This window comes from Vipera ursinii (genome assembly GCF_947247035.1).
Source record: "Vipera ursinii genome assembly, chromosome: 1".
NCBI classification, from domain to species: domain Eukaryota; kingdom Metazoa; phylum Chordata; class Lepidosauria; order Squamata; family Viperidae; genus Vipera; species Vipera ursinii.
Genome location: NC_139512.1, coordinates 174,572,375 through 174,643,154, shown reverse-complemented (window position 1 = coordinate 174,643,154; position 70,780 = coordinate 174,572,375). Strand labels below are relative to the sequence as shown.

Sequence of the window (70,780 nt, the reverse complement as noted above, 5' to 3'; positions counted from 1 at the left end):
CAGTACAAACACAAATGATGAGGGATACATGCATCCAAGGTATCGTAAATCCCTTCCCAATAACCTGGATTTTAAGATAGTAAATGTTGTGTGTGTGTGTAAATTTACACAAATATGAGCTGTCACTACTGTGACCATAACTCTGTATAGCAAAGCATTAAAACTGACTGAAGATGGAAAAACTATTATACTGAGTGCTGGATGGAAAACAAATGGAAATAAATTGCTGAAGCAGATGTCTGTTATGAATGAAGGGGGGGTTGAAAGAAGGTGGGGAAAATAATATTGGTAAAATATCACAATTTCTTGCTCAAATAATTTCTCAAGAGACAGCACAACAATTTATGTGGTACCAAAGTGCTCTTTAAAGCACAGCCAACCATGTTAAAATACTTTTTTCCAGTGCCTGGGCCAGTTGAAGATTATGTTGGCCTAAACCATGCTAACTCTATTAAGTTTATTCAGTCTCATTGACAAGGACTGATTGCTCTCCTTAATGCTTTAGTGCAGGACAAATTAGGGAAAGTAATTGATGAATTCTGCCTTCATTTCCCCTCTGACCAAGTATCAACTGCTTGTGGAAAAACCAATCACTTCCTAAAATTTGGTAGGGAAAACATGAGTGATTGTGTAGGATCAGAATGGCTGGTTTAGCCACCTGTTAACCATTTCTCAAGGTAGGATTATTTCAAAACATGGATCTAGTGCTCTTTTGAAACAGTGCTAGGCCCATTAACAAAAATTAGCCCATCTGGCAAGATATAGTCACCCGAGGGCCGAATGAGGTGCTTTTTGCTATCTGGAGTAATCTGAGAAACATTCATAGCTGCTTTTGATGAGGATAAGGGGTAACCATCTCACCAAAGGATGCAAGATTCTGGCCTCTTATTTGCACTCCTTTGCTGATTTTATTGCATTGCATTGCCTTTGGGTATTTCCAGTCTATATTACATGTTGCAATTAACATTATTCTTTTGATATGCTTTGCTTATAAATCCTTTCAGCTGTTTATCTTGCCTGTTTTATGGGTTTTGAATTCAAAAACCCGTTTACATTTTAATGAGGCAAAGCACCATGTTGAGTGAATACATCAATTAGCTTTCCTACAGACTTGCTCTTCTTCAAACAACTACCGTAGGCAGTTTTATTCTCTAATCCACATTTTCCACTGTCTGGCACTGCTCAGGCAAATCAATCAGTGCAAAGGAAACAGGAAGAAAAAGGTAAAGGCAAAGGGGAATGAGCAGGCTTGTATCAAACTGAATTGCAAAAATGGGCCATCAAGACAAGGGAAAGGCAAGAGATGGTGATGACTAATGAGATCATTCCTAGCCCTCCTCCTACAAAATGCCTGATCCAGTCAGCCATTCGTCTAGTTAGCTTTCTTTAAGTGTGATTTTAGCAGTATAAAAAGCTATCTGTGTCACATGTCATCAGGTAAGAGTCTCTCCCTCTGGAATCAGCATCCCGTGAACTTTTCAGCAAAAGCTTTCAGGACATTACTGCTTGTTTCAGCTCAGCAGTGCTGGCAGCAATGGAAGAGGAATAGCTGGCGAAAGAGAGACAAAATGGAGGGGTGAAAAAATAATGCCCCAGAGGCAACAAAAACTCAAACACTAATCTCAACCACGTTTTATCTTCTTCCAGAGTTGTGCTATAACCTAGAAATGACCGCTAGGTGGTGACAAATACTCTTTTGAGTTGTAAGGCTTTCTAGCCTTTGCTCATTTCCTATCTTTTCAGAAGCCCTCCATTCAAACCCCTGCCATTCCCATTCATATCCCTCAACTTTGCCCAGCGCTATCCCTAATTCAATTCCGATCAGGCCAGGGCACTATGAACACATATAACTTCATGCTTTTAACAAAAAGCCAAACAAGGAAGGTTGTGGAGAGTGGCACCTTAGATTACAATAACTATGGCAAATGTAAGGAGAATGTAAAAGTTGACTAAAAAGAGCACTGGCAAATAACTTACGGCACAGGGAACCAGGAGCAGATATGAACTCACTTCCTTGCCCCACTTTTATCCAACATTCAGTAATATACTTGAATGCATTCTCCTAGGCAAGGTGAATTTGTAATTATGTCTTGATGATTGGCACCGTGACATCTGATTCATGGGGCCAAAGTTCTACCACTCTTAACCCCTGCAGTATCATTTAGTAACACATTCCTGGCTTTCCATGGAGATCACATCCAGAATTAAATCTATCAACGCCAAAGAATGCAGTTGTTCCATTTCTTGCTCAGTTTCTTGATCTTTTCCATTTTAAGATGTGTGATCTTCAACTGCGTACTGGAATTGGTGGGTAATACATGCTGGCTGGGGAATTGAAGTACACGTATCTTAAAATGACTAAGGTTGAGAAACACTGCTCTTGCTCATCTCAGATCATCTGGCATTTGTCCACAGCAGAATGTTCCTGTATTATTCTTCCTTTTCCTCCCTCTCAAACTTGGATTCTTCAATGGCAATCCACTGCCGAGCTCAAGGTGGCCATGGTTTATAGATAGGATAAGTTGAGCCATTAAAGCAGGATCCCACTGCCAGCCATATATTCCTGCATAACATCTTTCCATTCCAAAAACTATGATACCTCTTTTTTATTACACAAGGGTGATCTCTTTGAGGTGCTTCTCTATGTCAGGGGTGTCAAACTCATTGAGGGCCACATCAGCATTGTGGTTGCCCTCGGGGGGCCGAGTGGGTATGGCCAGGGTGGGCGCGGCCTACTGGGTGGGCACAGCTGGAGTGCGTATAGCCTACTGGGTGGGCATGGCCAGCTCTACATCATTGGCATCAAGGGTGCCTATGGGGACCTGGGCAGGAGTGGGACAGATCTGGGGGTCTCTGGCAGAAGGAGGGTCTCTGGGCCAGGGCCAAGGCAGCGGGGACCGTTCCCTCACTGTTTCCAGAATGGCTTCAGGGGCCACATAAAACCACTTTGCGGGACGGATCTGGCCCCCGGGCCTTGTGTTTGACATGTCTGCTTTATGTCTTTCTTGTTGTCTGCCTGATGTTGGAAGGTACAATAGAAGCTCCCCTCATTAGTTTTTTTCTTCATCAATTTTTTTTGTTTACCTCCCGCACTTGTTCACTGGTCAGGAGTTCTGACAGGCTAGATAGTCTTTGTGCTATTTATTTATATTTTATTTGGCAATTTTATATGGCTGCCCATCCCACGCAGAGACACCCTGAATAGTATGCAGCAGTTTCTTTGGTGCCATGGATAGTAAGGAGTCTTTGGTGGCCCCTGGGTCTGAGGATTGGGTACCTTGACCTGACATTGTGCATATTGGGGCTAGCGGTCCTTTGTAGCCAGTTGCTTGCTCCAAATGAGGCTAGTGTGTTTGTGTGTGTGTGTAGATCCTAGAGATAAGGGAATTCTATGCAAAGTGGAATAATGTTGACTGATATTTTGATATTCCCTACAACAAGAGTTAGTTTAGTTTAAAACTTAGCATGACTGGGTTTGAATTAAGATAAACTTTACCTCCCCCTTTCCAGGTTAGCCCACTTTTTTTTTGTATACTCATGACACACGAATACCTCCCCCGAATTAAGCATGCATGGGAAAGGATCAGACACTTGCAATTAGGACATCTATTGTTGGCAGTTTTCTGAAGCACACAGAAATTCTTGGATTTCTACAAGAAAAGAAACTAATTCTATAGATGCAAAGACATGTGCAATTAGAACAGATAGAAGCAGATGTAACTCTAATATATATTGACAGATGCTTTTAGAATAGTTTCTGCATACCTGAATCTGTATTCAGTCAAATTCTTTGACAAGAGAATCTATGGTTAGCTATCAATCAGATTTTAGAAATAGCACTAGCTTCTGGGTATAACACAATCCCCAATAATTTAATTCATGCAATGTACTAAAGCCTAATGTGGCTTTTTTTTTGCAGTATGGCTGAGCAAAAGTATGGCTTTAACAATTTAAGGTTAGATAAATATGGATAAGGAAGATACTTAATAATAATAAACCTTTATTGTCAAAGTACAACATGTGTACATTGAGATTAGCTGAGCCTCCCCCCGTGCTCTCTCCCCCCAACACACAGTGACAACAAACCCTCCATCCTACCACACCATGTGAACCAACTACACCACACACCGGCCTCCCAAGTCAATTCTGCATAAAATTATGTCCCATTTAAAAGCCTAACAGCCCACGGATAAAAGCTATTTTTCAGCCTGTTGGTACGGCTGGCTATATTCCTATATCTCCCACCGGATGGTAGGAGAGTAAAGAGATACTGTCCAGGGTGTGAGTCATCCCTGAGAATCTTCCTCACTCTTCCAAGGCAACGAGCCCTGGCGATGTCATCCAGTGGTGTCAGGGAACAGCCCACAATGTCTTGTGCTGTGCTCACTACCCTCTGTAATACTTTCCTGTCCGCGGCTGTCAGACCAGCATACCAAACCACAATACCATACGAGAGGACGCTCTCTATAGTAGACCGGTAAAAGAGAGTCATTAGCCGTTGTTCTACCCTGTTCTTCCACAAGATCCTAAGAAAGTGAAGCCTCTGTTGGGCCTTTCTAGCCACCTGGGTTGTGCTAACTTTCCAGGTCAGATCTTCACAGAGGTAGACTTGGTAACTTGGTAACTCTGGACTGTCTTCCAATTGCTTTTGCAGCTAGTACTGCAAATTAATGGGAAATGTATAATATTAAGTGCTTTAACTGGGGAAAAAAGCTATATATAAATAACCAAGATGGAAGCAGTACTTTGCATTACTTCTCTCAAAAAACAGGCTTTCTCCCCATTCCTTTAAACAGATTGGGAAGACATCCTGTGAAGAAAATCAGATAATACTATATGCATGGAAAAGAAAAGGAAGAAAGCAGTCTTGTCTCTTTTTGCCTCTTTCCTCAATTAAAAAAACCCAACCACCTGAGTATTCCTGCTGCAGTGCTGAAACAGGAATGCTTGGAAACACTTAACAAAACCAATAATTTTAACTGCACATGTCTAGAGGCATGAAGATCCAGTCCCCAGGTATCAGTGGTACCACAGACACTACTGAAGATGTTCTGGAGAGCTGCAATCAGCTGCTGCAGTCAAGATGGGGCAGAGAATTGGTTTTCACTAGGAATGCAAACATATCCTTTAGATGCTCACCAAGGGTACGTAACTGAATGCAAGGATGTTTTTATACTCCCCTACAACAAAATTGCCCATGTGTTATAACCAGTGCTTTTTTTGTAAAAGAAAAAGGTGCCGGAACTCACACGTCATACACATACACATGTCACACATGCCTTGCCTACCCTACAAGGTTTCATCCAAAAAAGGTGCCGGAACTTCGTTCTGAGCATTCTATGAGAAAAAAAGCCCTGGTTATAACTGTTGAAAAAGGTAAAAATGCAGATGCTCAGCTGCAAACCACAAATCTCATGCCCTTAAGAAGTAAGCATCAATGGAGGAACTGAATTCTATTACAGAACAGAAGCAAGGAGAAAAAGGAGGTGAAGCCAATGAAGTTTTAAAGAATGCTCCCCTTTTGCACGTCACTGAAAATTCATTGCAATGTACAATTTCCGGGATGGGGGAAAACAGCTAACTTGTCTTTATCATTTTACTTCCAGGAAAGGTAGAACATTCTTGCATGAAGCTCCTGGAAAGATTTATTTCTTAACCTAGTGGGACAATTAAAAAAGACTTTTAACTTTCTAATGTAATAAACACAATTACATTTTAATGTGGCAAAGCACCACGTTGAGTGAATGCATCAATTAGCTCTCCTATGGAAAACTCTCACTAATGAAATACCCCAAAGAGATCTTTGCCACCATTTGGTTGTCAAATATATTATACTATTAACCCTACAAACCCTTAGCAAACTGCACTTTCTTACCACCACCTTTCATCTTCCTTCTTTCATCCTGTTGGCTCCCATTTCCATCTTTCTATGAATATCTGGAGGAGTGGAATTAAAGAACAGGAAAGCATTCCAAGAATGAGTTAACAAAATACAAATTGTCCTCGACTCAAAACCATTTTGTTTAGTGAGTTTGAAGGCACTGAAAAAAATGACCCGATCATTTTTCACATAAAAATTTCAAAATTCAAGCACCTGACCCATGGCATGTGTTTGTGACAGTTGTTCTGTCCTGGGGGCTATGTGATTGCCATTTGTAACCTTCCCAGCTGGTTTCTGACGAGCAAAGTGAAGCCAGATTCACTTAACAACTGCAGTGATTCTTTTAATAATTGTGACAAAAAAGGTCATCAAAGGGGGCACAACTCACCTAACAACTGCCTTCCTTAGCACTGAAAATTTTGGGTTCCACTGTGGTTGTAAGAAGAGAAGTGCCTGTGATCACTGGAACCTGGAGAAATATTGAGGCCTGTTGGCTAAGGGCTTCTGCTGCCTCCTGCTGCTGAGGACTCCAGCCATTCCATTCTTTTTTTTATTACTCTGTCCCCCTCCCCCTTATCTTATATAGCCCAAACTGTCCCCAGATTAGATTACAGATAGAAGTGATAAGATAGCCTTTGCCCTCAAGATTACAATCTGCAAGTGACAATGGTGGAAACTGATGAGGGAAGCTTTTCTTCCTGTTGCCTACTTCTAACAAACTGGTAGAGCAAATATTTCAGGTAGCTTAATAAAGTGGCTATTGTGTCAGAACAGACAATGGTATTTTAAAAAAGGTAAAGGTTCCCCCGCACATGCGTGCTAGTCGTTTCCGACTCTAGGGGCCAGTGCTCATCTCCGTTTCAAAGCCGAAGAGCCAGCGCTTGGCTGAGGACGTCTCCGTGATCATGACTAGATGCCAAAGGTGCACGGAACGCTGCTACCTTCCCACCGTAGTGGTCCCTATTTTTCTACTTGCATTTTTACGTGCTTTTGAACTGCTAGGTTGGCAGAAGCTGGGACGAGTAACAGGCGCTCACTCTGTTACACGGCACTCAGGATTCGACCCGCCAAACTGCCGACCTTCTGATCAAGAGGCTCAGCGTCCTAACCCACTGAGCCACCGCGTCCCTTTTGAGCCACTGCATCCCTTTGTTACTAAATGGTATTTAGTAACACACAAACCCATGCTGCATTTTCTACTTAATTACACATGTACCTATTTGACTGCCCCCTTCATGGATTACTGCCTTGTTGTGGTGAAGGGGCTTGCGTAATTCAATGAAGCTATGAGCTATGCCGTGCAGGGCCACCCAAGACGGACAGGTCATAGCTGAGAGTTCTGACAAAACGTGATCCACTGGAGAAGGAAATGGCAACCCACTCCAGTATCTTTGCCACGAAAACCCTATGGACAGTACCAAAAGGCAAAACGATATGACGCTGGAAGATGAGCCCCTCAGGTCGGAAGGCGTCCAATATGCTACTGGGGAAGAGCAGAGGGCTAGTACTAGTAGCGCCAGAAAGAATGAAGCGACTGGGCCAAAGCCGAAAGGACGCTCAGCTGTGGATATGTCTGGTGGTGAAAGGAAAGTCTGATGCTGTAAAGATTTTTTCTCCATAGGAACCTGGAATATAAGATCCATGAATCAAGGAAAGCTGGACGTGGTCAAACAAGAGATGACAAGACTGAACATCGACATCTTAGGTATCAGCGAACTAAAATGGACAGGAATGGGTGAATTTAATTCAGATGACCATCAGGTATACTACTGCGGGCAAGAATCCCTCAGAACAAATGGAGTAGCCTTCATAGTTAATAAAAGAGTAGGAAAATCAATACTGGGATACAATCCTCAAAATGACAGAATGATCTCAGTTCGAATCCAAGGGAAACCATTCAATATCACAGTAGTCCAAGTCTATGCCCCAACCACCAGTGCTGAAGAGGATGAAATTGACCGGTTCTATGAAGCCCTACAGCACCTTATAGAAGTAACACCAAAAGGATGTCCTTATCATCATGGGGGATTGGAATGCTAAAGTAGGAAGCCAAAAGATAACAGGAATAACAGGCAAGTTTGGCCTTGGAATACAAAATGAAGCAGGGCACAGGCTGATAGAATTTTGTCAAGAGAATACGATGGTCATAGCAAACACTCTTTTCCAACAACCCAAGAGAAGGCTCTACACATGGACATCACCAGATGGTCAACACAGAAATCAGATTGACTATATGCTCTTCAGCCAAAATGGAGAAGCTCTATACAGTCGGTAAAAACAAGACCAGGAGCTGACTGTGGCTCAGACCATGAGCTTCTTGTTGCAAAGTTTAGGCTTAAACTGAAGAAAGTAGGGAAAAGCACTAGGCCACTCAGGTATGAATTAAATCATATCCCTGTTGAATATACAGTAGAGGTGACAAATAGATTTAAGGAATTAGATCTGATAGACAGAGTGCCTGAAGAACTATGGACAGAGGTTTACGACATTGTACAACAGGTAGCAACCAAAACCATCCTAAAGAAAAAGAAATGCAAGAAAGCAAAATGGCTGTCTGAGGAAGCTTTGCAAATAGCTGAGGAAAGGAGGAAAGCGAAAGGCAAGGGAGAAAAACATAGATATGCCCAATTGAATGCAGAATTCCAGAGAATAGCTAGAAGAGATAAGAATGCCTTCTTAAATGAACAGTGCAAAGAAATAGAAGAAAACAATAGAATAGGGAGGACCAGAGATCTTTTCAAGAAAATTGGAGAGATGAAGGGAACATTCCATGCAAAAATGGGCATGATAAAGGACCAAAATGGCAGGGACCTAACAGAGGCAGAAGAGATTAAGAAGAGGTGGCAAAATTACACAGAAGAACTATACAAGAATGAGCTTAACGTCCCAGATAATCACAATGAGGTGGTCACTCACCTCGAGCCAGACATCCTAGAATGTGAAGTGAAGTGGGCCTTAGAAAAGCTGAGCAACAACAAAGCTAGTGGAGGTGACAGTATTCCAGCTGAGCTATTCAAAATCTTAAAAGACAGTGCAGTAAAAGTGCTACACTCAATTTGCCAGCAAATTTGGAAAACTCAACAGTGGCCACAGGATTGGAAAAGATCAGTTTACATTCCAATTCCAAAGAAAGGCAGTGCTGCGACTTCCGGTGGCGGCGCGGCGCCGAAGACAGCCTTCCCGGGCTGCCCGCGGCTCAGCTGTTTGTTTTTTCGCCCGAAACAGCGCCGATCAGCTGTTCGGGTGAAATTGAAGCCCCCTCCTCGGGAGAAGAGGAGGGGGTGAGGCCCCAGGTAGGGGTAGAGTTCTCCGGGGCCGCCTGAGCTTGGAGCTTGGGCGGCTGAAGGATTGAACTCCCCCGAAGCCTGGGTTGCTCCCAGCTGGCCGGCGTCTCTGCTCCGAACTCCTTGGAGCAGAGCCAGGCGTCTGCGAACCATCCCTGCCTGAAGAAAGGACTATGATTTAAAGGAGCAGGCAGAGCGGTACAAGAGACAAAGGTGAAGAGATTTATTTTAATATACTCTCTAGCTTGTTGGACTTTTTAAACTTTAAATGAAAGTGCGTCATAATTGAGGACTAAAAGATGGCGGCGAAACCTCCCCCTAAAACTCTTCGGAGTGGTGGATCCTCGCCAGTGCAACAATCATCATTACAGGCATTGCACCCTCCTGAAGCGCTGACACCGAAGGATTTACGAGATGCTCTGGATAAACTTTTGGAATCAATCAATCAATCAATGGGTGATAAATTTGCGCAGATGGAGGAGAAATTGGAGAAATTGGAGGAGAGAATGGAAGAGAGGATGGAACAGAAGTTCAGCGTGATGAAGGTAGACATTTTGTCTTCAGTGCATAAAGTGGCGGAATGTGTGGAAGATTTAGATGAAAAAATGGATGATCTGGCTCAAAGGAATGCTATATTAGAAGTAAAGGCACGGGAGAATGAAAATGCAAGAGACAAAGTGGAAAAGGAGTTAAGCTTAGCCCAATATTACCAGATGCAGTTTGCTATCAGAATTAGAGGTTTAAAAGAGGATATTAAAGAAGATTTAAAGCAGCTGATCTCTGAGGCTCTTGAAGTGGTATTAAACCAGCCAGCATCTGAAATAAGAACAGCTATGGATAAAGTGTTCCGGGTGAATTCATGGATTGCCAGACAGAGAAAGTTGCCTAGAGATGTGGTGGTTTATTTTGCAAAAAGAGAAATCAGAGACCAAGTTATACAAGCTGCCTATGATGTTAAAGTGGTGATTGCTGAACAAGAAGTCTTGGTTTTAAAAGAAATTCCTCCAAGGATCTTAAGGGGAAGGAAGGACTATACATTTCTCGTGCATGAGCTTAAGCAAAGAGATATAAGGTTCAGATGGGAGATTCCAGAGGGGCTGATGGTGATGCATGAAGGTAAAAGGTACCGGCTGATTACTGTGAAGCAAGCGCGTGATTTCTACAACAATGTCTTAAAAGCAACCCCATTAACACTTCTGGAAGCTGGAAAGGGATCTGGAGAAGGAGAACATCAAGAGGATGAAACAGAGGAAAGTGGTGTTGGAGGAGATCAAGTTACAACTTCCTTGGATGATCCTAGAGAGCAAAGAGTAACGCGTGCTGCTTTAAAACGAGCAAAGAAAATAAAAGAACAAGATCAGCAAAAGTCTTCAGATTCTTCACAACGTACATATAGTCAAGCTGTGGGAGGAGCACGGCCTAAAGACGTTAGTCCTATCAAAGCTGTGGTCCAAGAGCTTCTGGAGGATATGCATGGCAACTAAATTTCTAACTTGGAATGTTAATGGACTGAATTCACCGCAGAAGAGGAAGAAAGTTTTTCAATATTTAAAACAATTTAAGATAGATGTTATATGTTTGCAAGAAACGCATATTAGAGTTTTGGATCAAAAGCATTTATTGAACTCGAGACTGGGTACGCATTTTGTTGCCTCTGCAGAGAATAAGAAAAATGGAGTGGTTGTTTATGTTAAAAGTGCCTTAACAGCAGACTTAATTGAAGCGGATAAGCATGGAAGATATGTTATGATTGAGCTGTTGTTAGAAGGTAAAAAGACGCTTCTAGTTGGATTATATGCACCTAACCAACAACAAGCTGATTTTTTTAGCTTACTCCACACAAAGCTTACCCAGTTGGATTATAAATCTTTTATTTTTATGGGAGATTGGAATGGTGTTCTGGATGTACAGTTGGATAAGGCTGGAGCTTTTAAGCGCATTCCAAATCATGCTAGACTGCCTAAATCTTTTTTTGAAATGAAGGATGACCTGGAATTGCGAGATATCTGGCGTGAGAGACACTTGCAGGAGAAGGATTATACTTTTTATTCTGACAGACACCAATCTTTTTCGAGGATTGATTTTATTTTGTTGACTAATGATTTTTTTTTGAGAACTAAAAAGGTGAAGATATGTGCAAGAACTATCTCTGACCACAGTCCAGTTTGGTTGGAGATTGATAAGGAGAAAAGAGACAGGCGCTCGTGGCGCGTAAATGAGAATTTGTTTAGAAATCAGAGAAATGTGGAAGAATGTAAACAGCGGATGAAGGATTTTTTTGAGATTAATATGAATAAGGGTACCTCTATGGATATGGTTTGGGATGCTAGCAAGGCCTATATGAGAGGAGTGTTGATATATATGAATAATAGACATAGACGTGCAGTGGAAACTAGAAGGAAAGAACTGGAGAATGAAATAAAGGAAAAAGAAAAGGCTTTGATTTTGAATTCAGAGGATGTGAAGATCAAGGAGGCTATTAGACTGTTAAGAGAACAATTTGATAAATTAATGGCAGATCAAGTGGCAACCAATCTGCGGTTTGCTAGGCATAATACTTTTTGCAACGCTAATAAACCAGGCAGATGGTTAGCCTATAGACTGAGGAAAAAACAAAGGGCCTCTAATATAGACAAGATTGAGTATAAAGGAAGGGTTGTGTTTCAACAGAATCTTATTAAGGATGCTTTTGTGGATTTTTATTCGAAATTATATACTAAAGAGGAAATTAATGTAAAAGATATTGATAAATATTTGGAGAATGCTAGCATCCCGGTTCTTACGCAAGCACAAAAAGAGGGGATTAATCAACTGATTACAGAAGAAGAAATTCTTATAGCAATTAAGGAACTGAAGGTCGATAAGGCGCCAGGCACGGATGGCTTGACTGCGGCCTTTTATAAAAATTTACAATTTGAGATGATAAAGCCGTTAAAGGAACTGTTTCAGACAATTCAGAGGGGGGGAAAGGTGCCACCATCTTGGAAGACAGCTTTTATCTCTTTGATTCCGAAGGAAGACCAGGATGCTACTCAAGTTAAAAATTACAGACCGATATCGCTCTTAAATACAGATTATAAGATATTTGCTAAGGTTTTGGCTAATAGACTGATGAGGGTTCTGCAACAGGTGATTCATGGGGATCAAACGGGGTTTATTAGTGGTAGGCAAATGAAAAATAATTTGAGACATATAGTTGATGTGTTAGAGTTTTTGGAAAGGCACAACCAGATCTCTGCAGCGCTAATCTTTTTAGATGCTGAAAAGGCTTTTGATCAATTGAATTGGCAATTTTTGTTGAAAGTGTTAGATAAAATGGATTTTGGGGAAAAATTTTTACAGCCGATTAGGGCATTATATCAAAAACAAACTGCCCGAATTATAGTTAACAATAGTCTGACAGCAGCATGTAATATTGAGAAGGGCACAAGGCAAGGGTGTCCGTTATCGCCCTTGTTATTTGTGTTAACATTAGAGATACTATTGGTTAAGATTCGGAATTCGGAAAAAATTAAGGGGATACAAGTTGGAGATCAGGACTATAGATTGAGAGCATTTGCAGATGATCTGGTTGTTACAGTGACCCAGCCAGAGAACTCTGTTGTGGACCTGATGGAGATAATAACACAATATGGGAATGTTTCTGGATTTAAAGTAAATATACAGAAAACTAAAATCTTGGCTAGAAATATGACAGTTTCACAGAAGGCTCTCTTAGAAGGATTAACTGGATTTGAGATTGTTAAAAGGGTTAAATATCTGGGGGTGATTTTGTCGCCCTCTAATACAAAGCTATATAAAAATAATTATGAAAAACTATGGGGGAAGATTCAAAAAGAACTGGAGAGTTGGCAAAAATTGCAACTGTCTTTGTTGGGACGGATTGCAGCAGTGAAAATGAATGTCCTGCCCAAATTTTTATTTTTGTTTCAAATGATACCGATTCTTAAGAAAGATTCCAACTTGGAGGAATGGCAGCGTGGTATCAATAAATTTGTGTGGGCAGGGAAAAAGCCACGAGTTAAACTTAAGATTATGCAGGATACTCGTGAGAGAGGTGGCCTTAAACTGCCTAATTTTAAATTATATTATGAAGCTGCTGCATTAGTAGGAATAAGCGATTGGATTAATTTGACTCAATTGAGGTTATTAAATCTGGAGGGCCATGATTTGTTGTTTGGCTGGCATGCATATTTGTTGTATGATAAGAAGGTAGATACTGTGTTTAAGATGCATATTTTAAGACAGGCATTGCTGAGAGTCTGGAAGAAGTATAGACATAAGCTAAGCAGCAAGATACCATTGTGGGCAATTCCAAAACACGCAATAGAAAATATACATGCTGGTTTCAAACATGATGTGACTACGTACAAGGAAATTTTAAGTTTGGAAAGGAACGTTTGGTGTTTGAAATCATATAGCCTTTTGCGAGAAGAGAAGGTTGTTCAAACTTGGTTTCAATATATTCAATTACAGGCCAGGTGGAAAGAAGACCAGAAAAATGGATTTACAATGACTGATGAAAATTTGACAAAGCAGATTAGAAATCAGGGACCAGCACATATTAAACGGATATATCTTGCATTGATAGAGATTGACTCGGAAACAGAGCTTGTTAAGGATTGTATGATTAAATGGGCCCAAAACATCCAGGAAGTTATTACAATGGACACGTGGGAAAAGATTTGGGTGAGAAACGTAAAATTTACTCAAGCTCAAAATCTAAGAGAGAACTTTTACAAAATGTTTTATAGATGGCATCTAGATCCTAAAAAGCTTGCAAGTATGTATCCGAATTATCAGCCTAAATGTTGGAGGTGTGGTGATGAGGATGCAACATATTTTCACATATGGTGGACATGTAAGAAGGTTAAGGCTTTTTGGATAAAAATCTGGTGGAATATGCAGAAGATTTTTAAACAGAGGATAAAGTTTTGTCCGCAACTTTTTTTGCTGGGAATAATTGCAGACGCTACAGTTGTGGACACCAAGCTGATGTTGAACTTAATTACGGCGGCAAGACTTTTGATAGGCCAATATTGGAAGAAAGAGGAGTTGCCGACCATAGAAGAGTGGACTTTAAAGGTTTCCGACCTGGCAGAGATGGCGAAGATTTCGGCCTATTTGAAAGATCATTCGCAAGAACGTTATATTATGGAATGGAGAAAATGGATTGAGTTTATCCAGAACAAGTATAGGGTCAAGAAGTTTTATGTAGCATTCGAATAAGTCTTCTTTCGTTTTTCTTTCTTTTTTTTATTCTAGTTTTTTATATATATTTAATATTGGTAAGGTGTGTTTTATCCTATATAAGCTAGAGAGTGATGGATTTTAGAATTTATAGTTGTTAGTATATGGTTGTTTATGATTGCCTTTTTATACATATATACCTTGTATTTAGCTCTGGGAAGTCGGGGGGGAGGGGGGGTGGAGGGAGGGGGGGAGGGTGGGGGGAGGTAGGGGGGTATAGGGAGGGGGAAGGGGGGTTTTTTAAAGGAAAACTGTATTTTAAAACTTTTCAATAAAAAAAAAAGAAAGGCAGTGCCAAAGAATGTTCAAACTATCGCACCATTGCACTCATTTCTCATGCTAGTAAAGTCATGCTTAAAATCCTACAAGCTAGACTTCAGCAGTATGTGGATCAAGAACTACCAGAAGTACAGGCAGGATTTCGAAGAGGCAGAGGAACTAGAGATCAAATTGCCAACATACGCTGGATCATGGAGAAAGCTAGGGAGTTCCAGAAAAACATCTACTTCTGCTACATTGACTATGCTAAAGCCTTTGATTGTGTGGATCATAACAAACTGTGGCAAGTTCTTAAAGAGATGGGAGTACCAGACCATCTTATTTGTCTCTTGAGAAACCTATATGTGGGTCAAGAAGCAACAGTGAGAACTGGACACGGAACCACTGATTGGTTCAAAATTGGGAAAGGAGTCCGGCAAGGCTGTATACTGTCGCCCTGCCTATTTAACTTATATGCAGAGCACATCATGAGAAAGGCAGGGCTAGATGAATCAAAAGTTGGAATTAAGATTGCTGGAAGAAATATCAACAACCTAAGATATGCAGATGATACCACTCTAATGGCAGAAAGTGAAGAAGAACTAAAGAGCCTCTTGTTGCGGGTGAAGAAGGAGAGTGCAAAACTTGGGTTGAAACTTAACATTAAGAAAACCAAGATCATGGCATCTGGCCCTCTCAATTCCTGGCAAATAGATGGGGAAGAAATGGAGGTAGTGACAGATTTTGTTTTCCTGGGCTCCAAGATCACTGCAGATGGGGACTGTAGCCAAGAAATTAAAAGACGCTTGCTCCTGGGAAGGAAAGCCATGGCAAATCTAGACAGCACACTAAAAAGCAGAGACATCACCCTGTCAACAAAAGTGCGTATAGTCAAGGCTATGGTCTTCCCAGTTGCAATGTATGGCAGTGAAAGTTGGACCATAAGAAAGGCTGAGCACCAAAGAATTGAGGCCTTTGAACTATGGTGCTGGAGAAGACTCCTGCGAGTCCCTTGGACTGCAAGGCGATCAAACCGGTCAGTCCTAGAGGAGATCAATCCTGACTGCTCTTTAGAAGGCCAGATCCTGAAGCTAAAACTCAAATACTTTGGCCACCTAATGAGAAGGAAGGACTCACTGGAGAAGAGCCTAATGCTGGGAAAGATCAAGGGCAATAGAAGAAGGGGACGACAGAGAATGAGGTGGCTGGATGGAGTCACAGAAGCAGTAGGCGTGAGCTTAAATGGACTCCAGAAGATGGTAGAAGACAGGAAGGCCTGGAGGAATGTTGTCCATAGGGTCGCGATGAGTCGGACACGACTTCGCAGCTAACAACAAAATTTGATTGCATGTACCACTTCAGTACGGAGAATTTTGAGTACCGTATTTCACGTTTCCATCAAACAATAAGTTAAAATCACTAGACATTATTTCAAAAACAAAATAATAGTGAAAAGAATTTCAAAGAAAATAAGGCCACCAAGGGCAGAATAAAAGATCTTTTGTTACAAAACTTAAGTTTTTTTTCTCCAACTCTCAACCAACATTCCTTGGTAATACTTTTGTCTTCACCTTCTAAGCCTTAGGCCGCAACCCTAAAATCATTTACCTGGGAAAATTTCCATGGAACTCAGAGAGATTCACTTTTGAGCAGATGAGGACATGACAAGGATAAACTCTTTCAGGCTTTTAATTGACTACAGTGGATTTTTCTTTCGTAGGGGAAAAATAAAATATTCTAATGGAGAATGAGTGCAGTAAGAATCCAATAGACTAAAAGCCTAAATCTGAATTGAAATGGGCAGTTCTGTCTTCACATTTTCAAGTAATGCACATGAGTTCTCTGCCTCATATATGTCACTCTTAAAAAGCTACTATGCTTTTTAGCTGAATGTTTGCAGAACAAAAAGTCTCATGAAAACTATTTGCCCTGGCACTAATTCATTTTTGCCAGCCTGAACCAATCCTGTGTGATACCGTTGCAGTATCAGATTTTCTCAGATGTGACAGTCTGAACGGCAGGAAGCAAACCTATGCAGATTCATCAGCTTGTGCTATTCCATTGAGACAGCAGTTTCAAAATCTATGTAATTATTGAAAAGTTGCAAACACACATATATGGATTTCTGAACTGCGCAATGCTTTCTAATTTTGATCTTTTGCTAGTTTTGATTTTAATGCATGAAAAAGTTCAGTTTGTAACAGTACTTAATGATGAAGGATCTATATCTTATGTTGCTTTATTACAACTGTGAGAAACACTAAGTACTGTATAACATTCAGTTGGGTGCAGTGAATGATCTAGCTCAGGGTTGAGCAACCCGTTTTTAGCTTGGAGACATTTTTTCAAGGGAAGATTAACTAAGCAATTCACCAACTGTAAGAAAATCCATCAATTGTTAGAATCTCACTAACCCTTCCCACAAAATTTAAGTGAAATATATGATGGCAAACTAAAAAAAAGAGAATTTAATTTGTAAAGTTAGAGTAGTAACAACATTTTAACTTGAATTAGCTCAAATGTTGGCTTATTGTAGTATGATTGTATTAGGCATGCTGCAGACAAAATCACATTTTTAACAAACCAATGAATAGTTAAAAATAGGACCTTGCTCCAAGCATTATTGCTGGATTAAAACCAGAGAAATGTTCCTATCTATAACAAGGAAGAAGTCATTATAGTCATTACTGACATTATACCTATATATAGATATAAGCCTTGACTGAGAGCAACAAAATGTTTTGGCTGTGATAAAATACTCCCACCTAATGTACACAGATGAGAAATGCAAGAAAAAGCTACTAAGCGCTTCTCTGACATACCTGTTTATCTAATTCCCTCCCCCCCACATTCTGCCTGAAGAATAGCAATTTTTCCCCATGACCAACTCAGGTATTTCTAGCATTTGTCAGCACAAAATGGAGTTCCCAAGGAAGAGATAATTTAATGGCTTTTACTTAAAGCATCCTAGTCAATTTCTCCCAACAATGTGTACAGGATTTCTTCAAGTTGCAAGCAAACTTGACTACGAGGGAGGTTCATGCCAGCCAATTCTTTCAGGGTATTTATTTATCAAAATTATATAGACACCCATCTCACAAGAAGCATCTCTGGGAAGCGTACAACAAAGATCTAAAATAATAAAACATGTTAAAATAATCATTATTAAAATGTTTTAAAAGCATATGGCACACATGAGGTTAGACTAGCAAGGGAACCAGCAAAAGATCTCACTGGTCCCTAGCCCCCCCAGCTTTGATGACAAAGCTAGATCTTTAGAGATCTCTGGAAAGTAAGTAAGGATGGAGCTGATCTTATTTGGGGAGGGATGGGGAGAAGGAGAATATTCTATAAGGCAGGTACCAAGACAGAAGGCCCACTTCCTGGGACCTGCCAAATGTAATTCTCTAATACAGGCATGTCAAACACAAAGCCCGGGGGCCAGATTCGGCCTGTGAAGTGGTTTCATGCGGCCCGCGAAGCCATCCTGGAAACAGTGAGGGAACGGCCCCCACTGCCTTGGCCCTGGCCCAGAGACCCTCCTTCTGCCAGAGACCCTCAGATCTGTCCCACTCCTGCCCGGGCCCCCATAGGCACCCTTGATGCGAACGATGTAGAGCTGGCCATGCCCACCCAGTAGGCCATACGCACTCTAGCCACGCCCACCCAGTAGGCCACGCCCACCCAGCCCCCTGAGGGCAACCGTAATGCTGATGCGGCCCTTAATGAAATTGAGTTTGACACCCCTGCTCTAATAGATGGGACTTGCAGCGTGGCTCTTCTACTTGATCTAATGGGAGAAGGTGGTGTCATCAGGGAAAGGCGGTCCCTCAGATAACCCAGCCCTATGCCATGAAAGGCTTTAAAGGTCAAAAACAGCATCTTGAATTGGACCCGGAAGCAGATTGGCAACCAATGCAGCTCGCAGAGAAGACATCTTACATGTGCTGTTCTAGAAGCAGGTATGACTGACCACGCTATTGCATTTTGCACCTGCTGAATCTTTCGGATACTCTTCCAGGACATCCCCACATTATAGTAATCCAATCAGGAGGTAACTGGGGCATGAGTGACTGTGAGGAGAGCCCTCTGATCCAGGAATAGATGCAGCTGACACCTAACGTCGAACTGTGCAAAGCCCTGCCTTACCCATGACCACCACCTGCTCACTGAGCAGGAGTCATGAGACCAGGAGGCCCCTCAGATCGCTCATCAGGTCTGTTTGGAGCAATGCAAGCCAATCCAGCACCAAAGATAGTATTTTATTTATTACACTTCTATCCCGTCTTTACTACTTTATAAGTAACTCAAGGGGGAGAACATACATAATACTCTATGGAGATTCTCAGCCATCCAGGCCATGGTTGTTTAAAAAAAGCACCTTTGGGACATACATAATACTGCCTCCTCCTATTTTTCTCACAATAACAGTCCTGTGAGATGGTGGGGCTGAGAGAATGACTGGCCCAAAGTCACCCAGTTCTGGAATCGGCAGGCCTCAAAACCCAAAGCTATTCAGTCATTTCCAGGGTTCAGTTGAAACCTGTTGTTCCCATTCAGACCCCTACAGACATCAGGGTAAAACATTCACAGCATCGCTTAAGTCATTAGGGAAAGAGATATATAACTGATAAATATATAGGATCAGTATGCTGAAGATACCTCATTCTATGGGAATGGATGAGATTGCCCAGCAGCCTCATATAGGTATTGAATAGGAACGGAGAGCGGACCTAACCATGCGGCACCCAACATACAATAATAGGGGCTGAAGGTGGGATCTCTCTTTCCCAATCATCACCAACTGGAATCGACCTTGAAGAAAGGAGGCAAACCACTACAACAGGGCTGCTCATGCTCAACCCTGGTCACCCAAAAGCGCCATTTTGAACCCATACTCAGGTCTGAGTTCTGACCGAAAAGAATCCTGACAATCCACTTCATCCACATGTTTGGAAGTTCTCAACCAACTTCTCAACCACTTTCATCAGAACATGGAGGTTATCCTGGGTGAAAATTATCCAGTATTCTGGAGTCCAGCAATGGCTTCTTGAAGAGGGGGTAAACCAAGGCCTCTTTTAGAATTGGACCCTCTCACTCCAGCAAGAATTCACCACAAGAATCCACTCACACGATGCTCACCCCCCAAGCTTTTTTAACAAGCCAGGAAAGGCACTGATCTAAGGAGCAGGTGGCTGAGTTCACAATCCAACACACCCTGTCCACTTCCTCAATCCCAAGAGGTTTAAAGCATTTCCAGATAATCAGGCAAGAGTTCTCCTAGGCCTCTCCTCCAGACCTGCAACAATGCTGGCATTGAACCCCAAGCAAATTCAAGTGAACAGATGCTGAAAAAAATTCCTTTGCACAGCCTTGCAGGTGATTCTCCGACCACCCTATACATAAGAAGGCACATGTCACCTGAAACAGAGCCAACTATCCACAGATAGGGTGGCGAAATAGATGTTTTGCCACTCTTACTGCCACAAGCTAGGCCTTGATAATGGCTCTAAACCATGTTTGCTTAAGTTCGCCTTTTGTGAACATCAGGAATACTCTAGATCAGGGGTCTCCAATCCCCAGTCTGTGGACTGGCACCTGGCTGCAGCATGCCAGCAACCAGGCCGCGCAAACAAGCGAAGCCCCATCTTTGGGATGCAGGCAGCACACAAAACCACGCCCTCTCTGGTCCATGGAAAAATCTCTCTCCACATAACCGGTCCCTGGTGCCCAAAAGATTGGGGGCATCTGCTCTAGATGTCTCTTTTTCAAATTCTTCAACTCTGTGAGTGGGAGATATTGCATGGATGTGATCTGATCTAAAGCTCAGCTGTAGCCCATTCCAGGCAGTGACCAAGGCTTCAGATGGACTGTGCAGCAGGCCAACAGGAACAGCCCCCAACTCCTTCTGAAACTCATCCAGGCTCATCAGTCACTAGGGATGGAGGAATCAAATGGGTCAAGCCTCCCTGCAGTGGATAGTGGTGCTAGAGAACTCCATGGTCATTAGGGGTTGATTTGATCCTGACAAGGGAGACTCCAAGAACTGCCCCAATTTCAGAAGATACAGCCACTGCTCCCATAGGATCACCAGATCCAGTGTGCGACTACTGCCATTTACATTCTACCCTCATCCAATTCAGCTAGTATTTTTCTTCCTGATATTTTCCAATCTACAACTTTAGGCACTGGTTTCCCAACTATAAATAATTATATACAATATAAAGAATCAAAAGCATCGCTGCATATACTGAACTGTTTAAAATACCAATTAAATTACTTCAAATGGATCAATTGATGGGAACAACCAACTGGTCAAGAAGAAAAGAATCGGAAAGCTGAGACTGAACACTACTCTTTAGCTTGTTAAAATTCGTTTTAAAATTGACATTCTCTTGTACTTCTTTCATATGACGAAAGAACATAGCTACTGGAGAATGCATATTCAATCCAAGTTATTAATTTCAAGCAAGAATCAATTAATCAATCCCCAAATTGCATGGAGTATAGATGCTGCTTGCCTCACGTTCTGCATGTGCATCTCTTTCTACCCCTTCAACAACTCTTCTCATGTGTTTGTACATATAACTGTACACACCAGAGATAAAATACTTTTATATTCCAGGGATCTGATAAAGTGGGCTGTGATCCAGAAAAGATTAGCAGTCATAGATGTGTTAGCTTTTCAAGTGCCGCAAGTCTGTTGCTTTCTACCAGAAACTGCATTACAAGTTTTCAAAAGACACAGTAAAATAAAGCAGTAAAAAATAGGAGAAAAAGTCTTAAAGACAATTTCTAAGTCAATGTCACAAGATACAGGTGAGGTTCAATAATTATGTGTTATACTAGAGTACTTAACCACGCTGCTCACCACTGCTATTTTGACTCATAGTAGCTCTTCAAGGTTTCAGAGATCTTTCCCCTTATTTCCATTTTTTTTTCCTTTGGTTGAGAAGCCAGAGAATAAACTTGGGGTCTTCTGTATGCAAATCAGATATTCTATCCCGAGTCATTTTAATAGCACCATTAAGGCTGTAAATGTAGATATTCTATGGTGATATAGCCCAGATACCCTGTATTAGTATGTCTTCCAGAATGAATACATTCAGACTGGCGGCTTCTTATCTGTCACAACAGGGAAGTAAATGATGACAACTACTTCAGCAGATCATCTAGCGCAGACATGTCAAACTCACAACATCATGTGATGTGTCCGGCCTCCAGGCCGGCAGTTTGACACCCCTGATCTAGCGTGATCTGAATGTTCAAGGGGATCAATATGTATATCTCATGGAAAGCAGCTCATAATATCCAGGCACTATGCCTGCTGTTTACACAAGAGGTACAGTGATCCCTGTGGAAGTGGCTAACTGGATGGTCAATTGGCTGTTCTGCTATTCTTTCATTAACTGACACATTCCTAGATATATTTTCTTCAGTGTCCTGCTTTTCCAGTAAAATGTACAAGCAGGAGAGTTAAAATACGGTACCTCAAAATATTTTGCAATCTCAGATAATAAAATCACCTTATGCTAAAGTTTTAAATCATTTTAAATGTATAAAAGGAGCAATACTCAGATTGGTGAATGTTTCTTAGAACATTCACCTTGGGATTTTAGCTACTTAGTAGATGTCAATTTAGTCCTATATATTTTATATTATGAAGACTTACATTTAAGCTCTGGCAGTGTCACAAATCTGCCTCACATTGAAATTAAGTTCACCATACCATACAGTACCGTACTATACCACACCACACCACTATACCATACCATACCCGCCCCCCCCCAACACATCATATCACTATACCATATTTTGGACCTCAGCTAAAAGTTGCACATGGCTATTGTAGTTTTTACTTTCATTACCAAATATACAGAAAAAAAGCACCAAAGTAAAAACAGTACAAAACTTGATTCTGGTATAAATATGAGGTCTATTGAAACATCTTTACTTTCATTGCTGAATGATCCAGATAATATGTCCACTGAAAAGTAATTTAAGTATTCTAGTGTACTTGATCATTAAATCAAGACCTTGGCTGTTAAGTACTGTGTATCAACGGAGTCAGGTAAAAGTCTGATATTTGGAACGTCACTTCTTTTTCTCATTTTTTTGAGACCACCCATTTCACTGTCTGAAGATGGTTGAAGAAAAAGGATGCAATGTTCAGTTACGAACTATGGATTATCTTCTTCCAGAGCACATCAAGATGTTATCATACAAACCTAACATGTTCCCCATTACATTGGTCCAAACTGTGCTTTCAGCTCTGATGGGAAAGATATTATTTATATTATTCAGAGCAAGATGGTATTCAAGCAAAACTCACAAAATTAGTCCACTATGTATTGTGGCATACAAATCTTGAAATGTCTGTTGATATGTCAAAATATCACTAGTATATAACGGTCTCTGTTCTGTGAACTTATTCCAATAGGTTTGGGTGTTCAATCCAAGTAATCATCCAGTCTGGCTTCACACCCTGTGTGAATTCTCTTCGAAACCTTTAGAGAAAACAAAGTAAAATAATAAAGAGGCATAAGTCAAGCAAAAAACCCTTTGTGAGTGGCCTTTATATTACAATTACAAATGTAATATTAAAGTGGTGAACAAATATAATACTAAAAATAGATTTGGACTTGGCTGCCAAATCTCTCAGATAAGACTGCAATCTGACTTAAAATTGACAAAGCAAGACACATAGCAGAAGATTTCAAGAACATCTTAATAGTTGCATCTATTATTACTGCTATGTATAAATGAACATTAACGAAATCTGGAGGTTTATGCAAGTCATATAATTAGATTGAAAGCAGAAGGCACATTGAGCATACATCGGAACTAGAAGCCCTTAGGCTCTTCCAGTAATTAATGTTGGAAGCTTTATTATGTTGACATAGAATATGGACACAGAAAATGCTGTGCAAAAGTAATTATCCAAATTACTTGTTCTCATTGTCAACAATCATAACTGATACTTTTTATTTATTGCATCCCTTAATATAATAATTTTAAAAAGCAGAGATGACTAGATTAGACACAAACATCCAATTGGAATCAGAAAAAAGCTATAGGAATGAACCAAAATATTCCTGTCATTCTGACATTTCTTTAGTAGTTGTACACACTTACTGTACGTTGTCCTTCAAGAACCGTTTTCTGCTAGTGTCTTTTAATTATTTGAATCACCTGAGGGTTTTATCTCTTTTGGCTTTGATTGTTCTACGCAAAGTCCCTTAGATTTTCAAAACTGTCTCCAAAAACCATAAGAAAACATGATAACTTAAAACCTTGAGCTTAAAAATGGAAGCTAATATAACTAAGGACATTAATGCAACAAACAAACAAACACCCACTCCAATTGTGATCACTACAAAAAATTACAAGAGAATATTTTTAAATGATACAAGATTCTGAAGTTTATGTGTTTTAAGTATACCCAACAGAAAATTATCGGGGGAAAATGGAAATGACATAGACATGACATTCATTTTCATTTTTCATTTCTTAGAAATAAAAATCTACACAATCTTCTGCTTAAGAACCATTCTCTCTAAACATCTGCTTCCCATTTAAAGCTAAGGAGAAAAGTATTCTTAACTGCCTTATTAAAAGCCATCCTCATATTAGGATTTATGTGTGTGAATGTGGCTCTTGGCTTCCATCTCTCTTGAATAGGCACCGCCAACCACATGTTCTGCAGATGTGTTGGATATTTTTCATAAATTATGCAAGAAAGAGAATGTAAGAGAGAATCCCACAAAGTATAACTAGAGCCAGTGTAGAGCTACATCAATACAGTCCTCCAATATACAGTCAGGTCCAGAAATATTGGGACATCAACACAATTCTAACATCTTTGGCTCTATACACCACCACAATGGATTTGGAATGAAACAAACACAATGTGCTTTAACTGCAGACTGTCAGCTTTAATGTGAGGGTATTTACATCCAACTCAGGTGAACGGTGTAGGAATTACAACAGTTGGCATATGTGCTTCCCACTTGGTAAGGGACCAATAGTAATGGGACAGAATAATAATCATAAATCAAACTTTCCCTTTTTAATACTTGGTTGCCAATCCTTTGCAGACAATCACAGCCTGAAGTCTGGAACGCATAGACATCACCAGACGCTGGGTTTCATCCCTGGTGATGCTCTGCCAGGCATCTACTGCAACTATCTTCAGTTCCTGCTTGTTCTTGGGGCATTTTCCCTTCAGTTTTGTCTTCAGCAAGTGAAATGCATGCTCAATGGGATTCAGGTCAGGTGATTGACTTGGCCATTGCATAACATTCCACTTCTGTCCCTTCATAAACTCTTTGGTTGCTTTTGCAGTATGCTTTGGGTCATTGTCCATCTGCACTGTGAAGCGCCGTCCAATGAGTTCTGCAGCATTTGGCTGAATGTGAGCAGATAATATTGCCCGAAACACGTCAGACTTCATCCTGCTGCTTTTGTCAGCAGTCACATCATCAATAGATACAAGAGAACCAGTTCCACTGGCAGCCATATATGCCCACGCCATGACACTACCACCATGCTTCACTGATGAGCTGGTATGCTTAGGATCATGAGCAGTTCCTTTCCTTCTCCATACTCTTCTCTTCCCATCACTCTGGTACAAGTTGATCTTGGTCTCATCTGTCCATAGGATGTTGTTCCAGAACTGTGAAGGCTTTTTTAGATGTTGTTTGGCAAACTCTAATCTGGCCTTCCTGTTTTTGAGGCTCACCAATGGTTTACATCTTGTGGTGAACCCTCTGTATTCACTCTGGTGAAGTCTTCTCTTGATTGTTGACTTTGACACATATACACCTACCTCCTGGAGAGTGTTCTTGATCTGGCCAACTGTTGTGAAGGGTGTTTTCTTCACCAGGGAAAGAATTCTTCGGTCATCCACCATAGTTGTTTTCTGTGGTCTCCTGGGTCTTTTGGTGTTGCTGAGCTCACCGGTGCGTTCCTTCTTTTTGAGAATGTTCCAAACAGTTGTTTTGGCCACGCCTAATGTTCTTGCTATCTCTCTGATGGGTTTTTTTGTTTCTTCAGCCTAATGATGGCTTGCTTCACTGATAATGACAGCTCTTTGGATCTCATCTTGAGAGTTGACAGCAACAGATTCCAAATGCAAATAGCACACTTGAAATGAACTCTGGGCCTTTTATCTGGACATTGTAATTGGGGTAATGAGGGAATATCACACACCTGGCCATGGAACAGCTGAGAAGCCAATTGTCCCATTACTATTGGTCCCTTACCAAGTGGGAGGCACAGATGCAAACTGTTGTAATTCCTACACCGTTCAGCTGAGTTGGATGTAAATACCCTCACATTAAAGCTGACAGTCTGCAGTTAAAGCACATTGTGTTTGTTTCATTCCAAAGATATAGAACCAAAGATGTTAGAATTGTGTCGATGTCCCAATATTTCTGGACCTGACTGTACATGTTTATTTTTTTTCTCTAATGAAAAAATATGAAGAAAATGTTTTGCAGTTTGAAATCCTATATGCTAAAACTAGATATGAAGTGATATGTTTTTTCTTGAAAAGCATCTCGACAAATGTCTACATTTGATCCACCAAAATGGCTTTTAGCACTCCCCAAACTTGCTTCAAAGAGTGTTTGCTCCACACTTTTGCAAATATCTTTAGGAAGAAGCAGAAATCTTGCCTGCACAGCCTCTCTTCTGGTGGTGGATGAAAACAGTCACAAAAGACTGATTCTTGCAAGAATAACTTCTATTACTTTTACAATAGAAGACTGGAAAAAATATTTTCGGACATTACTTTAAAAGCAGCAAAAGTAATAGAAATGTGGCAATGTATTTATTTATTAAAATATTGTTATGCTGCTGCCCAATCAAATATTCTGGGCGGACTACAAACAATATAAAAGAGGTATCCTATAATCACTCCATTCAAAATCCTTTATTATATATTATCTTGTTACAGTATTAACTCTTCTTTCTTCATTTTAATAACCAAACCCATTTGTTTAGATACCTTTCAGGCTAAAATAAACTTATCAGAGAAATTGTCTGATAAGCAGAATTAATATATATATATACATAACTTCTCCTTTATAAGCTGATTATAAACCTTTGCCTTTCTGAAAGATCAACTTAATAATAGCTATTATTGGCTTCCTAGGCCATTTTGTTCATACTGTACTGCTTATGTTCTTTATTCCCTTCAACACTGACCTTCCAATAAATCCATTTTTTCCCCTTAAGTTACAGGCAGGGATATTGCTTAAGATGCAACAACATCATTTATATACTACAGAGCTAACCTTTTTAAAGTACACGGATTCAACTGAAGTTTCGCCACACCCAAAAAAAAACAAAACCACAGTCAGATAGGAAACCAACGACTGACTTACTCGTAGTTTGCTAATAAAAGATGTCTTCTTTTTGGTGTGCTTTCACCTCTAAGTGCAATCTGGAATACTTTGGCTCCTTCTGGAGTCTTATCAGGGATGTCAGCACTGCTCAGATACCAGAAGGACATCAGGATACTAACAAACTTCCTGCCTGTTTGTGGGGCAAGATACATTTGGAAATAGAGAAAGACATCTTATATGGAGCAACAGAAAAGGACATCTTTCTCTCTCTCTTTAAAACACACACACACACATACACACACACTTAATAATTGGTGAACAGTGTGTTTTCTGGGTTACATTTGTAAAACAATCATTAACAATTGATTTCTATAATCCACATAATGGTTTTAGTTGATTTCCTCTTTTCCCAAAATATCCTCTTTTGCAAACATTGAGTTAATACAATTCTTATTGTTTTGATAGATGACAATTCAGTATCTATTTTTCCCCAATATTCCTAAAAATAATAATCACAGTGAAAGGAAAGCCTTGTGGCTGCGAGGCTGGAGGTGCTGCTGGTGGTGGTGGGGGGTTGGCGCTGATCTACAACCTGCTTGTGTCCATCAAAGCCAGAATGCACTCAGCGTTAAATCCACGGGGAAGCCCCACCCCATCCCCTGGGTGCGCGTGCAAGGAGAGTCCGGCGTCCCTGCTGGCTGTCTTGCCCTGCAGGCTGACTTCAGCCAGGATGCCGGCACCAGCCGTCTCCTGTGCGCACACACGGGGGGCAGGACACAGTCGGCGGGGAAGCTCCTTGCTGGTTCCAGTGGATCTTAGGCTGCGTGCGTTCTGGCTTTTTTTTTTAGACAAGTTTTATTTTTTTAATATTTACATATACAAGTATTTGTGAAACAATATGGTGGTTGGGTAGTTAAAATAAGAAATAACCAGTTGTAAATAGTTATTGTAAATAGTTCAGGTTACATCAAAAGAGATGCCCTCTCTAATTCCCTTAGTTATTACATAGTCAGAATAGGCAAGTTAATACACTTCTAGTTGTAACCTAGTCAATCAACAAAACTTAAAATATATTTTCAGTAATACATATCAATATCCTGTTTTTAAATTTTATCTAATTGCAATAAGATATTCTAGAGTGGCCTATAGTATATAAGAAAAAGCTTAATTTTTGGGTAACCCACAATTCCCTATTTCAATAAAGGATAATTCTTTTGTCTACAAAACTTATATTGTTCATTACAAAGCATTCTTATGTTTTACCATTAAAGTCTAATTTTCATCTTAAGAAATCACCAGTTATTAGAAATATGTTTTTTGCCTTAACCATTCAACAATTATTAAAATACTATCTTTTATATATAAAATTCTAGGTTCTATACTATGTTTCAAAAGTAACCACTGAATATTCTATAAGTCATCTTGACCGTACATTGCTGGCAACGGAGAAAAAGCTCTGATACGTTGCGTGACGTCACACGATGTCGCGAGTTTGACATATCTGATCTAGGTATAGTCACAAATCAATTACTTTCTCCTACTAAGACCAACACAACCTAATTTTATGTATGTTTGCAGATATTAAATGGGAAGATTCATGACTTAGGTATGAATTAAGAGTTATTATTGTTTCTACTGTTTGCTATTCAAATGATTAATTCACCTTAAAAATAAAATTAGGAAAGATGTTTGTCCTGCTGGCCAACCTACAGGAAAGAAATTAGCTGTGTGCATTTCTTTTTTTAAATATTGAGTCAGACTCATTGTATTGCATCAAATCTCATACTGATAACTTGAAGTATAGTTGATGGTCAAAGGTATCAAAGGCTTTTCTCATCAATCTCTAATTAAACATTAGATATATATTTAACTAGTAAACTACGGATCTTCTTAAAGGGCCAAGCAAACTCATTGAGTTACTAGATTGTGTGCTGACATAAAGTCCATTCCATTCCATTGTTTTAGAACAGTGGTTCTCAAATATTTCAGGATCCCTTTACATTTTTTAAAATGATTGAGGACCCCAGAGAATTTCGGTTTGTGTGGGTTATGTCTACCATTAGTTACTGTAGTAGAATTTCAAACTGAAAAATTAAAAAAAATTTTTTGACTTCACGGGCTCTCTGAAAGGGTCTCAGGAACCTCCAGGGATTCCTAGATCACATTTTCAGTGCCATTAAAAAAATGATAATAACTACTTGATTTTACTTTGGCCCAAAAGATTGCCAGCACAATAAAATATATACAAAACCAGACACAAGTAAAAATAGCAGACAGGTGCTCAACATGAACAATATAATTAAATAGACAGAAAAGAAATTTTTAAGCACGATTTAAAAAGACTGAGGAATACTTCTGTGTTTTATGAGGAAAGTGAAATAAAATGGAGGCATACCGCTGTCATCATAGTAAATGCCCACATCTCCTGCTGCTGTGAACATGATTTCATCCATCTCTGCAGCCAGAGCTTTTTTGTGGTTTTCAGACAATGAAGAGAGCTTCTCTTTTAACACCTGAATCATCTGGATTGGAAATGGAATTGTTAACATTAGTGCTTATTAACTCCCTTACACCAACTCACTTAATCAGCCATAAAATAGTTATATAAGATAGTTATTGAAAACTATGCTGCCATTTCTCCCTTCCACTTCCAAAGTCAAGTATTTTTTAAACATCAAGTGTTGCTTTAAATAATTATTAAATATTCTGCTTATGGTTGATCTCCTTTGTGTGGATTCTGAGACTCCCATTTAATATAGAAACAAGTAATTGGGGGATGGAGCAATGAGTGGCTGTTGTAGACATAACTTAATGAGGGGAATAGTCTTTTATACAGGTAGTCCTCCACTTACAAGTATTTGTTTAATGACCATTCTAAGTTATAATGGCACTGGGAAAAATATTTATTTATTTATTTATTTTTATTGAAAAGTTTTATAGTACATTTTTAAAAACAAAACCCCTCCCCTACCCTCTCCCCAAACCTCCCCAACTCTCCCCTCCCCTCCCCGACTTCCCAGAGCTAAATACAGGGTATAAAAATACAAACAAACATAATCTAAAATATGCAAGCAACAATAAAATATTAAATTCTATCGCACTTTAACTCTTAATAAAATAACTACAAGCTAGTTATACATCATATAAATCCACTACTTATTCAAATGCTAAGTGAAACTTTTTAGTCCCATATTTATTCTGGATATAATCAATCCATCTTCTCCACTCCACAATATATCTCTGTTGCGATTGGTCTTTCAAATACACTGAAATCTTTGCCATTTCCGCCAAATTGGAAACTTTTAAAGTCCATTCTTCTATAGTCGGCAGTTCTTCCTTCTTCCAATATTGCGCTACTAAAAGTCTCGCTGCCGTAATTAAATTCAACATCAGCTTAGTGTTCCATGGTAGTATCTGTGATAATGCCCAGTAAAAACAATTGCGGACAAAACTTTATCTTTTGCTTGAAGATCTTCTGCATATTCCACCAAATTTTAATCCAAAATGCTTTAACCCTTTTACAAGTCCACCATATATGAAAATACGTTGCATCCTCACAGCCACACCTCCAACATTTGGGCTGGCAGTTCGGATACATGCTTGCTAATTTTTTAGGATCTAAATGCCACCTATAAAACATTTTATAAAAGTTCTCTCTTAAATTTTGGGCCTGTGTAAATTTTACATTTCTCACCCAGATCTTTTCCCAAGTATCCATTGTGATAACTTCTTGAAAATTCTGAGCCCATTTTATCATACAGTCTTTGACAAGTTCCGTCTCTGAATCAATTTCTATCAATGCAAGATATATCCTTTTTAATATGAGCTTGACCTTGATCTCTAATTTGCTTTACCAAATTTTCATCAGTCATCAAAAAACCAGTTTTCTGGTCCTCTTTCCACCTAGCCTGTAATTGCCCATACTGAAACCAGGAAAAAATATTTATGACTGGTTTCCACACTTACATTGCAGCATCCCCATGTTCATGTGATCAGAATTTGGGCACTTGGTAATTGGCATATTTTTATAGCAGTTGCACTATCCCAGGGTCATGCAATCACCCTTTGTGACCTTCTGACAAGCAAAATCAATGGGGAAGCCAGTTTCACTTACCGGTAATATGTTACTAACTTAACAATTCAACTCACTTCAAAGCTATCTTGGTTAGCAACAGAAATTCTGGGCACAATTGTAGTTGTAAGTCAAGGATGACCTGTGAATCCTTAAAGGCACCATTATCAAACATTTAAGAGTTCTATTAGACTTAGTTTACTTTCTGAAAGCCATTCAAAGAAGTTGCAGGTGGAAAACCAACGCCAGTAAGATCTGCTAAGCCAGGGGTCCCCAACCCCCGGTCTGTGGACCGGTACCGATCCATGGCATGCCAGCAATCGGTCCGCACAAACAAGCAAAGCTTCATCTGTGGGATGCAGGCAGCACACAAAATCATGCACTCTCCAGTCCATGGAAAAACCTTTCTCCACGGAACCCGTCTCTGGTGCCCAAAAGGTTGAGGACCTCTTTGCTAAGCATTCCACCACTGAGAGAAAGTCATGTCCACACCCTTTTGGAAAGCCTTGGATATTCAGACTATCCCTTCCTTACTAAAAGTTATTATATTAAAACTGTAAGCAGTTCTGTTTCTGGAAATAAGGTGGCATGAATGTTGTAATAATAAATTCTTTAATTAAACCAAACTTCTAGAAATGACAGCATAGCTGAAATAGCTAAACTATGAGAAAACCCAAGTTAAAATAAAGAGAATAAACAGTTACTGTGGTTAAATTACACCGAAGCACTAATGGGAAGACAGAACCTAATTGTTGCCTTTTTTAGAAAGTCAAATGTGAATTGGGAATGAAAAGTTATCAGTTTAGATGCAATCTGCTTACTCTACTTCAGGAACAGAATATAAGTATAAATCCAAACTGTTTCTTTCACTTTTAATTAACTTAAGGCAGTGTTCTCCATTCTCACAGTCTCCAAATAGACTGAACTTCAATGCTTACAATTTCTAGCCAAAATGGCTAAATTTATACTGCAAATGTAGAAGCTGACATCTAACAAATCCAGGAGCACTATGTTGTGAAAAACTGGCTAATGCCGCCCTCTGTAAAAGAAATGTTCAGTTCAAGGAATAGTGAGGAGAATCATGTTTTTCACATACGAGAGATATTAAATATTTTACCTCTTTTGATACAAGTTCTTCCAATACATCGTATTTACACTGAGAAATTAACCTTGAAACAACAGTAAAGGCCTAGAAAAAAGAAAAAAAATGCTACTTTAATTAAGACTTTGCAGGTCAGCTACATGAATGTACCTATAATGAAAACATTCTTTTTAGCCTTTCAACTGATAACAGTATTCTCAATCTGAAATGCAGAATTCGATAAAGATGCAGGTAATATTGACTTAGAATGCAACGCAGTCCTTTCTTTGTGCATATTTAAAAAAGTAAATAGTTTAGGCCAGGGGTAGGCAACCTCGGCTCTTTTATGACTCATGGAATTCAACTCCCAGAATTCCTGAGCCAGCCAAGCTGGCTCAGGAATTCTGGGAGTTGAAGTCCATGAGTCATAAAAGAGCCGAGGTTGCCTACCCCTGGTTTAGGCTCAATTAATGCGAAAGACAGAAGGGCAGGACCTTGTGATTTTACTAAACTAAAAACTGATGGGAGTAGAAAGAAGACGACACACACACACACACACACACACACACACACACACACAGGCAGAGCAAGAGGACAAGAGCGCTCCGCTACTGTACAGCCACAAACACCACCTCGTTAAGCAGCCATTGCTAAACCAACCCCAAAGCTTCCTCGGGAGAGGTGTTTAAAAAAAAAACTATAACAGAAAGGAGAGGAGAAAAAAAGCCGCCCTTCTTTTTTAGATATAACAACCCGAAATGCTCAAGAAACGACTCACGTGCTTCGCCCCTCGCATGAACTCCTGAATGCTGAAGTCGCGGTCAAAGTAGGTGCGGATGAGGAAGAAGTAGAGGCGAGTGCGGAGCCACCTCAAGGGGTTGGGGAAGCCCAAGAACACCGCCCGCTCCTCCGACCTGGAGTCACCGGGGCCGCTGCTATAAAAGCGCGCGGAGGGCGGCAGCAGCAGAAACGGGCAGCGGCCGGAGGGAGCCAGGAGTTGCCCGACCCCTCCGCGCCGGGGAGCCGAAGCGGAGGACCCTCTCGGGAGGGCGGGGAGCCCCCGCAGCTGCCAACAGCAGCAGCAGCAGCGCCTGCAGAGGACTCCCCGGGTCAGCCCCATAACTCCCCGCCTCGGCCCTCCCATCATGCCGCGGCGACGGAAGAGACGCGGGCGGGGGGGAATCGGAAGGCGGCGAACAGGCTTCCCTTGAGGCGAAGGAGCGGGCTTTGCGCCGCCTCTCGAGGAGGGTCTCGGGCCTGCAGGAGGGCGAGGGGGGGGGGAGACCTCGCTCCGCCCTTGAATTAGAGCAGAGGGTCTTCAAAACTTGGCCCTTTTATGACTTGTGGACTTCAACTCCCAGAATTCCTCAGTCACGCACACTGGCTGAGGAATTCTGGGAGTTGAAGTCCACAAGTCATAAAAAGGCCAAGTTTGAAGATCCCTGAATTAGAGCAAGAGCGAAACTCTCCTCGCGGTCTCTTTCCACCCCACCCCACCCCACCCCAACCGCCCGGCGGTGCTGGGCGCCTTCGGGGCATGATTGGGGTCTATTGGTTTTTGCGAGGCCTCGTTTCCAGCGGAGGGAAATCGCCGCCGGACCCAAAGGAGGAAGTGACCGAGCGGCGGTTGCTTAGATTTGAGCGGGGATAATGGAGAGACAGCGAGTCCCGCAGTACACCGGAGTGACTCGGGAGCGTTTTTTGCAAGACATCTATCCCCTGGTGGGTGAAACCCGGCGGTTCAAACGCTCCCTCCTTTTTTTAAAAAAAAAAAAACATGGCAAAGAAAGGCATGGTACAGAGAATCAGTATGGTGTAGTAAGGTGCTGGCCTAAAAACCGGGGTTCTAGGCCGGTCTCTCTTAGTGCAGTCCATCTCACAGGGTGGTTGTTATGGGAAAAATAGGCAAGAATAATTGCTATAAGTAAAAATTAAAAGGGATAAAAATTATTAATAAAAACAGTTCCTATATACAGTACTCGGATGGGTCCTTTGTTTCTTGGACTTCAGCAAAAGAATAACTTTCTAATCCTGCGTTTAATTCAGTACTTGCTGTGCTCGATGTGGTTAATATTTACATCATAAACCAGTATCGGGTGCACACAAGGCAAGACATATTTTCTTTCTCCAGATAAAATAGGAGATGGACATAATTAACTTTTTCTTTGTCAATTGTCATGTTTGGAATGTTGATTGCAGGTTAATTTTGGTAGCTTGTTAAATGCACTTTCAGAAAGTATCTGCCATAGTGGATGTTTTCAGATACAATATGCCAATTTACCAGAAATGAATATTCCCCAGCAGTTTGGCCTCCTAGAATGCTCCTTATCTTATTTTTCTGAGTTTTTTTTCCTGATAACAAGCACACTCCAACGTTAAATTGCAGCCAATCACTTTTATTTGTAAAAAAATCTTACATGTGTGGCACTCAGAACCATTGTTAGAAATTCTGATTATGTTTGATGTTGCTTTATTTTCCAACCTCATGCCTTCTAGAAATGTGCAGAATATTACAGATTTCAACCAATTCAACTGTTTTGAATTCAAAATATTCTGGTTCAAGTATGAAATAAGGTGGGTCAAGCATCATGAATGTGTTTTGAATGTGAAAACACTTTCAAACTTAACAATTTTTCAAAGACTTGAAAAGCCTTTTTTGCATTCAAAACAGCTTTTGACACTCAAAATGGGGTGTTTCAGATTTGAATCAGTTTGAATATACTTAAGAGATTTCTATTGTTTTGTTTTGTTTTTTTAAAAAATCCTTTTAAAAATCAAGGGGACAAGGGCAGGTATCCTTAGGCACATTGGCCCCAATAGTGCTTGTTGTATTTAGTCCCTTAACTAATGCTTAGAAGATAATGTGTTGAATTTGAAGGTTAGGTAGTTAGCATTGTTTGCAATTAGATCTATTATGGAAGTTTGCCATTTAATTTTGGACTTAGAATATATTTCATTCCATTAACTTTCTTTTAATATATTAATATGTGTATGCATTTTAAATAGTCAGTTTGAGTTTTGCCTTTAATATTTAGATTTGCTGCTATGTTCGTTTAAGTATTTTGTTTCCTGTCTCTTATAGATTTATTGAAAAACAAAATCTAAAGTATTGACTTGAACCTATAAGGTTCAGTGAACTGTGTCTAGATATATTATTTAGAAATCAGTTACAATTTGTGGGACTTGCTTCAAAGTAGTTGTACGAAGAATTAGACTGCAAAGCTTTATAAAATGTAGATTAATCCAGTACTGTGTTGTAGAGTGTTCATTACAGTACTGCTTATCCTGCCATGTGAATAAAGATTAATATGATGTATTTCACTAAAGCATGCTCTGTTAGAAAAATAATAAAAGTTAGAAATACAGAAGTTAATTGTACTGGTTACACAATTTTCAAAGCAAATGTATGCTTTTCTTAGGTTTGGATAGTTGGGAGTAATAGATAAATCATACCCTTTCATTTGTTTGTTTCTAATAGCAAAATGGTGGCATGTTATTCAATAACTTTTTTTCATTCTCAGAGAAAGCCTGCAGTACTGAAAGGAATAGATCTGGGCCCTTGTGTGACCAAATGGACAGTAGATTACCTTTGTCAAGCATCAGGAAAAAAAGAAGTAAAGGTTCATGTTTCTGCTGTGCCACAGATGAACTTCCTTAGTAAGAACTTTGTATATAGGTATTCTGTTCCAAGCTTTACTCTGTTTCTGTAAGTGGGAAGTGACAGCAACTCAGATGTTGCTGTTCTGGTTAGATGTAGACTTGTCACATGCCATGCTTAGCTCAAAACAGACTAGAGATGTGCTGAAGAAGAACCAGCAGCTATAGAACTATTTGCATTAGTAAATCTTATGGCTCACTTAGCTTTTCCAGACTTAGATAGTAGAGATTTCTGTACTGACTTTATGCTGTCAATCCAGCAACAGGTTTTCATGATGGCTATGGTTGGCAGGCTTTGTATATACCGTATATGTGAATTGTTGAATCTTTTTTCTAAGACCAAATTTTCACATTCTCCCACCTGACTCTTATATAAACTTGTTTAACTAATGAACCAAATGGGGTGATGTAATTTTAAAATTCAGTTAATCCAATTATTATTTGCCTACACTGTTTTCTATAGTTGCCTTCTTTGTGCCTCAGTTAGTGACCCATTGCAACTACAATCAGGTCACAGCGTACTCTAGCTTACAGTCAGACTTATCCTCATTAAAAAATGAAAGCAATTCTGTATACTACCACAAATGTGAACGGAAATCATAAGGTGATTTTGGATCAAATAGTTTGTTGGGAGCCAATATCTGTATGAGAAAATAATTGGAAACAAAGTCATTAGTTTCGACATGAAATGTATTTTACTGAGATTACAATGATAGTTTTCTATCATGTGGAAGCAGGGATCCAGCTGTCTCTTTGTATCTTAGGAATTGTTCTGTTCTAGAAATTTCCAGCTATTAAGCTGTGGAAGGGTAAATTATCTTCCCTAGTTCCCGATCTCCCCCTGTGCCTTAGCATCATCACCTGAATTTTTTGGGATGTCCACCAATCTTCTAGAAAGCATTTTGAGAGGCAGAGTAGTAGACAGAACAGGGAATTGTTGAGGATTCTTTTCCTAATTCTGCTAGAGGACATGCTTCCCTAGATAAAAAAAACCTTAATTGGTTAGAAGAATTGAATCCATTTATGTTTCTGGAAGTCCATTGATGCCCATGGCACTTAAATTCTAGTAAGGGTATATTAGGTATCAATGTTAAACAGCTGTTCTTAACTGTACCTTTGTTCAAAGAAGATGTTTTGAGATAGTTATTATTAAAAGTCAGTCTCATCTGTTTAAAACATTTTGATAACTTTATTCTGAATTTCAGAACACTGCCTTTTGATGTATTTGTAAAGAGAGCAGCTGAAATCAAGCATTCAGATTATTTTCTTTCTGAGGTAATGTATTATTTCCTTGCTAATAGTTTAGTTTGGCTGATTTTTTTTGGGGGGGGCAGGTTCTTTTTCAGTTATCAAATTACATGCACTTGGTAAGTCAATTAAATATTAATGTGCTTATTCATTGCAATTTATTTTCCATGTGTTTGTATTTTTAAGGATGAAAAGTATTATTTACGATCACTAGGAGATGATCCCCGAAAGGTGAGTACATTGTATAAGAAAAAAACTTATCCTAAAAATGTTATTTTCCTCTGAGCTATTTTGGATAGCCTTTATATAAATTTTGTCCTTTGTTTGTGCTTTTTTACTGTGTTTATTTAAAACAGAGAGTGGAGAATCATAAAGTTGATAGAGAAAAGGATTGATTAGTGTTACCACTGTTATTTCCTGGGACAGACAAGGAAATAGATGTTTTTGCAAAAAGAATTTTATCTTACCCTGCAACTCCCTGACTCGTGATTTGGAAAAAGTTTTGAAAAAACAGCATTTCGTTGTACTGTTCATTGAAGTTATGAGCCAAATGTTACCTTGTTTACCCATGTTAACTTCAGCAATTCAATATTAAAACTGCTCCTAACATATTCATATCTTTTCTATTCCTTTGTGAAATGGATGCCCCAATTTGTTCAGAATCTGGAAATAAATGTAGGATTTGAAGTGTTTCAAATGAAGCCAAAATATCTGTGCTTCTTGTGTATTATTTGAACTTGCTCAGTCCAAATATGGAGAAATTTGAAGGATGACCTGGAAATGGGCTTGTTCTAAATGCCTTATTAGTAGCCCAAGCTAATCAACTTGTCTTAAATAGAAGAGATTTTGCATTTCAGGAGAGAGGAAACTTTAGCAGGTTTACAGTTATAGACTAAGGTCCTTTTGTTTTTCTGTAACATCCTAACAATCATTTTGCTCTTCCAGGCGTTTCAGATGCAATTGGATTCCTACGTTGCGCTAAGCCATAGAATGGTTTGCTTTTGGCTTTATATGCTATGTGAACCTTGCTATTATGATTTCTAAATGCTGCTTTATAACTTAGCATAATATGTAACTCTAGTCAAGATCAATATTTTTGTTTCAGGATATTGCAGATCTGAGAAAGCAGTTTCCTTTATTGGCAGATGACATTCAAATTCCAGAATACTTTGATAAGGAACAGTTTTTCTCTACTGTCTTCCGGATAAGTTCAGAAGGTCTACAACTTTGGACACACTATGATGTAAATAATACATTCCTAAACTTTAATGAAAAGTATGCTATTTATTTTGACCTTTATGCAAAGAGGGGTTTGTGTTGTTTCCTTGAAAAATATTTAAAAGGAATGCTGTAGGTGTTAAACTGTCAGGACTTTCTTTTTTTCTTTTTTTCTTTTTTTATTTTATTCAAATACAAATAATACAAACATAATATGTATAAATCTAAATAAAAAAAGTATTAAAAATACAAATGCTACAGTGCACCCACCCCCCTGGAGACCATTTTTATTACCTACATTTCTTATCATATAACAAATAACAATATACAATTGTGCACTTATCCCCTCCAAAACAGCATATATTCTTGAGCAGGTTTATTCCCTTTGCCTTCCACAAAGACTGTTTTTATAAAATCATCCCATATTTCATTATAATTATTTATTTTAATCATACCTTTTTAAAATTTAATTTATGTTGTTAATTTATCATTTATTGCCACATTCCATATTTCATTATACTACTCATTTCTTTGAATAGCCCAATTCTATCTCCAATATTTAACCATCACTAATCTAGCTGCCATTATCAAACTTACAATCAATTCCTTTTTTGCTTCATTTATATCTTGTTTTTCTACCAGTAATAGTAATGTAATCCTCTGTGACATATCTAAATTTGCCTTCAAAAGTTCTCTAATTTCCCTAAACACCATGACCCATATCTTTTGTGTGCTATTAGATGTTTTGTGTGCTATTAGATGTTCCACCACACGTTTATATGTTCCAATCTTTTCTCGCACCTTCAACAAATATTTGTATATTTAACATCTATTTGATTTAATTTACTGTATGTGGTGTTACATACCACCTCCATATCACTTTATATTCATTTTCCTTAACTCTGGCATACTCTTATATATTCTTGTGTTCCAAATATTTTTTCAATCTTTATCGTTTATTTCTCCTAAATCTGTTTTCCAGATTAATTTTAAATCTTTTGCTGATCTTCTAGTTCAGTTGAATATTGTGTGTATTTTCCCAATTCTTCCTTTACTTATATATTCTTCATTTTCCTCACTTTCTTTTATAATAATTTCGAATTTTGCTAACTGTCTATCTTTCACCCCAAATTTTTCTTTCCATTTCTCTAATTGTATTAAATTCAACCAATTTAATTTAGTATCTGATAAAACATTCTTTAATTGTATTCTTTATCTTGTTCTTCCAGTCTTCCCATTTATATATCTGATTTTTTAAAAAGTTTTTAGTAATCCCTTCTTTCAATTCAATCTTAGGGAATTTCTCCATTTCTACCAACGGTGTTAAAGGAGAAATTCCTGGCATTAACCAATATCTCCATTTATTCCATAATTCTATCAAATTTTTTAAAAAAGGATTTTGAATTCTCTTAACATTTTTAATATCCTTTTTAAACCAATATGTTTCTATAGGATCACCTAGTTCCCTTAATTCCTTCAACTATATCGCTCCATAATAAATCTCTATTTACTGCTATAATATCTGGGACCACCCTTAATTGATTAACTACCCAATAATTTCTAAAATTTGGAAGACCTAGCCCACCCTTTTTAATGATTCATACTATAATGCTTTACTTATTCTTGCTGTCTTACCTCCATTACAATACACCTCCAAGCCATTTCTACTTTGTTCCTATAATTTCAGTTGGAGGAGTGATTGTTGATAGGAAATGATGAATGAGCAATGACACATGTGAAGGGAGTTTGATGCCAGGGTTTGGGAGCCATGAGCTTGAGTATTGGATAACTGAGGAGGTTTTTGTGATAGTTTTTGATGAATGAAAGAATTGTGACAAAATTTCTCTTATATCTGATTTAATTAGACATTTGGATTGATAGATAAAATGGCACCATATCTGCTCTGAAACTCTACTAGTGCTATCTATGAAACTACACACATTTGGGACAACTTTCTAGTTTCTTGTTTCTTAACATGGCGAAGCTTGTTGGAAGTATGTTTTGGATTGGATTATGAACATGTTCTGACCTAGCTAACTGCTTTCTCAAAAAAGATACTGTATAGCCCATCAGCTGTTTTATGAGCGTCCCTCAATGTATTAAGTCTAGCCAGGCATGTTGTGCTTCTCCAAATGGGATACAGGTAGTCTTAGTTTACTGACCATTGTTCAGCAGCCATTTGAAGTTACAATGGCACTGATGTTCTAGCTGTCCCAGCACCCCTGTAATTCTGTGATTGCAGTCAGGTGTTTGGCAACTGGCTCACACTTAGAGTTGCAGCATCAGGTGGTCTCATGATTACCATTTGCAGCCTTCCTTGCTGGCCTCCCACAAACAAGCTCAGTGGGGAAGCCAGCAGGGAAGGCCACAGGTTATTCCAGTGAGTCTCTTGCATCCTCTCCACCTGATAGCAGCCACCCCCAGCTGTGTTCATACTGTGCCTTGTAGATTACTCACCCTCTTCTCCTTGCCTGGCAACAGCTACCCTGGCCTCATGGCACACGTGTCATGCAGCCTACCTTACCACCCTGGTGGCCTGCTTGTGAGCTGCCTAGGACTTGCTTAATGACCTGAGGTCCTCACTTAACAATGGCAGTGGGCATTGCCGGGATTGCCATCCCTTAAATCATGCAGTCCCTGACATGACACTCTACAGTCACATCACAGTGATGGAAAGTCTGATCCCAATTACAGTTGTTAACTCAGTGCTGCACATGGAATATATTAATTTGCTTGAATTCTGTTTCTTTTCCTTGTAAATAAGTGAATATTTTTCCCCTCATTTCTCTACTATGGATCCTGTTTCTCTGACTGGTTACAAAGCCAGCTGAAAGGAGCATGGTAATCTATTAGTTCTCCAGGACAGATTTCTTTTAGTAATATATCCTCTTCAAATGTCTTATTATTCTCTGCCTGTGCTGTATAGTTAACAGCTAGAAAAAGGCTTTCTGTAACTTTGGACATGTGCCCAAAGATTTTGACTGAGTATCTTTCAGTCTATCTAAACAACAGCATGATGTGTACTTGGAGTATATTGTGGATTAGACTAATAAGCAGGACATTAACTTTTTTGTTTGAACATCTCCAGTGAGGCAGGGAGGACAGGAAATAATGCAATATTTTGCTGGTAATACTACAATCATTGTTAGTGTTTTTATATAATCTGTGAGTGTTTGTACACAGAGGTAAAGATATAAAGACAGACAGTGAGAGATGATTATTTTACCCTTATGTGAAAATTTGTCTTAATGCTAAGTGTTCTGTACATGCCTTTTATTAACAGAGGATCTCCTATTTATCCACATAAGAAAAGGGCAAGATACTAAAGGTTCATGATCTGACATACTTTTCAGAGTCACTGTAAATGACTGTGGTATTACCGCTAATATACCTCTAATTTAATATAGCTGCAGCAGTATTGAAAGTCTCACCACATGCTCAGTAATATTTACTATTTTTATATTTGCAGATAATGGATAACTTCTTAATTCAGGTGACGGGAAAGAAACAAGTTGTACTGTTCAGCCCCCGTGATGCACCATATTTATATTTATCAGGTGTGTTTGTGTGGGTTACTTAGCTTAAAAGCAGACACTACATAAAGAGTGAAGAACACTCCTGCTTTATCGGATCGCCTTTCCATTATTTGTAATGTTTCGGTTTCCACTTTGGTTGCCCAGATATCTCTAAGGTCCCTTGGAATAAGTGTCTCGTGTTCTTTGATCCAAAGTGACAGACAAGCTCAACTTTGTATTGCTTTTGAAACCTGGATCATTTTTAGTAGCTGTCAGTAGACTACCTTTCATACATTTGGCGTTGTCCCTTTTTATAACTATTAAAGGTAGTTATCTTCTATATCAGAGTTCTTCAACCTTTCTGGCTTTGTGGACTGGTGTGGTAGCTCACCTGCTACTTGCACACATTTCATAGCCCAGTTCCAAATGGGTAAAGGCCTGGTAGTGGCCTGGGGGTCGTTCTATACAGGGGTAGGCAACCTTGGCTGTTTTATGACTTGTGGACTTCAACTCCCAGAATTCCTGAGTCAGCACGGCTGGTTCAGGAATTCTGGGTATTGAAGTCCGCAAGTCATAAAAGAGGCAAGGTTGCCTACCCCTGTTCTATACCTTTGCCTTGCATTGTGTACAGTGCATTTGTTTAATCTTTAACATTATTAATAACAGTAGATGATTCAAAATTCTTTTATTTCTTGTGCATTTTAAGAATCCTTAAAAATCCCCTGAAAATCTGTCATTTTTCCCATTTGTAAACTTTACAGTTTTTCATAATCTTGGATATCCTTTTGTTTGTTCTCCAGAATAACCTTGATTTTTGACCATAATAATATAATAATAACTCTGTAAAGAGGCATTAAATTATTGGAACTTTTAATACTACCAGGTCTCTCCCACCCTGAGGTACCCCATCCCCCATTTGATGACCCACACATTGCGCTGGGGAGAGCAGAGATGGAGGGTTATAAAATGAGGTGCTTCACTTAGTGGCTGTCCTGACTCCTGACTGTAATGGGCAGGCTCCATTACAGTTGTAACTCAAAGGGATATTTGTGTTCTTTTTAAATAAACCCATCCTTTGGTGTTACTTATAAACTTTAAATAAACGTAAAATAAAAAGACAAAAAACAAATAAAACAACACAGCCCCTTCCACCCACTAAAATAGCTAACTAGAATAGGCAGTTGCTAATGAGATGCAAATCACTAAAGATCAGTTTTCAGTTGCTTCGTGCAGCACCATCTGCATTCTAGATGAGACTGAAGAGCAGACTTGCTGTTTCCTTAACTAGAGGTCCCCAACTTTTTGGGCACCAGAGACCGGTTCGGTGGAGAGAGGTTTTTCCGTGGACCGGAGAGTGTGTGGTTTTGTGTGCTGCCTACATCTTGCAGATGGGGCTTTGTTTGTGCGGACCGGTTGCTGGCATGCCGCAGCCTGTTACTGGTTCACGGACCCGGGGTTGGGGACCCCTGGCTTAAACCACATATATTTCCATAGTTAGCATTCACTGACTAAAGGAGAGCTACTCTGGAATGAAATACTGTGAGTAATGTCTTTGATCAGTAGTTTTTCTGAGATTCCAGGGAAAGGATGTCCCATTTGGTCTAATAAAGACTTAAGACTTAAATTGCACCACACTGTAGTTAAAATTGATTTAGTAGGATCTGATAGCTTAAAAGAACTAGAGAAATGGAAAAATCATCATTTTGGCAGCTTAGTACTCAACCTGAAGCACATACACACATACAAACAGTCTTCCTCTCCTGTATGTTTTACTCTCAAATGAGGGGGCTAAATATTATGCTGGTAGCATTGAGAGTAATACAGTTTAATAGAAGCATTGTCATTGATTGTTCATTGAAATTTTCATCAGGCACAAAGTCCGAGGTACTAGATGTGGATAAGCCAAACATGAAGAAATATCCTCTCTTTATCAAGGCTAGACGTTATGAATGTCAGCTGGATGCTGGAGATGTCTTATTCATTCCTGGTAAGAAAACCAACAACAAATTCAGCTGTTTTTTTAAAAAAAAACTATAGAAGGCTGTCTACTCTTTGGTCTGATTCAGCTTAGAATTTAGTCAGTCAGTTACAGGAGACTGTTTTTTATGACTGCATGTTTATGTGCAGCAAATTGTATTTAAAACCACAGTAAAAAGACAATTCTATCTCAGCCATGAATTATAGTGATCTGACTCATATATCATGATAAAACCATGGCTTTTGACATGGTTTTTCTCCTTAACATGTCTCCGTATTTGCATATCATGCTAAGCCAGAGTTCAAAAAATAAGTGAACAGACTTCCATTCTTATTTGTGAGAACCTATGTAACGAAGTACATAATACAAACTAATAAAAAGTCTAATTTTTAAATGGTATAAAATTGTATTTTTTAATAAGTCACTGATGAAAAAAACTAGAGAAAATCAATGTGGTCTTTAAGTTCTAAACAGCACAAAATTACATGGCCTTAATCTACATCCAGTGCAAAATTCACTTATGGTATCTGCAGCAAACAAGTTAATTCTTTTTCAATATACTTCAGGAGGGGAAAAGTGCAAGACAATAAGGAAAGGAGGAAGAAAATAAGAAAACTGTTACTTCCAACTTTCTTAGATAGTTACAAATATAAAAAACATTAACCTTTTGATTTAAAATTCAATAATAGACAATGGAATTGTTTTAAACAATTATAATGTTAAATCCCAAAATTAAAATAATGTTTCTTTCAGTTTCAAGCAAAAAGTCCAAAAGTGGGTTCCATATTGAAGCAAAATTATATTTAAAAAAATCTTTTCTTTAATCAAAGTAATTAATTTCCCCATCTCAGCCATCCATTAACTTTACTATTCATTATTACATTGTGGCAATCTGTACAGGCAGTCCTCACAACTGAGGGCAAAATTTCCATTCCTAAGAAAGATAGTTGAGTTTTGCCCCGTTTTACAACCTTTTCTTGCCACAGTTGATAATCACTGCAGGTAGTAACATGGTTGTTAAGTGAATCTGGCTTGCCCATTGACTTTGCTCATCAGAAGGTTGTAAAAGGTGATCACATGATCCCGAAACACTGCAACCGTCATAAACTCAGGCTAATTGCCAAGGGTCTAAATTTTGATCATGTGACCACGGGGACGCTGCAATGGCTGTAAGAGTCAAACAGTCACTTTTTTCAGTGCAATTGTAATTTTGAACAATCACTAAATGAACTGTCGTAAGTCAAGGACTACATGTAGGTCTTTCCATTTCTGTATGTACAAGAGTCTTTCCACTGTTATCATATATAAAAACTAAGTCCTGTGGTTTTTCCCAATAGGTTATCCATTAAACCTAAAAAAAACACCTTGGTTTCACTTGTACATTTGTTTAAAAATTCTGTGAATTAAAATACTTATTTGAAGCCAATAATTTGTAGCTTTCTTACATGTCCACTAAAGGACATATAAAAGATAAAAAGTGCCTTCAGAAGGATTACATTTCCAACATATGTTTGACACACTATTGTACATCTTTGACAATTTATCATGTATTAAATACTGACACATCATCTTGTAAAAAGTCTTGTTTCAAATTAGAGCTCAAAGTGTATTTTCAATCCCTTACTCCCCGTATTCTCCCAATGATCCAGCATTATATCTCTTTTCTCTCAATTAGTCATTCAGTCTTTAACATAATCATCTTGTACAATCATTTTCAATAAAAAGTCTATACATATTGGTAATAATTAGTACCCAAACCAAATTCAGTTTTGGCATTTTTAAAACCAAAACAATTCTTATGTACATTCAATCGTTCTATCAATTGAACATAACCAAAACAATGACAAGTGACACGGTGGCTCAGTGGGTTAGGACGCTGAGCTTGTCGATCAGATGGTCGGCAGTTCGGCGGGTCGAATCCCGAGTGCCGCGTAACAGTGAGCGCCTGTTACTCGTCCCAGCTTCTGCCAACCTAGCATTCGAAAGCACGTAAAAAATGCAAGTAGAAAAATAGGGACCACTCCGGTAGGAAGGTAACAGCGTTCCGTGCACCTTTGGCGTCTAGTCATGCTGGCCACATGACCACGGAGACGTCCTCGGACAAAGCTCTTCGGCTTTGAAACAGAGATGAGCACCGGCCCCTAGAGTTGGAAACGACTAGCACGCATGTGCGGGGGAACCTTTACCTTTAAAACAATGACAGTAAAACTCTCCTTTTCCAGTTCTTCTGTTGATTTTAATTTAAAGTCTTCAGAAAAAGTAAGTCTGCTTAAATCAACTAGTTGTGTGGCTATCATTTCTTTTCTATGAAAACCTTGGGGGTAGCAACCAAAAGGAGTTTTGGAAATGAATCTTGGATTATATCTATTGCAGACCTTCAATTGGGCATACCTGTTCACCGCCATGAGTCCTTCGGGAGAAGGGCGGTATACAAATTAAATTATTAAATTATTAAATTAAATTACCTAGAAAGTAATTTTGAAAATTTTTATTAACCTTAATTTTGTCATTACATAGATATGTCATCCAGATCTCAAATCATGTCCAACTCCAATAACTTCTTAAAAGCAAATTAATTCTAACATAAGAAAAAAAAAACAGAAATTGGGGAAGAAACAAGCAATACTGAAATGTTAGCAGATGCAAGATGTGTTGCCCAGGTGTCTGCTTATATTTATGGGACTGCCTTTAGAATACTAAAAAGGAATGTAGTAACATAATTAATACATGACTTAATCAAAGTTCATATACTCCATTTATTTAGGAATAAGGTCCTGTAGCGTTCTATGCGTAATGAGGGTGAGATTCTACTTGTGTCATAATTTAAGTATAAGATTAATTGTCCAAGAGGCAACATTTAATCTTATATAGCCAACCAAAATGCAACTGGGAGGTCACTCAGATTGCAGGAAGCTTCCCTTTCGATTTTCAATAGACGTGTTTTTGTATGGATAGGTTGAACCGTATCCTCATCTTATAAATAATACTATTCTGCATACTGGAAGAGGAAAACTGTTTCATCTGCAGTAGCCAAAATCATGGGCCAATAGTTTATGCCTTTTAATACATGTATTAGTCTGAAGAGATGCTGCTCCTCATTTTTACTCTGCACATTTAAATTGATGTCAGACCCATGACATGATTTAGATTCAAAAGAGACTGCAACAGTTAATTACATCCATTTTATTTATTAAAGTCTTCCAAATAATGTGAGAATTTGGAATACTTCCAAGGCTGTTCTTTCATCTTTTAGCATATTGGCTTGTGTACTACATGCACCAGCTGGATTGGTCTGTGGTCCTTTGGAGAGCAGATGTAACCTTTTCGTTATCAAATTTAGATTCTATTATGTTGGAGTGATGATCACTATAATTCAGTGGAATGCTCTTTGAACTAGAATAAAATGCCTCATGCATAAAGAATAACACTTCATTGTAGCTATCTGCTGATTTGAAAGGTCTCGGCATAACCACCACTAACAGGTCAATTTTTAATTCTTTCAAACTTCAATGAATCCATATCTGAACAGTTTGAACCCCAATGAGATTTGTGCATCTAGTACAGGTAATAATGATGATTAGTTACTAGATGAGTATCCTTAGAAGTCTCTTAGTCTCTTTAGACCTCAAACTGGTAAGCATACATGAAAGAAAGAAAAGGGAGTAGAAAAACACAATGTAGATTTTTTGAAGCTGGATGCACTTCAATCTAAATTAGTTCATTAGGTGAAATGGGAGTGGTGATTTTCATGAATCATCCTTTCTCAGCCCCTCCTCCCAATCCCAATTGTTTTGAACTACAGATAGACCTCCACTTATGACCACAGTTGAGCCTGGAATTTCAGTTGTTGAATGAAGCCGTTATTAAGTGATGATGCCATATGATCACTTTGCTCAACCATTGTGATCCCAACTCTTTCTGTTGTCATTAAATGGAGTGCTAGAGGGAAGGCTGAGTCCTCTTGGACATGGTGGAATGGGGAGAGGGCCAGGGCTTCCCAGCACATCTGAGAAGTTTGAGCCCTTACCTTACCAGGAAGAATATTCGTAAGAATGATGGCATTCTCTAGTGTTTTGCCAGATTTGAGGTTGGTTCCTCCAGTGTATCAAGGGATTTCCCCTCTGGAGAGATTTGCCTTCGGAAAACCCTTAGCGCACTGAAGGAACATATCTCAAATCTGTTAAAAAAGCTAGCGAGTGCAATAGTTCAGGGAGGCTCAGAACACTGATATTTGCTAGTGTTTGCCTCTTTCCTTTGGACAGGAAAAGACTAGCAAACACCAGCTTTCTGAAAGGCTCAGAAGGCTGCCATTGGCTAGTGTTTTTGCCAGATTTGAGGATTGTTTCTCCAGTGTGTGGGCGGATTTCCCCTTCCTGTATGGAGGAGAGATTCTGTGGCGTGCTTGGGGAATGGATCGCAAATCCAGCATTCCCCATGCTTACAGTCTTTCCTGCTGGCTTCCCCACTGACTTTCTGGGCAAGCCAGCAGAGACTATTGCAAATGGTTATCACAGGGCACTTGGCAAACAGTTGTAAATGCAGACCGATTTTGAGGCTGTCATAACTGCAAACAGTAGTTGAATGACCGGTCCTAAATCAAGGTTACAAGGTACTTTCAGAAGTTTTGGATGTGCAGCTGAAGAATCAGCAAAAAATAGTTCAATTTCATTCACTGGGATTTCTGGTTAGTATTTTCCCAGCTACAATTCACTACTACAAATTTCCTTAGATTTATTGGTCTAAATCTAACTTAAATTATAGTCCCAAGTATATTTTCAGAACAATTTTCAAATCTTCAAATTACAGAAACACGGTATATTTATATGAGTTAATATGTTTGCAAGATTGAAGCATCTTCCTGTAAAGCTGTCACTGTAAAACAATTTCTGACTGATAACTAGAAATTAAATACATTTTCAATATATATAGTAATATGTGTAAAATATATTTCACAACTCCCTCCCCTCTCTCCAGCCTTGTGGTTCCATAATGTGACTTCTGAGGAATTTGGAGTTGGAGTCAATGTTTTCTGGAAGCAGCTTCCTTCTGAATACTATGATAAAACAGATACATACGGAAACAAAGATCTCACTGCAGCCTCAAAAGCAATGCAGATTTTGGATAGAGCACTAAAAAACCTGGAAGAACTTCCTGAAGAATACAGAGACTTCTATGGTAGGAGAATGGCATTACACATCCAAGAAAAAACTTACAGCAGTAATTATGAATAAAAAACATTTTTGAATACTTAACAGTTGTTCTGAAAAATATGTATATTAAACTCTTGTGAACCAGTTAATAGGATGGCCACTGGTTTGCGTACCATATAAGCCAGAGTACACACACATACTGCTAAAATGTTGTATTATTTATGAACATAATAGACGGGTATGCTAAGGAGATAACAATAAGTCTATGCATCAATCTGTATTTGAAGAGATGATGTGCATATCTAATGATGTTGGCACATCCTTAAATGTGTTTTCTAAGAAGCTCAGAATTTTCAAGAATTTGCAGACATATCTAATGAGTTTGGAATTAACAAACTGTGAAGGTAGTACAACAATCTCTCCAGTGTTTATTTTTCTAATTTACTCTGTAGTTATACCCTGAGCAGGTATAAAAATCTTGTAAGAAATTTTTCTTGCAGAAATTACAACGTATGGTTTTCACTACTTTGCGACATATTGCTTTTCAGTAGAATAAGTACTTTACATTGCAAAGAGTTGTGCTTTCATCTGACACTCCTGTATCATAAATATGTAACAATCCAATAAAAAAACCCCACAGACTGTATTTTGAATGTAAAACATTTCATCTTTGTTAGTTATCTTGCCCTTTGTGTCTGACTGATGTGTCCATAAAGTATCAGTACAATCTAAGCTACTGATTGGAAGCAAAATGTGTAACTAGAAGATACATTATTTATTTTTTCATTCTTAGAAAACTAATTTAGAGTTTAAAAATAAATCTCTAAATTACATCTACTCAAAGATTAGAACTGAACAATGTACTCTGCAGTTTAGTAAACATCAAAATATTTTACTGATTTTTTTTTAAAAAAGCTATCTTTAATATTATACTACTTTCAATTTTCTTGTTCAATGGTCTTCCAATTCTTTATAGAAACAAAAGTAAGTATCTGAGCTCCATTCAGGAAAACAAAGTTCAATTTATGTCAGTATCTACTGTAAGAAAAACACAATGCTTATTTATAAAAGCAGCCTTCAAAAGTAAACAAAGTATGTCACATTGAAAATATTTATTAGTACAGAAAATTCAGCATCTTTATATTGTGACAGTTAATAAGCTGTACTGAAGGCATGCAGTATACTATTTCCCTTACTTCAGCTCCAAATCTTACTTAATCCTTGAGCAAATTTGGGAAACAGAACTCACTTGACTGCTAGACATCATTTCAGTAAATAGATATATCCTAATTGTAGATGGAATTAATTTTCTCCAGAATACTGTAAGACTCACCTAGTCATCTGGCATCTTCTAACTTTTATTGTGAAGCAATATGTGAATAGTGTCTATTAAAAGCTGGATATTTTAATAGCTGTAAACTATTAATTTGAAGATGACTAAATTACCAGCATTTTATTATTTTAAAAGTATGAACTAATATAATTCAAAGTACAACAATAACAATCTCATTGGAATGTGTGAAAAGCAAAAATCCCTGCATTTTGGCTGCAGAAACATTATGAGATTTGACCTACTTAACATCCTGGCTTTCCCTCTTCCATGCGCATATCCCTTGGAAATACTGAAGTGAGGGGCATAAATAAGAAGGAATTAGTGTACAATACCCCAAGTGCCCATAGTAAATTTCACATTTATACTGATGTGACATTTATACCATTTCACATTTATACTGATGTGACAAACCTACAGTCAAATCTGCTGCAGAGGGTTTAGAGGGTCAAACTGCCGGCCCACAGGCCGGATGCGTCATGCCGAAATCGCGCCCACCCCATTGCCAGCAATGGGGAAAACGTCACGATATGTCTCACGTGACATCGCGAGTTTAACATGCCTGGTTTAGACAACAAGAGGAGGAAAAATGGCTTCCACAGAACAAGCATATGATTAAATTCCACCCATTATAACCAAACATTAATTATATAGCTTACTCATGCTCAAAAGCTGTGTGGCTTATACACTGGATAGTAAGCAGGCAGTGCTTGCTCTCTTGCACATAAGGCTCTCCATTTGTATTGATTTCCTCTACCTTAACTTTCTATCCCATTTTAAAAAAATTACTCTTGAAAGGTGCCCTTCTTGCAAAACAGAATGGAATAATAATATGGAGAAATGTTATGGAGGAGGATATTCTGTGAAAATTAGATTATCAAACCGTTTGTTATAGCAAAAACAATTTGGACATAGCCTTTGATTTTTAACAAGTTTTTTCTAGCAATAATTCTAGTTTATTATCTTTCAACAATAAGTTTTAAGGCAGGAATCCCCAACTCTTGGGCTGTGGCCCACTACTGGGCCTTGAGCCATTTGGAATTGGGCCATGGAAAGGACAAGTGTGCGCGCACATCCCCACTTGCACAAGCAGTAGGTAAGTGCGTGCGTGCCCCATCTGTGCGGAACCATCCCCTCTCCCCTGACTGCAAAGCTGGAAAGGTTCAGGAATTCTGTTTCAAGGGATCCTATTGTGTCATAAATCCTTTAAAATTCAGATGAACTGTATATTCTCCAAATTCTATCTTCAGATAGTGTTCTGGTTTCTAGTAATTACGTTTTCAAACAATGTATAAAAATATTGATCAATTGCAGTGATGCATTAATGATACTTTATTTTTTAACTACAGAAACATCAAAATGTTTTACACTGTAGTGATCCTTCTCTCACCTAATTGCTGTTTTATAGAGAATGCTACTTGATGTTCCTGTTATAAATAATAACTGTATACGCTACTACCATTTTTCCAAAACTTAACAGTATTAATATAATGTAATTAGATGGCTTCATATTCAGCAAAGTAATAATTACAGTTGTTATAAAAGTTCTAACAGTCTCAAGTTACAAAAGCTCAACATTGTATTGAAAGTTAGTTGCTTCACCATTAATATGGAATGTTGAATCGTGAGAGAGTATACTTTTTTTGTCTCACAATGCTTAATTCTCTTCCAATGCTCCCCCAAAGGAAAACAAAAATACAACATCTGTAGATGCTTGCAACGGTTAGAAACTGCAGGGCACCTCTGTCACAACAGTACAGTAGTTATTCAGTTTATTCCCAAGGTTAACATATACTTATTGCAATGAAGATAAACACTGTCAAAATAACCAATTTACTGCATTGCTTCTGCTAAAAGTACTAAATAATGTTAAGAGTAGCTTTGACATTCTAATAATTATCCCATCTAAATAACAGGACTTTATTCAAAAACAAACCTTCAATTTCATCAAATTAAAAGAATTTGAAGATGGATCTTTTTTGTATCTAGGCTTGAAAGTTTTGGTCATTATGTAGACAATTACACAAACCCGTCCTTTAACATTAATCTGAATTAGTGTTTTTTTTTTGCTGTTAAATTGGTTTTCCCCATGGATAATACTGCCTTGCTCAGATCAAAAAGCTGTAAGTTTCTGGTAACCTGAGTTACAAGCTGTAGACTTGTAACATCAATATTCATCTTGGAAAGCATATACAATATTTCCTCTTCGAAGTGTTAAGAAAACACATTATTAAACTTGAAGTTTAAGATTATTTTGCAGATAACACTGGCATTATTATCAAAATACTTCATGCACTTTGAAGTGATTGTCCAAAGAAGGTGCTTCATCAGCAAAATGAAGTTGGCTATTTATATTTGCACCAAACTCCTCAAGAAGTTGTACAAATCTCTTGTGCTCTTTTCCAATCCATGTTCTCATTGTATCAAATACCTGATATGGTGTAACATGAGCATTAACTGAAATTCCAGTCTGTGAAAAGTCTTTCAGCACATGAGAGTACGTTACCCAAGTATTACTTCCTCCAGAATGACCACCATCCAGCCAGTACATAGCTTTTATATTTTGTATAAAAGCATCTATATCCTTGCCCTTTTTTGCTTCTTTCAGTTCGTGAAGTAATTGATTCAAGACAACACAACCTTTACTGAATCCTATTAATGTGAATGAAGCTCTATGAATAGCAGAAGGCTCATTAAAGCTCACAGACTTGCTAACAAGCTCACAGTGTTTCTCTGCTGCTGGGCAACCATTACTAGTGGCAAAAGTAGGCAATTCACAAGAAACTGCCTTTGTATTGTCGCTGAAATCATACATGCTTTTTTGAGACACCAAAAATTTTTGAGCAAGTTTAAATGCATTAGTTAGCAGGGCATGAAGGTGTCTGAAGGCTCCAAAGTCAGTACTATGTTCAGGTGCTCCAAACAAATTGCTTGCCACAAAATTATCATAGCAGCTGAACTTGTGCAAATGCATACGGGAACATTTTATAATCCAAATGTAACTGCCTGGAAAACGATGACCAAGAGTAATTGCAACATTTTCTAAGCACCATTGTTTCCACTGGAAGTTCTCTGAATGGCAAGCCATAATTTCATGATAGTTCTGAAATGAAATAAAGAGGCACTATTTTAGAGGAAACTATTGGAAAAAATGCAGGTCACATGCTTATTAACAAAGTAGAAATATATATTCTAATAACATTTGAGGAATGCATGCATTTGAAATGAATACAACTGTCCCTTTTAAGATTTTCCAGCCTACTATGCATTCATTCAATTTCTAGAGCCACCCATCTCAGACGATGACTCTGGGCGGCTTAAAAGTAAAAAAAAAATACAATTAAACCACTAAAGTATTTTAAAACAATCATATGATAAAAAATAATAATAAAAACATCCAAAATGAATATACATAGCAGCCGAGATACTTGGTGAGTGTAGCAATAAAGCCAGGAAATATAGCCCTTGACATCTTCAGCATCCCAGGCTTCAGAACATAGCCAGGTTTTTAGGGTCTTACAAAAGGCTAATTAGGGTTGAGATCATTCTAATCTCTGAAGGGAGGATTGTTCCATAGAGCAGGGGCTACTGCAGAAAAAGGCTATCATCTAGTCATCACCAGTTGACATTCTTTGGCGATGGGATCTGCAGCATGTCCATTCTGCTAGATCGAGTTGGATGGGTAGAGACTCTTGGAAGAAGATGATCCCTCAGGTAATCTGGTTCCAAGCCACGTAGGTCTTTAAAAGTGATGATCAGCACTCTGAATTGCACCCAGAAACATACTGGTAACCAATGCAGCTCATACAGGTAATAGGTACTATAAATCTTGTGCCATTTACCACCCGCATTCTAGACCAGTTGAAGTTTCCAAATGCCCTTCAGGAGCAGCCCCACATACAGCATGTTGCACTAGTCTAAATGAGAGATTACAAAGGTGTGAAGGCAGGGCCTTCTGGTCTAAGAATGGGTGCACCTGGTTTACCACCTGAAGGTATGCAAAGGCTCTCTTAGCCATGACTGCCATTTGCTCTTTAAGCAGGAGCTGTGAGTCTAGCAGGACTTCCAGATTGCACAATGGTTCTCTCTGGGGTAGTATATCCCCATCCAGAACTAAAGATGGAAGAGCCTTGTCTCTTGAAAGTCCAAATACAGCCACTTCATCTTGCTAGGATTGAGTTACAGCCCATTGATGTTAATGCCATCAACCCCTTTAAAGCTAAAATGACTTAGGATATCTTCCAGCACTTCAATTTGTTTCAAAATACCCTGGATTTTGAATGAATACACAACATCTTGCCTCAACACCAACTTAAAAATGGGGACAAATATCTTCTATTTCAATTTTCATCTTAGAAAGCTGAAACTCTCAATTTCTCTACCATGATAGATATAAAGATCCTTAGATCTTCCATTATGTCTTAACCTTTTCCGAACTAGGTATTATATGTTTTTAATTTCAGTTGGCTTAAACCTGATTAATTTTACTGGGCTGTAACTATAATAATGTTATTTTTTTTCCCCTTGCCATCAGTTTTTTCACAGGAAAAAAATCCCACAGTAAGGACAGAGGCAACAGCCTCATTCCTTTTACTATGCAAATAAGAATAAATAACGGCCATCGTAGGAAAACTTTTTGGTTTGAAAATGATACAAACAAGCTAGATCAACTCAAAAGTCAGTCAAGATCCATGGTGCTTTCAGTTAATATAAGATATGTGCAAGATATCTACAGACTCCATTAGAAGAAAAAAAACCCTCCGATATACATCCAATATATTTCTTGATTTCAGGAGCATCTACAATGGTACACCCATAAAGCTGTGAAATGGCAGACTTTTAATCGTGGCCTACAAAAGAGGTCATCTTCTGATGACACCCACCCGAGCCTTGGTGGAGCAGTGGGCTAATGCCTCCTTAAGTAACACCAGCTGCCTGCAATTAGTGCAGGTTCGCATCCCACCAGGCTCAAGGTTGACTCAGCCTTCCATCCTTCCGAGGTAGGTAAAATGAGGACCCAGATTGTTGGGGGCAATAAGCTGACTTTGTAATAATGCCGCTTGGGGTGTGTGTGTGTGTGAAAGCCCTAATAAGCAGGCATATACATAGAATGAAGGCTACTGCTAAGCTTGTAAGCCGCCCTGAGTCTTCGGAGAAGGGCGGGATATAAATGGAATAAAAATAAAAATAAATAAAAAAAATTAACACCGGCCAGCGTGTTCATAAATTCTTCTTCCTTTCAGTTTTAATTTTGTCAGCCAAGCACGAGTCAGGCTAGAACAGAAGCCCTAGGGGCAGGGGTAGGCAGGCAACCTTGGCTCTTTTATGACTCGTGGACTTCAACTCCCAGAATTCCTGAGCCAGCACAGCTGGCTCAGGAATTCTGGGAATTGAAGTCCACGAGTCATAAAAGAGCCAAGGTTGCCTACCCCTGCCCTAAGGGAGAAAGCCCTCGTCTCTATGCCCCAAAGCAACTTCCCTTCCACGGCATTTCTTGGGTTGCCTCACTCCTCCGCATCTTCGCCCAGAACCAGGCGACGCCGCTGAACCTCTCGGGGACTGCGGCGTTCACTCGCCTCCTTCACCCAGCCCTGGCTTGCTTCCACCTCACCCCACCCCACCCCACCCCGGTCTGCGTTCGCACGTGCGGCTGAGCCACCAAAGGAGAGCCACGGCCGGGCGTCTCCCAAGCCAGGAAGGCGCGTTTGCCTGCTGGCGGCGCCGTTTTCCTCGCGCGCTTTGCGGATCCGAAGGAAAGCCGCTGGCGGAGGGGCGGCGGCGGCGCCCGCCTCCTACCTGCACGTCGCCCGGGAAGTAGACGACGTGATGCTGAGCCTGCCCCGTGGCGGGGGCAGAAAGGGGCAGGTGCAGCAGCACGTCATTGGCTTTGAAGGGCTCGGCGCCCGGCACCTCCGACAGCCGCAGCAGCCTCGGCCGCGGCGAAGAAGGCGAGGGCAGGAAGAAGGCGCTCCCTCCTTCGTCAGAGCCCGCCCGGCTGCTGCCCGCGGCCCCCGACAGGTAGGCAGCCGGATTTCCACGGAGGCTCATAGTCCGTGTCAGGCAGAAAAAAACGGAGCCGAGAAGTCCCCTCACGGCCGAGGTTACAGGTGGACAACACCTGCTCATGGAGGCTCGAACGCTCTGGCCCCGCGCGACCAGCCGGGCCTCCGAGGTGTCTCCCAAACAAACGCGCCAACCAATCGACGGCCCCCGGCCTGCCCACACCTCCGAGGCGGCGTAGGGACGAGTGCGCAGGCGCCTAGGGGAGGCGAGAGGAGGCGCTTTTCCTGGCGGAAAGACGAAAGGGAGCCCTGATTGGTCGTTCCGAGTCGCTTCCGCGGGTTGGCTGCAAAAAAGAGAGCGGGAAATTGAAAGAGAAAAGAGGCGGAGCTGAAGGAGAGGCGGGGTCCTAGGAACAGAGGAGCGTGGATGAAAATGTTTCGGGAGGTCGATTATACTGTATCAGTGTGGTTGATTAATGCCTTCCTTATAAAAAAGCAAGGTTTTCTATAATGATCAGTAATTAACCTTCAAAGGTGGATGTTATCATCATTTGAAGTACTATTTATTTATTTATTTATTTATTTATTTATTTATTTATTTATTTATTAATTATTGGGACTTATATGCCGCCCTATCTCCCGAAGGACTCAGGGCGGCTAACAACAATAACATACAATAAATACATAAGTTAAGATAAAATTAAAATTAAAGGCCTCTGTACAATAAATTAAAATTAAAATAAATTAAAAATTAGAGTTAAAAAATTAAAAACATAATTAAAATCCCTGTCAGTCCAGGTCAGCCTGGTGGAACAGGAGTGTTTTGAGGCCACGGCGAAAGGATTGGAGGTTTTGGGCCATCCGAAGCTCAGGGGGGAGCTGGTTCCACAGGGCTGGCACTCCCACAGAGAAGGCCCTCCCCCTGGGGGTCGCCAGCTGACATTGCCTAGCTGACGGTACCCTGAGGAGGCCTTCTCTGTGTGAGTGTACTGGCCGATGGGAATTTGTTCCCGGCAGCAGATGGTCCTGCAAGTATCCCGGGCCTAAGCCATGTAGGGCTTTAAAGGTAAGTATCAGCACCTTAAATCTCACCCGGAGGGCAACCGGTAACCAATGCAGCTTACGCAGGAGGGGTGTAATATGGGAGTATTGGGGTGCTCCCATCACTACCCGTGCAGCCGCACTCTGCACCATCTGAAGCCTCCGGGTGGTCTTTAAGGGCAGCCCCGTGTAGAGAGCATTGCAGTAATCTATACGGGAGGTAACAAGTGCGTGGGTGACTGTGCGTAGGGCATCTCAGTCCAGAAAGGGGCGCAACTGGCGTACCAGGCGAATCTGGGCAAATGCCCCCCTAGCCACGACTCCAATATTAAAGTAGGATTTTTTCATATATTTGTGAATTGATGAACAATTTGAAATTGAGTTGGGGGGTGGGAGCACGAAGGGAGGCTCAGCTAATCTCAATGTATACATGGTTGTACTTTGACAATAAAGGTTCATTCATTCATTCATGAATTGATAAACTAAAGAGTTTAGGGACCCCTGCCATAAATGTATAAGAACCGTATTTGCTAATCAGTTTGTAACTGTCACTTGCTTTATAAATGATTATTTTTCATTTCACCATTCAGATCTTTCAAATGCTAACCTGGCTTACACATTTTATCAATCCATCGTAAGTAAAACCTAGCTTGCCAGCATGGAGCTCCATTCCAGGTGTCTTCTGAGCGAAAGTGGCCTTTAGTAAGAATAGACTCATTCCTCTGGTATTTAACTGAAGAGATAAGCGTCAACAGCTAAGTACTTAAAACAAACTATTGAGAAAGACAAAGCTGCCTACTCCAACCCATGCATATAAGGTATCATAAAAAAAATCTGAAGGGCAGTTGTAAGTCATTGTTTTTTTGATTGTTGCTGTAAGTTCCAATAGTCACTTGAATGGTTGTAAGTTGAGGACTACTTATACAGAATGGGAGCACTTTAGCTGATGTGAAAATAGAGTGTAACATTTTGTTGCAGTTCTTATTTCTCTCTTTCAGAACAACTTCAACCCCACCATTTTTGCCCTTTGTGATATTTATTTATTTATTCATTCATTTCCCACCTTTATTATTTTTATAAACTCAAGGAGGTGAACATCTAATACTCCTTCCTCTTCCTATTTTCCCCACAACAATAGCAATATTCTGTTGAAATTAGCATTCTTTTGCTGGTGCAATGAAGTTGAAATAGAATCCTTACTTAACTGACAAAAAGTATTAATTCTTACTATGAAATTTCTAATTCTGGAATTTCTAATTCTGCAATAAACTGATCACCACAAGATGGTGCTTTAGTTCTAGGATGAATGACAAATTCGCTAGTTATCGTTTGGTTACTTAACAGAACAGAATAACAGAGTTGGAAGGGTCCTTAGAGGTCTTTAGTACAGGGCTTTTCAACCTTTTCTCCCATTGTACCACTTTTAGGATATGGCAACATCCGAGTACCACCAGTTGCCTAGCAAGGTGTCAAAAACCTGATGACAAAAAAAGGAAAAAAGTGATGAAGTACAGGTAGTCCTCGACTTACAACAGTTTGCTTAGTGACTGTTTGAAGTTACAATGGCACTGAAAAAAGTGGCCCCCAAGCCACAGCCGAGCAAAACGCCTGCCTGCCTGCCCGGTGGCGCTCTGAGGTTTTCATTGTTGTGAGCATTTCTGTTGAGGATTGGCAGTGGGGGTGGGGTGGGGGTGTGTTTGGTTTTTATTGCCCCCCCATTTGCTGGGTGGTTGCAGCAGGTTTTGGTCACTTCACATGACCCTGGGACACTGTGACCGTCATAAATATGAATCAGTTGCCAAGCATCTGAATGTACATCACAAGACCCTGGAGATGCTGCAACATTCCAGCTGATCGGCGTTTCTTCTGGGCTCAGAAGCGCCAGGATCAGCACCGAGCTCCAGCTGGAGCCTGGCCCTTCCGCTGAGCCCTGACAGCCCCAAAGAAGCCAATGCACCACAGGTGGTACCCGTACCACTGGTTGAAAAGCCCTGTTCTAGTCCAACCCCCTGCTCAGGCAGGAAACCCTATACTATTTCAGACAAATGGTTATCCAACCTCTTCTTAAAATTTTATATTTAAGGTTCATATTTTACATTTTATTTGGCAGCCGTTGTTTCTGTGCTGGCTCCATTTTAAGATTTCAAGGTTAGTTTCTTTAAAACGTTTCACAGTAAATATACATATGAGCTGCAGAAAAAGTTCATGGAGAAAGGAGAATTGATTCTCCAAGGACAAAGTATACTGAGATCTGGTTTGATACATAAAATAGCATGAATACATTTAGCAGTGTTGTAGGAATTCATTTGCAGACATATTGCAGATATCTATCCAAAACAAAGCTAGTAGCCCCAGAATCCATTTTCAGCTCCAGGTTTAAGACCATAATCATATTTATCCAAGGAAGAAGAATATCTTTTGTTTGTGTTTATAATATTTATATTTTATCAGTCTTAGAATACATAGAATTAATACTTGCAATGCCTGAAGCTTGACTAGAAAGAGTCCAGATAATCTGCTTTCTTTAGGACCCTCTGAAGCTGTGAAAACCACTCTAAAAAGAGAAGGATGGAGATTGGAAAGAAATCATTCTGAACTGTTGCATCCAAGGATGTCCTCTTAGGAAGGGGACAGACAAACCCCTCTTTAAATGCAAATATTTCGTCCTGCAACGAGGAGTTCACCATATCTTGTATCCAAGCATGCATCACTTCCCAAGAGGCCTCCACCAGCCAGGAGAGACATGGATCTAAAGCACAGGTGGCAGAAATCACAGTCCCAAGAATGCTGCCCACTTCCTTAGGACCAATCAGATGAAACTCTTGCCAATAACCCAACAAGACCATGCCTCAAGTCAGTTCCTAAGACCTGCCCAGCCAGCCCAGTTCTAACTGATCAGCCAGTCTGGATCTGATCAACTTTATCAATAGATGCTTACAGAAGTCCTTCCAGTGTCCCTGTCCCAGTCCCTCTCTACCAAGAAGAGACATAGCCAGCTATGAGGGTTGAATTGAATTGAATTGAATTTATTGAATTTATATACCGCCCTTTTCCCATAGGACTCAGGGCAGTTTACAAAGTATTTAAAAACGTCCATACAATACAAAAGTTAAAAACAGTTAAAATAATTAAATTTAATCCCTGAACAAATATAAAACCCCATTTAAAAACTCTCAGTCCAGGCCAGAAAGCTCAAAGAGCCAGGTCTTCAGGTCCCGGCAGAATGACCGAAGGTCAGGGGCAGTCCTAAGCTCCACGGGCAGCTGGTTCCAGAGGGCAGGCGCACCCACTGAGAAGGCCCTCCCTCTGGGTGTTATCTGCCGGCAGTCTTTTACCGGCGGCACCCTGAGAAGGCCCTCCCTGTGGGAGCGCACAGGACGAAGGGAACTTGATGCCGGCAGCAGGTGTTCCCTTAAATATCCCGGACCCAAACCATTTAGGGCTTTATAGGTCATCACCAGCACCTTGAATCTCACCCGAAGGGCAACTGGAAGCCAATGCAGCTCGCGGAGTAGAGGTGTTACATGGGAGTATCAGGAAACCCCCATCACAACTGGATGCCAGCTGTGAGAACGATAAGAATGAAGAAATAGCCTGTTTGGCCATTCTTATTGACACATGGTAAAGCTTAATAAAGGTTTTTAAGCTGTGCTTGATCAGATTGGCTTTCTGTTTTCCTCCCGTGGTGCTGTGGGCATCTTCTAGTGTCATTTCATTCTGCAGAATTCCTCTGACCGCTAGAGGGCCCTCTAGGATCACAGAGAGGCTGCACAGGCATGATTCACTTGCTATTCTTGAAGAGTTTTTCTACCTTATTTTTTATTCTTATTCACATGTTATCAGGAGCATATTCTATTAGAAAAATGCTGGTTAGAACCTTAATGAATTTATGTCTGTCATTGGATCAGATCATGCATCAGAATCTCTATATAAGTCAGTAAAGAAATACAATTTATACATTCTTTTAGGCTTCATATTACCTCAAAGCAAACATGAGTAACTTTAATCATGATAAGTAGTAGCACATGGATAATGATAATATTATTGACAACAATGGAAGGGTAACTGTCTCAGAGGTTAAGGAAGGGGATAATTTTTGTATCCTTGAGAGTCGCTGTCAATTTACAAACAGTGTGAAAAATCATCAACTTGCCCTTTGAACGCAACTTTATTAAGTTAAATTTTTCAAGTACAGGGTGTAGTTAATTTGATCAGGAACCTCATTCTGCAAATTCCTGGCAGTTTTTGTATGTTGTGTGTTCCACCAGGGTGCTGGAAACCAGTTCTGGAGACCTGAGCCATCATGAAATTACCAATTACTGTAATAACCTGAGGACTACCAGTATTCTACTTGTGGCTATCTGCTATTCCTTAAACCGAATGCATTTTGTCCCATATTTATGTTATAGCCATGTGATCCTAGACAAAGATGGAGCTGCTTTAAGTAGATGCAAGGAAACCCCCACTGAAGAAGAAACAATAAATAAAATTTTATCCTGCGCCGAAATGGACAGGTTCACTGAATCAGAGTATTACGAAATTTGGAAAAATTTGTACGATTGGTTAGAGATAAGGAGGAACGCTGAGATGACTATCGATTGATTAGTTGATAACGTAAAGACTTCTTACTAGCACCTATATCAGGACACAATTGAAAGATATTTAAGTACAACGTTGACGACCGAAAGATGGTTTACCAGAAAATTTACAGATGTTATTTTGTCATACTCTGTCCCATCATAGAATGTATTTTAATTTTCTGTTTTTCTTTTTGTCACATAAGGTAAGAGCCTTGGTGGAGCAGTGGGCTAATGCCTCCTTAAGTAACACCAGCTGCCTGCAATTAGTGCAGGTTCGCATCCCACCAGGCTCAAGGTTGACTCAGCCTTCCATCCTTCCGAGGTAGGTAAAATGAGGACCCAGATTGTTGGGGGCAATTAAGCTGACTTTGTAATAATGCCGCTTGGGGGTGTGTGTGAAAGCCCTAATAAGCAGGCATATACATAGAATGAAGGCTACTGCTAAGCTTGTAAGCCGCCCTGAGTCTTCGGAGAAGGGCGGGATATAAATGGAATTAAAAAATAAATAAAATAATACTAATAGCAGTGGTGTAGCCAGGGAAGTTGAATCATGTCCACTTTTGTTTTTAAATGTACATTTAATAAAAAAAATTAAAAAAGTAGATGCAGGGAGATGCTACATTCAAAGTAGGAATAGCACTTTGACTTATATACCGCTTAACAGTGCTTTACAGCCCTCTCTAAGCGGTTTACAGAGGCAACCCCAACAATCTGGGTCCTCATTTTACTGACCTCAAAAGGAGGGAAGGCTGAGCCGGTGAGAATTGAACTGCTGGCAATCAGCAGAATTAGCCTGCAGTACTTGCATTCTAACCACTCTGCCACCACAGCTCTTTTCCATGGTACTTTTTCCTCCAAAATATTGCACGTACCCAATTACCAGCAGTTGATCTCTGAGGAGGACCCGAAAGAGAAGGAAGGCAATCACTTACTGCTTTAGAACCTTCAGATAGGTTCTCTATTCACACCATAGAGCAGGGGTGTCAAACTCAATTTCATTGAGGGCTGCATCAGCATTGCGGTTACCCTTGAGGGGCCGGGTGGGTGTGATCAGGGTGGGCATGGCTGGAGTGTGTGTGACCTACTGGGTGGGCATGGCCAGATCTACATTGTTCGCGTCAATGGTGCCTATGGGGGCCTGGGCAGGAGTGGGACAAATCTGAGGGTCTCTGGCAGAAGGAGATGGGACTGGGGCAAGTGCCGAGGCATGGTCCACTGGAGGAGCCTCACTGTTCCTCTCAGGCCATGCGGGGGGGGGAGGCTGGACGGTGATGTGGAGGTCAAATGCCCAGCCTAGCCCTCAAGCACCCGCAGCACTAAGCCCACCCCCACTTCCCCAAGGGGGTGCCCAGCTGCTGTGCTTGCTCTCCTTAGCCAGGTTGCTCATGATGGGTATGAGGGCAACGTCAAGAGGGAGGCCCACTTCCTCTCCATGTGAGGAGACCTGGCTTTGTTTCCAAAGCTTCCTTAGCAATAGGATGGGAGACCATCCAGGTTAGGCCAGGAGGAGGGGGCAAGGGGATGGTGAAAGGGCAGCAGGGAAGGACTAAGGCAGGATTTCCCTCAGACCCTCCCCTTCCTTCCTTCCTTCCTTCCTTCCTTCCTTCCTTCCTTCCTTCCTTCCTTCCTTCCTTCCTTCCTTCCTTCCTAAGAACAGAGTGATGGGAAAATATTTGAGATGAGGGAGGGAGAAAAACAGGCAAGAAATGCAGCTGGGGAAGTGTCATCCTTCATGAGGAATGAAGAAATGTACCATCGCCTGGAGGTGGCCAGCACATGGCCTTCTCCTCACAGCGCCAAGAGGCTGAGCCAGGTGGCACAAATCTGAAGAGAAGCACAACGCTGCCCAGCCCCTAGCCTGCCCGAAGTAGGCAGGGCCATGTGCTGGCCACTTCCAGGCGATGGTGCATTTCTTCATTCCTCACAAAGGGTGATACCTCCATAGCGTGTACCCAGGGGGCTGGGCCGATGCGGCAGGGGCCGGTCCCTCACTGTTTCCAGATGGCCTTGTGGAGCTAAGTCAGAATGCATTTCAGCATAGATGACCACCACAAAATTGTATATTGGCTCCTGGCCGGCCTAGGCCAGATGCAAGACAGCGGGGGGGCGTTCCCTCACTGTTTCCAAGATGGCTTCGCGGGCCACATGAAACCACTTCATGGGCTGGATCTGGCCCCCGGGCCTTGTGTTTGACATGTCTGCCATAGAGTAATCCTCCTCTCTCTCTCTCTCTCTCTCTCTCTCTCTCTCTCTCTCTCTCCCTCCTCTATGCTGCTGGAATTGGGTATGTCTAGTACAGGGGTGTCAAACTCAATTTCATTGAGGGCCGCATCAGCATTGCAGTTGCCCTCAAGGGGCCGGGTGGGTATGGCCAGGGTGGGCGTGGCCTACTGGGTGGGCATAGCTAGAGTGCGTATGGCCTACTGGGTGGGCGTGGCCAGCTCTACATCGTTGGCATCAAGGGTGCCTATGGGGGCCTGGGCAGGAGTGGGACAGATCTGAGGGTCTCTGGCAGGAGGAGGATCTCTGGGCCAGGGCCAAGGCAGTGGGGGCCGTTCCCTCACTGTTTCCAGGATGGCTTCACGGGCCGCATGAAACCACTTCGTGGGCCGGATCCGGCCCCCGGGCCTTGTGTTTGACATGTCTGGTCTAGTAGTTTAATAAAGAGAAGGACGAGGGGGGACATGATAGCAGTGTTCCAATATCTCAGGGGCTGCCACAAAGAGGAGGGACTCAAGCTATTCTCCAAAGTGCCCAAAGGCAGGACAAGAAGCAACGGATGGAAACTAATCAAGGAGAGAAACTTCCTGACAATTAGAACAATTAACCAGTGGAAAAACCTGCCTCCAGAAGCTGCGAATGCTCCAACACTGGAAGTTTTTAAGAAGAGACTGGACAGACATTTGTCCGAAATGGTATAGGGTTTCCTGCCTGAGCAGGGGGTTGGACTAGATGACCTCCAAGGTCCCTTCCAACTTGATGATGATGATGATGATGATGATGATGATGTGATTTTATTGACAAGTGTTGTTGCTACCTATTCCTTTATATTAGGAAAGTGAGAGATAAATAATTGTAATCAACACATACTGCACACCGAATGATTTCTCTGCCTATAAGAAGTGTAGGATCTGGCTTACCAGATGTTTCTGAATTAGAACTCTTGGCAGCTCCAGCCAACATGGCCAAGAGTGAGGGTGTCTGGGAGTTGTATTTCAACAGCATCTGGAGGACCTCAGATTCCCCACCCTTGAAATAAATGATACCCTATGTCCCTATCCAGCTCTCTGATTTTATGTTAGCTATATTTTTTGTCAGCAGTTTTGTGCTGTGTGCTTGTGAAGTTGCACCAAATTGCAGCCTTTCAGTTTGGGGAGAATTTTTGAATGTGGTTTGAATGATCTGTTACACAAGTGAAAGCCATTAATCTGTGAGTCACTAACTAGCATGTTTTAATACTTCAAGGCAACAGTGGTGTCTATATATTTTTCCCCTAGTATTTTTGTGAGGTTGGATATGAAGTTCAGTATGTAAGAATTTTTTTTTGTAAAAGGGAAATCCTGAGGCCTTTGAGCTTTATGAGTTGCCCTCTGGGCCCCATTTATGTTGGTGTGAACTTAAATGAAAGACCAGCAATACTTTTATTAGTTTCTTAGATAGAAGCTATACATCATAAAACAATGGTATTCTCTTAAAGACTGGTGCTGCAAAATCCCAGTTCTTGGTATAATTGTTCTTTTTGCTGGATTTTCAATAAATAGAATCTATTTTATCTTTCTACTCGGAGAACTATCTATATGTCCCAGTAAGAAGAGCACCAATATCTTGCCTGCCAGGCTAAGAGTTACAAAGATTTATGTATGTCTGCTGAGTAAGAGATGGCTATGTACTATTTGTAAGTCCTCCATTGCATGTCTTCTTAAAAGGAGAATATGTCAGCATTTCCATGTCCATAATTCTCCACCCCAATAGCTTTTGTTTTAAGTTATGTATTATATTAATTATTTTATTGAGTGCATTTGTATCTGGCCATCCTTCCAACATGGAACTCATGATGATGATGCATTTGTGGGGTTTCCCACTCAATTTCTATTCCTGATCAAATTCAAGCCTGCTTACCTTCAACCAGATGTCCTCAGACCATGCCTTAAAAAATCTAATCCAAGGCTTGTCAAAGCTCACCCACAAATCTCTAACATCCATGAACAAAGAATTTATTCTAACTCAAGTTGTGCAGAAACCTGAACTACCTAGAAAATCTTAGGACCATTTGTACTGCTACAAAATTTATTTCACATATTTAACAGAAATAGCAGAATAACAGGGTTGGAAGGGGCCTTGGAAGTCTTCTAGTTCATCCCCTGCTCAGGCAGGAAGATATTTACAATACCTTAACTATATATCCTAAAAAATATTTTTTATGTTGCTTAACTTGCCCTTGTAGTTTTCTATAATGAATTGTGAAAATTATGTTTTCACAAATTGTGGAAAACTCACCGAGATTTACCTAAGATTTTTCTTTCCCTGTGAACTATACTGATACAAGGAAATGTTTGTTCACGAGCTTTAACTCCTATTTCTAACTAATTTTACCTGAACTAAATTGAATTGAATTTAATATAATTTATTTCTGAATAAAGACAGTATTACTACATATCTTTGCAGTGTAGTTGTACTATAAATTTATACACTAATTATACTTATAGCATTCAACAATACTTTATTTTTCATAACATAAACTTAGAGAATGTCTTGAACTAAGTTATGTCTCTCATGCTTCTTTGATGGGAGTTTTATTAGCCTCGAGATAATTTATTTCAAACTTAAGACCAGGCATAACTCTTCAACATTTAGTGTATGTTTAAGCTGAATGTTTTTACTTGGCATCTGAACTAGAAAGCCACAACATTACAGAATACAGAATAACAGAGTTGGGATGGTCCAACCCCCTGCCCAAGCAGGAAACCTATACTATTCTGGACAAATAGTTGTCCAATCTCTTCTTAAAAACCTCCAGTGATGGAGAACCCACAACTTCTGAAGGCAAAGCTTTCCACTGATTAATTGTTCTCACTGTCAAAAAATTTCACCTTCTAGATTAGATCTCTCAGTAAGTTTCTTTCCATTACTTCTTGTCTTGCTCTCATGTGCTTTGGAGAATAGCTTGTCCCCCTCTTTTCTGTGACAGCCTCTCAAATATTGGAAGATTGCTATTATGTCATCCTTAGTCCTTTTTTTCATTAGACTAGACAACCCGGTTCCTGCAACCGTTCCTTATATGTTTTAGCCTCCAAACCTCTAGCCATCTTTGTTGCTCTTCTTTGCACTCTTTCTAGAGTCTCAACATCTTTTTTGCATTGTGGTGATCAAACTGGACACAGTATTCCAAGTATGGATTTCCTTTGTCCAGTCGTATCTGATTCTAGGGGGCGGTTGTTATGTCCGTTTCTTAGCCAAGGGAGCCAGCATTGTCTGAAGTACTTCCATGATCATGTGACCAGCATAACTATATGCCGAGGCACACAGAGCACTGTTACCTTTCCACCAGAGTGGTACTTATTTATCTACTCACATTTGCATGAGTAGTATAAGTACATACAAGCTTTTAGTGGAAATTATCAGTAGTTTTGATCAGTGATGTCATCAAAGTAAACAAAGCCACGTGCTGATTACATCACCAGGCCATGCCCATAAACGGAGGTGACGTGGGCAGCCCTCCTCCCCGGATGTGATGTGCATAATCCTCCCCCCCCACGTGGTACAGGACTCAGAAGGTCATAACCCTAGCCGGATATGACGTGTTGGCCTAACCCCATCAAAATAAGCATGGGTAACCGTAACAGATAAGGTGTGGTGCAAGGTCATAACCCTATTTTCAGATGGTGCTTGCTGAACCTAATCCCATCAAGAAACATGTGGCAGTCAAGCTTCTGTGTACTTGATTACATTAACCCTAGACTAATTGTATGGACATGCAAATCCAAAAGAAACACAGACACCTGTGATTTTGGGAAACAAAACCCTGCTTTTTAGGGGGGGATAATTAAAAAAAGGCTTTTTCTTTCTAATCATTCTAGCCTAATGATGCTTTTAATTTTTGTGGAGTTTTAAAAATCAATACCTCAAAAGCTGGGGGTGGGGAAAAAAAAAGGAGCACCTAAAAGGCGGCCAGGGTTTGCATTCAAACCAGGCAATTTTAAAAACATTTCCCCTGAATGTAGGGGGGAAAAAACCACAGACCTTTTAAAGCTCACAGCCGGTTTTTACCTTTGTAAAAATCTAAAGACATATATTTTGGCATTTGTAACCCCCTCGAATCCATATGTACACGTAACCGTTCATAGCACAGATTTAATAAATTTTATTCTAACCCTACAGCAAAAGACAAGGAATATTAGCAGGATTTTTTTAAATGAATAAATAAATAAATAAATAAATAAATAAATAAATAAATAAATAAATAAATAATGCTCACAAGAGGTGGACAGCCAGGAACGCTGCTCTGGGTATGCGTGTTTGAATCTGCTAGTAAAAAAAATGGGGTTAGGCCTTGTTCAGGACATGCCTGGGCATGTCATTCCCCGTGATTCTGGACAGGTGCAAAGCTCAAGGACGTGTCATAGCATGCGCGGGGGAGATTGTACAGGCAGGTCTGAACAGTTAGCAAATTAATTCGTCTTTTGAAGATGGCAGATACTGGTGGAGATTTGTTTGATGTAAATTTGACCCCCAAACCTCCCAAGCATAGACGTAGAATAAGAAAAGGACCTGAGCTATATGGCTTCGTGGAAGACAACAAACTTATAAAGCCTTGTTGTTGCAGATTATGTAAAACATCAAATGGTAAGTAAATATAAAAATTAAGAAAACAGTATTTTGATTAGTTGAAACAGCTAGACTAATTCTACCTTATTTCCTGTTTTAGAAATGGTGGAATCTCAAAATGTCAGCATGCCTCAGATTCTGAAAGCGTGTATCATTAAAATATTACACCATTGTTTAATGGTGTGTCTACAATCAGATGAAGACCATACGGATGGAACCAGTGAAACAGAGCTTATTAGCAGCTTATGCTTTAGACTTTCTATGCCTCATGTTCTCTGGGTCATCATCAGTATTTCTGACAAAGTGAATAACTTATATTTCACCAGGGATTCCCTTGGTGAGCTCAAGAAATTTATACATTGTATAGCGCTTATTGGTAATCCGCTGTCATTAATGTCAAAGATTGAAGCCGAATTGCCATTGTCTCTGAAGAGGTTCATATGTCAGAATGTAACAGAAATTGATTACAAGAAACTGTTAATGCTATGAAATTTATAATAAAATGTGCTTTACAAATCACATGAAAGTTGTATTATATTTTTTCTTGATATGGGGTGGACTGGTCAAAAGGGGTGAAGAACTCACCAGAATTAATTACAAGAAACTATTAACACTATGAAATTTACATTTGCTGATCTCCTGTGCTAGACACAGATATATAATCTAATCATTGTTCGTGTGATTCAGCTGGGGGGATTACCTGATTGGTGGGCGATGTGATTTTTGACATCGCCAGAGTGTACAAAAAGTAGGATTCATACTGACCCCAGACATGTTTGTCAGTTTCTGGCATATTCATACCTCTGGACCCCTGTGATCTGCCAAGAAGACCCTCTTTACAGAATGGATGCTACAAATGTAAGTAATTTTATTGCTAATTTTTGAAACATTGTTCCTCTTAGCTATAAAAAAATGTGTTTATAATATTCATGGCCTGTTTGTTTTCTTTTACTAGATGGAATTAACTGATTCCGAATGTGTAAGGGGGGCGGCTCTTGTAAGTAGTTTTATTGCTAAATTTTGAAACACTGCCCCCCTTAGATATAAAAAAGAATGTATTTATAATATTCATTGCCTGTTTGTTTTCTTTTACTAGATGGAATTAACTGATTCCGAATGTGTAAGGGGTGCGGATCTTGTAAGTAGTTTTATTGCTAAATTTTGAAACACTGTCCATCTTAGATATAAAAAAGAATGTGTTTATAATATTCTTGGCATGTTTGTTTTCTTTTACTAGATGGAACTGACTGATTCCGAATGTCTGGTGTTTTATAATGGTATTTGTTTTTCATACCTTCATACATTCAGATTCTTACAAACATTTCTGCAACATTTCTGACCATTGGGTTTTTCTTTTCCTTCAGAATGGGAAGATGATCAGCCATTTGCGTATCTCACTATACCCACAGAGCAGGAAGGACCCCAGCATGGCATGACCCCTCAACCATGCACAAGCCACACAGCACAAGAGTTAGGAGGTATAACATCTAGCATTTTATCCAACTACAAAACCATTAGTATTATTTTATAATCTAAAAAAAGGGGGTGCGTTTGTATTATATTATTAGGAATGTTGGTGATAACATTTTGTTTGTTTGATTAACCAGGACCATCTTGCGAAAAAAGCAAAAATGCATGGAGGTGAACTCCCCGCATCCCCAGCAGACAGTGATAGTAGTGAACCTACGCCTGTATCTCAACCAGAAGAGGAGATATATCATTCTATGCCCCAGCTACAAAGCCCTAACTCTGTAAACTCTCAGAATATGAACAATGTTTATCTGGATTTGGTGCAAGAGTGGGAGCATCCTATCCGAAATTTCATGGCTGTGGAATACTATCAGCGATATAGATTTGTTAATGTTGACCAAATTCGGTCTTTTGTACATGCTATATAGAGGCTATTCATAATGCTATACAGAATCTTTTGAATAATGTTGCTAGAGACATAGGTGCAAATGATTTTGTTCAACTCCGGTTGGATGCAGATGGGTTAAATCATCTTCTCTTTTCTCTGAGGAGGAATATGGATGGTTTAAATGTTGATGATTTTCTGACCA

General features: G+C 39.8%; 3 protein-coding genes across 4 annotated transcripts; 1 reads left to right on the top strand and 2 right to left on the bottom strand.

Moving 5' to 3' along the window:
• Positions 1 to 22,279: 22,279 nt before the first annotated feature.
• MAIP1 (matrix AAA peptidase interacting protein 1) lies at positions 22,280 to 33,461 on the bottom strand. The gene is made up of 5 exons (XM_083367988.1): positions 32,955 to 33,461; positions 32,213 to 32,284; positions 29,419 to 29,545; positions 27,063 to 27,213; positions 22,280 to 23,180 (listed from the first exon to the last, which is right to left on the bottom strand). Exons 1-5 carry the CDS (start codon positions 33,321 to 33,323, stop codon positions 23,102 to 23,104), a joined length of 798 nt encoding a protein of 265 aa, XP_083224114.1. The 5' UTR covers positions 33,324 to 33,461; the 3' UTR covers positions 22,280 to 23,101.
• Positions 33,367 to 50,283, top strand: TYW5 (tRNA-yW synthesizing protein 5). 2 transcript variants are annotated; one of them, XM_083367973.1, is made up of 9 exons: positions 33,367 to 33,490; positions 33,636 to 33,898; positions 35,698 to 35,852; positions 37,039 to 37,108; positions 37,268 to 37,312; positions 38,187 to 38,324; positions 41,769 to 41,856; positions 43,685 to 43,801; positions 48,767 to 50,283. In XM_083367973.1, exons 2-9 carry the CDS (start codon positions 33,827 to 33,829, stop codon positions 49,021 to 49,023), a joined length of 942 nt encoding a protein of 313 aa, XP_083224099.1. In that variant the 5' UTR covers positions 33,367 to 33,490; positions 33,636 to 33,826; the 3' UTR covers positions 49,024 to 50,283. The 2 variants fall into 2 exon arrangements, with proteins under 2 accessions (XP_083224099.1, XP_083224100.1); XM_083367974.1 differs by lacking the exon at positions 33,367 to 33,490 and having other exon boundaries at positions 33,589 to 33,898.
• A 260-nt stretch (positions 50,284 to 50,543) lies between these two features.
• LOC310647651 (mitochondrial protein C2orf69 homolog) lies at positions 50,544 to 56,864 on the bottom strand. The gene is made up of 2 exons (XM_083375056.1): positions 56,069 to 56,864; positions 50,544 to 53,375 (listed from the first exon to the last, which is right to left on the bottom strand). Exons 1-2 carry the CDS (start codon positions 56,396 to 56,398, stop codon positions 52,551 to 52,553), a joined length of 1,155 nt encoding a protein of 384 aa, XP_083231182.1. The 5' UTR covers positions 56,399 to 56,864; the 3' UTR covers positions 50,544 to 52,550.
• Between the last annotated feature and the right edge of the window lie 13,916 nt (positions 56,865 to 70,780).

Excerpts from the sequence above, each read along its gene's own strand:
- MAIP1 (XM_083367988.1), bottom strand. The coding sequence starts at position 33,323 with ATGATGGGAGGGCCGAGGCGGGGAGTTATGGGGCTGACCCGGGGAGTC. Across the intron at positions 27,214-29,418 it reads CATTTACTATGATGACAGCG|GCAGGAAGTTTGTTAGTATC; the intron begins GTATGCCTCCAT and ends CCCCACAAACAG. Across the intron at positions 23,181-27,062 it reads CTTTTATTAGCAAACTACGA|GTTTCGAAGAGAATTCACAC; the intron begins GTAAGTCAGTCG and ends TTTTCTCTAAAG.
- TYW5 (XM_083367973.1), top strand. The coding sequence starts at position 33,827 with ATGGAGAGACAGCGAGTCCCGCAGTACACCGGAGTGACTCGGGAGCGT. Across the intron at positions 33,899-35,697 it reads TGCAAGACATCTATCCCCTG|AGAAAGCCTGCAGTACTGAA; the intron begins GTGGGTGAAACC and ends TTTCATTCTCAG. Across the intron at positions 37,109-37,267 it reads CAGATTATTTTCTTTCTGAG|GATGAAAAGTATTATTTACG; the intron begins GTAATGTATTAT and ends TGTATTTTTAAG.
- LOC310647651 (XM_083375056.1), bottom strand. The coding sequence starts at position 56,398 with ATGAGCAGGTGTTGTCCACCTGTAACCTCGGCCGTGAGGGGACTTCTC. Across the intron at positions 53,376-56,068 it reads ACTTCCCGGGCGACGTGCAG|AACTATCATGAAATTATGGC; the intron begins GTAGGAGGCGGG and ends ATTTCATTTCAG.